General features: G+C 41.6%; 1 protein-coding gene and 1 pseudogene across 1 annotated transcript; both read left to right on the top strand.

Annotated features, from left to right (window-relative positions):
• Positions 1-203: 203 nt before the first annotated feature.
• Positions 204-16,689, top strand: LOC125634159 (pantetheinase-like; annotated as a pseudogene).
• A 4,882-nt stretch (positions 16,690-21,571) lies between these two features.
• VNN1 (vanin 1) lies at positions 21,572-31,674 on the top strand. Its single transcript, XM_048844524.2, has 7 exons — positions 21,572-21,819; positions 21,893-22,023; positions 24,624-24,816; positions 25,651-25,942; positions 28,216-28,589; positions 30,687-30,857; positions 31,185-31,674. Exons 1-7 carry the CDS (start codon positions 21,607-21,609, stop codon positions 31,293-31,295), a joined length of 1,485 nt encoding a protein of 494 aa, XP_048700481.2. The 5' UTR covers positions 21,572-21,606; the 3' UTR covers positions 31,296-31,674.
• Positions 31,675-60,948: the final 29,274 nt, after the last annotated feature.

The raw sequence follows: 60,948 nt of genomic DNA, 5'->3' as shown, positions 1-60,948 counted from the left end.
AATCCTGGAGGAATGGAGGGGCTTGGAAGGCAAGGTAAGAGTGAGGGGAGTGAGGGCCAAACTTCAGGAGCTGTCACAGAGATTGACCTGCCAACAGCATTTCTGCTGTATATCAAGAGGATTTCAAGCACCAGCTGACCACAACTGTGGTCTTTTCTTTGAAAAGAAAAAAAAAAGGGGGGGAGGGGAGGAGCTTCAGGGTGAGGGAGGGAAGGAGGTTGGTGTAGATAGAGCCCTGCACAGACACACAATTTGTATCCGCGTCCAATCCACAAACATTGTCCGCAGCTATAAAGCGGATATCTAGATTTGCAGGGCTCTACGTGTAGGCCCACTTTACCTTTAGATTGATTGCTCTGCTAACACAATCCTGCATTCCTTTCACAGTTAGGTTTATTCCTACAAGCTTTAACATGGTTTGTCTCCTTGATAGATGCAGAAACTTGAAATTTCTTTGATTAACTTTAAACATTGTTTAATATAAATAGCTAAATATGTACATTTTATTTCCGAGCATCCTGCCTACAACACTTTTGTAGCTATATCTTAATACTCAGTAAAGGTGCAAACAAGTTTGTAATAACTTAAAAAATAAGTTACTGTGATGGTTTTGCTCTACTCCCTGCAGACAGGGCTCCTCCTCTTGGAGGTTCTGAGGAATAGCTCACTGGGTCAACACCCCTTACTGCGGTTGCTCACTGTCTCTCCACCTCTCTCTTTGTCTGCAGCCCCTCTCTTGCCCCAGGAGGTGCTGCAGCCTCTTTGTGACTCAGCTCTCCAGCCAAATCACTCTGTGTTCCCCTCGCCTTCCAGGGTTTTACCTGAAGTCCTTCTGCACAAAAAGTCCCAGGCAGTCTTCTCCAGCACTGCCCTGATGGTGCCAGTTCCTCAAGGGTGGGTACAGGAAGTCAGGGCCACCCTCTACTCTGGGTTCTAGTCCATGGTCCCTCAACCCAAGCATTTCTGGTCTTTCCTCTCACAGCTCTTACTGCTTCTTTCATAGACTGCTTCCTACAACTCCTGGTTTTCCTCCTTGCCCTGAGTGTACCAGCTCCAAACCCTCTTCCCAGGGAGTGACTGCCCTTTCCCAGCAGCAACCCCTGTCTGTTGCCAGCTTCCTGGCTTTATAAGCCCCACTATTCCTGCAGAAGCTGAACCTGCTTGCAATCAATTCCCTGCTCCCTTGCTCTTCCTCCAGGTGCAGCCTATGGAGTTAATAGGCCTACCTGTCAACCTTAACCCCTTCCAGTCCTGTGTGGGATGGACACCCTATCACAGTTATAGTAATTTTATTAATACCATATTTTGCATCAATATTAAGGTCTCTGTCCCACAAATGTCATCTTGAGATTTCTTTTAGAACAAGAAACTTTGGAATTTTACTTGTTCCATTTTAGAAAGAATATTTTTCTGAAACGTCAGAATTTTGTGTGGACTAGCAGTTTATTTATAGCCACATCTACTAGTCAGACTTAGAGAGCGGTGTTATACACCATCCAAGCATTTGGTAGGGTCAGGCCTTACACTGTAAGATCTTCAGGACAAAAGCTTAATCATGTTAATTTTGTCCACCAAGTAGTCCCACTAATTTCATCTAGACTACACAGGAACATTAAAGAGGAAGGGTGGTCCAATGGTTAAGGTGCTAGGCTGCTACTCTAGAGATCCAGGTTCAATTCTCTGCCTTCCTGGAAAAATTTATTTTGATTAAAAACAAAAGACCCACAAAACAATTTAGATTATAGCACATAACCAGTTCCCTACAAAAACAAAAAAACCTCTTTTTATTCAATATTTTACTGCTGGAACCATTTTAAAGAGGCAACCACCACTCCTCTCTTTCTGCTACCAACAATAAGAATAACAACACAAATAGGCTAATAGTAATAACACATAATGTTTTATTGCACAGAAGTTGGTATAGTATTAAAAGTTGGTTCTGACTATTATATATCCCTAAGCATTATTTTTATTCTCCCTTCACTTCAGGAGTATGCAGCTCTGGATATTTTTAATCAAAAATAGGAGAATCAATGTATTGACCAGAATGAGTAGTTAAAGGCTGGTTTGGTGCAGGGTTTTCAGCAGTATTATGTTATTCTCACTTAGTTCTATTATATGCAATATTTTTGTTCTCTGTGCTACTATGGAACTGAATATTCTGTTTTATATTAATAATTAACTCTTTTATTGCCTGGAACAAGCAGTTAAAGGTTAGTTTGGACTGTTTTTTTCATAACTAGTATGTTGCTCTCTGTTGCATTACATGTATCATTTTCGTCCCTTGTGCCACTTTAGAACAGAACGTCGGGGCAGTTTTAGTAATAAAGCTATTTATTGCCTGTAATGGCCAGTTAAAGCTCAGTTTGGCTGGGTTGTTCATTTGTACTCTGTTATTCTCACTTGTTTGTGTAATTCTGGTTGTCTGTCCAACTTTGAAACCTACTGTTCCGGGGCATTTTAAAAATGGCTCTGGACCAGAACAGGTTAATGAGAGTGTGCTATTAACTGGTTCTCATTACTAAAATATTCTCAAGGTTGTCGGACTGGATCTGTTAATTTTAAAATCAGTTTTATTTTTTAAAATGCCATAGTGGGCAGTTCAGCATTTACCCCTCCCATGAAATCCTGTTTGGTTTACTCGTGCAAACAGTTCTACTGGAGTAAATAAATTATTTGTGTGATTTAAGGCAGAAGGGTTTAGCCCAGCATGTGTAAGTAACTGGATCCTGCTGTGATTTCACCGTACTTGGTTTTTCTACTGAGCTGGCTAGCCTTGAATTCACACCATCGTCTCTGCCATAGACATGCAGTGTTTCTAAATCAGCAGTACGGTCTTTCTGCAGCTTTTGCCCAGTGAGTTCTATGGCAACAAAAAGGTAATTAAAATGGCACAGCATTACTTGTGCAGGCCTTTTGTTCTTCGTGGTGTAAGACTTTCTAGATGTGGTAACTGTGGTGCACAATGTGGAGTTCCTGTAACAGAGTCCCGTGATTAAATAGGTAATGAAGGTTTCCAAAGTGAGGCCATCAGTTTTCTGATTTAACCCCCTCACCTTGCCTGCCCTTGCAGTCATTTGAGCAAGTACCAAGTTTCAAACATGGTCTATTCCCAGCCGCATGTTTATGCTACTTTTAATTTTTACTTTGTCTGTCCTGAAGGCCTGTGCCTTGGACAGCTACATTGCAGTTGTGTACGAGCACTCAGTTATATTGTCAGAGGACACCAAAATACCGGTTTCTCCTGAAGATGATTTGATGCTGATGAACAAAAATTTGGATGTTTGTGGAAGGGGCCATCAAAGCAGCAGCCCTGCGGGTACTGTCATTGGCTATTCTGTACTGAGATGTATTTATTTAAGTGGAGACTTATTTAATTTAGTCTGTTTTGCCAGGGTGCACGTATCATTGTGACTCCTGAAGATGGTATTTATGGCTGGGTTTTCACAAGAGAAACCATTTACCCCTATCTTGAGGACATCCCAGATCCACAGGTGAACTGGATTCCATGTACTGAGCCTGAAAGGTATTGTCTTTGCTACTAAAAGGGGGAGTGGGATGGTGGGGGAGAGGCAAAAATCTCCATTCAGCCGTGGAGATGAGCGAATTCATAAGGGCTTGGTTTCAGTGGTAGCTGTGTTAGTCTGTATCAGCAAAAAAAAACGAGGCACTTCAGAGACTAACAAATTAACCTGTGGCGCTTCAGAGACTAACAAATTTATTTGGGCATAAGCTTTCGTGGACTAGAACCCACATCATCAGATCTATGTCGTAAAAGATACAGGAGCAGGTATAAATACATGAAAGGATGTGGGTTGCTTTACCAAGTGTTAGGTCAGTCTAACGAGAGTAGCCTAATCACAAGAACGTACTATCTGATAAGTTTTTCATGATTTGTTTTTTCCCCATAAAGTATAGTCTAATATACAGGTTTCAGAGTAGTAGCCATGTTAGTCTGTATTCGCAAAAAGAAAAGGAGTACTTGTGGCACCTTAGAGACTAACAAATTTATTTGAGCATAAGCTTTTGTGAGCTACAGCTCACTTCATCGGATGCATCATTAGTCTAATTACAGTTTCTCGGTTTCATTTAATGTACTCGTTGGGTTCAATGCTTATTTGAAAGAAAAACATGAAATGCAAGTTATAAGGGCTCTGCTTTTTCAATGAGCTCTATGTGGGAGCTGGGACATGATCAGGACCTAAGAAATGTTCACTATTGAAATGGGGGAAACCTGCTCCAAGGTTTAAAAAATAAATCCTATAATCTGTGTTTTTATCTGAACCCCAATTGAGCTGTGACATAATGATCTTTTGTTAGTGCTTGAACGCATTTTTGGTGATTAAGTAAAAGTCAAAATCCAGTCAGTGTTAACTGGCGATCCTTGTGACCAGGTCCTAAGAGATATTCTGTGATGTCACAGTGCAATAATTTATGAAGAGCAAATATGAAAGAAATATTTCTAAGATGAAGGAATAACTTTATTTTAATAGGTTTAGGGTGCATTTAAGGGAAAATAATCCAAATAACTTTATGCATTTTAGTACTGATATGTTAACAGTGTAAAGAAAAACACTACCGAACAAACAAAAATCAAAATTCAACTTGAATTACTTCAAAGAAGGACTTTCAGACCCTAATAATTTAAAGTCCTTGTTTTTTTTAAGCAATTTCTATCTCTGTATCCGAGTGCCCTGTTTAGCAGAATTGGGAAATGATTATAAAGTAACGGAAGCTGTCAACCTTTTTTTTTTCCTTTGTAAACTGTAACATTAGTTGAGATCATAAAATTGCAGTTTTTAAAATTATTTATTTTTCAATGATCTTAAGACACATCACATCATCTTTAGTATTTTAATATGGTAGGATTACAGGAATCTCCTCAATCAATAGCTAATCATAGGAAAGGAAGGACCTCGAGAGGTCTTCTAGTCCAGTCCCCTGCACTCATGCCAGGACTAAGTATGATCTAGACCACTCCTGAGAGGTGTTTGTCTAATAAAAGGCAGTGATGTAATTTGGACACATCAGGGTACAATCCAGACTAATGAGTAGCTGTCACCCCGCCCTTAATTTGGGGTGTCCTTTACTCTGCTTTGTTGATGTAGCCTCCAGATAATCTGGACCGCTCACAAACAGCAGCAGCAAGTCACTCCCAGCTGTGTGTGCTGCAGCCTGCCAACCACACCCTGATTTGTGTTCCAGGGTGACACCTGCAATACCTCCCTCTCCTATATTTTCCCCTAGAAATGTATGTCCTGTGCTGCTCAACCCCCTCCTGGACAAGACAAAGTCATAAAAAAAGTCTATTTCTTTAATAGAAATAATATGCACACATATTTGTTACCCCAAATTGAGTTTCCCAGTTACTTCAATTTAAACACACTGGATTAGATTAAAACACTAAAACAAGTTTATAAACTAACAAGCGAGAGATTTTAAGTGAATACAAGTAATGAGGTATAAAAATTAGATACAAGAAAAATAAATATAAAACACAACTGGTACTTGTTAAATTTAACTGTGTTAAATTCAAAGCAAAATTGTTCTTACCACATGTTCTCAGAAGTCTTACTGGCCAAACTTCTTAGGCCAGGACCCCTTCTTCTATGTAATGGTTGCTTCCTTTGTCCCTTCTCACTTAGTTAATCAATGGACACAGTGAGAGGAAGGAGGTGGGGTGCCTTGGGGTGTCTTCCCCTTCTTTTTATAAGATGCATTTCCAGCTGGGAGCATGGCAACAGGCAGTCTGTGTGGAAGGGAACTCCATGCTGCTTCTTTGTTAAGATTTTTTTTTTTTTTTTTTGCCCCTGCCCCCTTTCTTGCAGAAGAATGGCCACTTAGCAGGTAATGGCCTATTGACCTTGTTTACACCTAGCTGAGGCACTGTGAGGAACTGGTTTGGCCACTTCCCAGACTCTTCTGGAAAACATAGTTTTACTCATGATCTCAGCTCATGTTTATAACTTCACATATAACGCTGCTATGTGAATTTTGCCACGATATTATATTGATCAGCAAATGATGAGTTTTTAAATGATATCTCCTAAGGCATACTTTGTACAAAGACTGTTACAATAGCGTGTAGAGTGTGGACATGAGTACATCCCGTCACAGTAATGTCAATACAGGACAGCAATAGTGCTTGGCTACAATTAATGATTAATAATATATAGTCATAGAAATAGTTGTTAATGTTTTGCCACTAGGTGGTACTAGAAGAACGAGTCAGTTTGTTTTCTCATCTACACAAGGGTGATTTTCCCCAGCGTGTTGGATTGCAAATGTTCCACCATCACTTGCGGCTAAGTCAAGCCAGAGTTTAGCCATTCTAATGTTTATAATACAGTAAATACTGGCTTTGTGTTTCAGCTGTGTTTACCTTTAAAATATTGTTGTGACTGTTTGAGCAATGACATGGTAATCAATATTGTACAAAAGTAAAGAGATTTGGAGTTAAATACTAGCTCCATTGAAGTCCAATGGCAAAAATTTCCACTGATTTTACTGGGGCCAAGATTTTGCCCAACAATTTGTATAGTGAGGGTGCTGTGAGCCATTGAACCCAACTAAATCCTGTATATAATGGAAACCACTTCAAGACAGGGGGTGCTGCAGCATCCCCCAAACCCATAGTTCCCTGCATCAAAGAATTTGCAATCCAAAGCGGAAACAAGCAAAAGAAACTCAGATATTTTTGAGCTGGAGATTTAGGCTGAAGTGGGCCTTGTTTAAAGGCTTAAACATAGTTATGGGTTCCTAGAGAAAATGTTTAATACATCTTGGACCATCTTTCAATAATTTAATTTAAAAAAAGCTGTATGTACATTAATCTCTGCAAACTATTATGGAACAGCCCCAAATTTTAAAATAAGTTTAAAAACTCACTTACCTCATATGAGGTAGCATGGTGTGTGTGCATGTGTCCAGGCGCCTAGACAAAAAACTCAGTTAAGATAGAAACCACATGAAAATTTAAGGGTAAAAAACATTACAAAGGCATTTCAGTTATCCCAGAAACTAGCATTATAAATAGAGTTGGGAGAATGACTGACTGATTTTTGTTTGTTTGGTTTGCTGGCAGTTTGGAATAATTAAAAAAACAAAAACAAACAAACAAAAAAACTCCAACCCTTTGGTTCAGGTAAAACTCCAATTTTTTTTTTTTGAATTTTGACTAGTGGAAAATGTCTGTTTCAAGTTCACCAAAATGTTTTATGTTACGTGAAGTGTTTTTGTTTCTGGGCATTTTAAGGGCTAGATTTACAAAATTGGGGGTTAGGGGAAGGAAAGCTGGTGGTGTTGGTACACATCCCTCCCCCCAATAACCTGTAGCCCAAGGTTAGGTTATTCACCAGGGATGGTATTGGTTACTTAAGGTAGGTCTCTATCAGCCTTTCCTGTTGAAACTGTTCAACTTTGTGTAAAATATTTGAATGCTCATTGGGCCAGAGGACAACTCTGTAGCCTGGTGATTTTGCCCATGTCTAATTATAAACTCAGGGAAACTCAAGAGTTTCAAAGCAATTCAAACCTGTTAAGGTGTGGAAATGTACAATTTAAGCACTCAAACAATGTTAATTCCTGCCCTGTAGTAATGCTATTCAATAGCCATACAGTTATGACGAGGGCATTGTAGTGTTTGTGGTCATAGATTAAATTAAATTGATTTTTAAAGATACATTGGTTTTTTTACCCCATTTTCCCCACTCATGGTATAGAGGCCGGGCAAAAGAATGAAGGGATTTGCATGTACAGAATAAAAACTTGCTTCTGCAACGAGCTCCAAGCAGGTTCCAGGGTCTGCTTATGTGGAGCTTATTGTAGGATCAGAGCCTAAGAAATGTTCAGCATTAAGATAGGTGGTACCTGCTCAAAGATAAGATGGCACACAACATGTGCAGTTGTTCCTGAACTCAGATTGAACAGTGAGATGTGACATTGTCCTTATATTATATTTTGGTAACTGGTTAAACATTTGGATTTCAAGAATAAGCAAACAAACAAAACCCATACATCCTCCCCAGGATGTTTGTGGGGTGGGACAAAGGAGGGTTTGTTGCAATGTTGTTCTTTCACTTTTTCTCTTTCCCAAACCTCATTTCTGGCACTTAGTTTTGGCATTTCCTAATTGTGGAACCATAATAATGTTTTTTTATTTGTTGTGTGAATACACGTACATGTGTGTGGGGTTTTTTGCAGTGGAACCCAAACCCAATTCCTTGTGAGAGGAATCTAGTCTAAGACGAAAATGAGGTGTGATGTGTGTGGGGAGAGACTGGAAGCACAATATCCAACTGTTCTGTCCAGTTAGGATATCCCATACTGGCACAAAGGGAGACTTCTGGATTTTATTCTGAACACTTTGATAGACTCACCAATGGTCTATTCTGTACTTTCATTTGGTTACCCTACAACAGCAGTCTTCTAATTAAAATGATTAACTTAAATCCATCGTTCTTCTGCTCCAAAGTCTTAGAATTTTTTTTTTTTAAATTGCTCACTGACCATTAAATTTGCTCCGCACCAGTGCAGGAAAGACTCAGCTGCATGGCAAGCAGCAATGCTATCTATGTGGTTGCCAATATTGGGGACAAGAAGCCATGTAATTCCAGTGATCCCAAGTGCCCCAGCGATGGTCACTATCAGTACAATACTACGTTGTCTTTGATTCAGAAGGGAAATTGGTGGCACGCTACCATAAGGTAAGAAATAAACAACTTTGCACAGTTCAGTGTAGTAATTAACTCCTTTTAATCATATCTAGCTTTTCCCCCCAAATTCTATAACTAAAACTATTGTGGAATGTATTTTGTGGTATGTAGAGGATCGGAGTGTAATGCCATGTTAAAGCAGGAAAGGTCACGTTTTCAGTGTCTGTAGTCAGAGGAATTCGTTTTTCCAGCCAGAGCTGCAGAATCTGAGCTGAGGAAGCTTTAACCCCTATTTGTCAAAACATTAACCTTAAATGTTCCAGTCCAATCTAGTTCTTGCTTCAATGGGCAGCCACAATTGACTGCTCTTTCACAAAACTTATAAAGGGCAGAAAATTAATGCCAAAAAATTAGCGTGAACCCCAGGCAATACCTACTTGGACTCTCTTAGGGCTTGTCTACACTGGCACTTTACAGTGCTGCAACTTTCTCACTCGTGGGAAAGGGGGGGGAAACATCCCCCTGAGCGCAGCAAGTTTCAGCGCTGTAAAGCACCAGTGTAGACAGTGCACCAGCGCTGGGAGCCGCGCTCCCCACTCTGGTAGGGGTTTTTTAGAGCGAGGTGGGGTTTTTTAGAGCGCTGGGAGAGCTCTCCCCCGTGGCAGCACTTTAGCGTTGCCGGTGTAGACTACCCTTAAGCAGCTGGTGACTTAAGTAGTCAGCTGAACTTGTGAGGCCGTACATTCAATTTGATGGTATTTCTTTGTTTGGGTGTAATGTGATAGCTTCTGAATGCCACATCCAATCAATTCCAAAGTTACAGGGAATGTTCTAGGCATCAGTGGGAAGAACCCTATGGATTTTGGTGAAAATTAGGAAAACCTGAAGGGTATAAATCTGATTAGCAGAGCCAGCAGCTGCAACCACTTTTGTAATTGTCTGTAGGACAAAGAACCAATTGACAGCAATCATTAATACTGTCCAGCATAAGAGCTTCCCCATCTCAGCTCTCTCCATCCTCCCGGTTGTTTAAAGTGTTAATGCCCTGAAAGAGAAAGGAAAACATGAGAATAAGAATAGTGGTAGGAGGAAATAAGGAGCCATGAAGGTGCACACAAAGCCTCTGGTATGGGGCGGGGGGGCTAGGAGGGAATGGAGGACACAAAGAACCCTGACATTAGGGTGTCTCTGAAATGGAGGGGGATGGGAGGATGGTAATGAAGAAGCTGGGTGGGGAGGAGTGCAAAGAGCCACGGGTGTGTGCACCCTCCTTCGCCTCTTGGCTCAGTGTGCAATGCTCAGCCTACAGATGCAACAAATCATGTCACTCTCTAGTAAGGAATTATGAGAACAAACTGTGAAACTACAGTAAGTTCCCCAAACTTAAATTTATATGTAACTAAAATCATGATTTAAAAGCAAGGACACTAGAAATGCTAGCCACTAACTTGCTGTATCACTTTTTCTGCTATTGTTGAAATTTAATTTGAGCTCCCAAAAGGCCATTTGGTCCCATTTATAAATATGAAGGGACAATCTCTGTGGGGTATGAAAAATCCAATATTTCATAAACTTCCTACCAATGAATAAATGCAAATACCATTCACGGAAGAGAAAAGGGAATCCTGTATAGTCCTGTCTGACTTTCCTTTGTATCGTAATCCAGCCTCTTTCGATGTGGAAAAAAATAGAATTTAACAGAAACATAGACTCTGTGTTCCCTGTATTTATGTAAACAATTTAACTGCACTGAGTTCTGATTTATATGGCCTAATATATTTCCTTTCTCTCTTTCCCATAAACAGCACAACCTCTTTGTGACAGAAACTCAGTTCGATTACCCTAAGGAGCCAGAGTTTGTCACCTTCAATACATCCTTTGGAAAGTTTGGCATTTTCACTTGTGCGGACATACTTTTCCATGATCCCGCTGCGGTCCTGGTGAGCAAGTTACAAGTGGATACTGTGCTGTTCCCGACAGCATGGATGAATACTCTACCACTTTTGTCTGCTTGTCAGTTCCACTCTGCATGGGCTATGGGAATGGGTGTGAATTTTCTTTCAGCGAATACACACAACTCCAGTTTAGATATGACAGGTAATTTACAATCTTGGGTTAACTGATTTGGTATCTTAGACCCTGATCCTGCAAACTCTTATGCACCTGCTTCAAGTTCAGCATGTGAATAGTCTAACTGACTTCAGTAGAGCTACTCATATACTTAAATTTATGTATGCGTGTAATGTTTGGAGGATCTGAGTCTTAGTAATGAATGTTTACAGATAGAGCAGAAATAAAATATTAAATTCAGAACGAAGGTTTTTTTAGGTTAATCTGTAGAACTTAAATTTCTTGTGACGTAATAATTGCTGAAGTTCGATTTTACAGTTCAATGTAGTCTCACCACAGACCTTGATTTCAGAAATCCCATGTAACTATTGTTTGTTAATCTGATGTAACAAACTTGTATCTCCACTAGATAGAGACTTAGTACTGATGAATACTCTTAATTGAGTTGTGATGGCTGATTTTCATGCAATATCTGTTTGCTTTATAAACTAGTGTAAAACTTTTTTTATAGACTTGTGTTCATTGACATTTTTTTTCAGACAGTTGCTAGGATTCATGCATTGTAGTTGTGTTATGTTCATTGTCACAGAGCAATAGCATAGTATACAATATGATATATCTGTTAAGGATGGGCCTAACACTTGCATAACTATTACATTAATATGAACAGACTTGTCATTCCTTTTTCATATATGAGGCTTTTCCAATTTATAGCTTAGTATTACTGTGGGGGAGCATTTCCAGCTGATAGCTAGCACTAAACTTTTTGCTACTTGGGCTCTTTATTTAGGCATCTTCACAGCCATCTCCACTGATTTTGAGTCATTGCTATGCTAAAGTTAGATGGCCCCATTCTTTCCTCAGACATGTTTTTTGGCGGTGGGTGGGTGGGATGTTTTTGGTATTGTAAAATAAAAATGATAGCCACACCTACGTGTGTTCAAAGGTAAGGGATTTCTTGGCACATGTTTTCCTAAAATGTTGTATTTGCTTTACAGTGTTACCGGCCACTCTGCCAAATAAAAGCTGCATAAGAGAGACAAGACCAAATTCAACAAGGAATATAAGAGTGTAATTTACACCTTCCTTCCCAATCACTGTAATTTACAACAGTTTAGTCACACTTACTAGCATGTGATTTATCGCCCATTACATGTCACTTACCTGCTGTGAAACCTTTGAATTTGGCCTTGTTCCCATTGACATCAATGAGCATTAGACCAGGCTTATAGTGTGTAAAAGCTTTAATTTTGATTTTAAAATAGTTCTGACAATAACAGAATAAAACTCTGCACATGTTTAACGTGTGATGATAAAGTGCATAATATGAAATGGGTAATTCCTTTCTGATTAAAAGCTCCCTCTTGTCTTTCACACACAGGGAGTGGCATCTATGCACCAAATGGACCCAGGGCATTTCATTACAATACAGAAACAGTACGGTCACCTCCTGGTTGCAGAGCTGATTTCACACCCTCGTCTTTCTCCCACTTACCCTATTGTTGTCAACTGGAGCTCATATGCCACAAGCATCAAACGATTCTCACCAGATGACCATGATTTCAGCGGAGTCATTTACTTTGATCAGTTCACCTTCACTGAACTCACTAAGCCTGAAGGAAATCGTACGCTTTGCCAGAAGGACCTTTGCTGTCATTTGAGCTACAGGATGGCGGAGAAGCGAGAAGATGAAGTTTATGTGCTGGGTGCTTTTGATGGCCTTCAAGTTGTTGAAGGAGAATACTATCCGCAGGTAAAGCTTTTCTCTTTATTTCTGATGGGTTAGGGTGGCGGAGGGCTGGAACATCCCTTTTCCATTTGGAGCTCTTCACATCTGCCCCAAGGGATAGTTAGATACTTCATCACACAGTGCTTTTCTTAAAACAAATGTTTGAGAAATAGGATGCTATTAACCCCACAGGTCGTCTTTACCCAGTTTAGGATCTTGATGCTTCCTGTTCTGTCTCTGATGTAAGTGATCAGAGGTGTGTGATGTCTTTTCCCAGCCAAAGGCCTGGATTTATCTTTGATTATAAGGGTTCAGAGAAGTTGGTGTCTGAACCTGGAAGGGAAGGCACACAGCCCCTCCCTAAAACGCATACTAACTTTAGGAGGACAGCCTGTTGCAGCGCTTGCTGACTCAGCAGATATGCTCTATCCTGTGGGACAGCTTGTTTCAGCTGTGAACATTTTGCAACAGGTTGAAGCGATCCTTATGCTGATACGACTTTTTTATGTATTACTGGGATTGCAAGCTAATGTATCTAAGAAACAGGGATATAATCCACTCTTTACACACAGCTTTTAAGTTTGTTCTTATTTCCAGTGTAGTACCATTTCTACAGCATTGTGTAAGCCTAAATGGATCCTTCTGTGTAGGACAGGCAAATATCCCCATTTCACTGATAATGAAACTGAGACAGAGCTGAAGTGATTTGTTCAGGCCACAAATTGTGTCAACTGCAGAGCTATAGTTGAGTGGATAAATACACCCACACACCGGTGGCACAGGTGAAGCATTCTGTTGAATTACAAGGCATCAGAGCATCCATGGGTCTGACTTAATTACATGAGTAAATATTTTTATAATGCCTTGACAATGAGAGGCTTTTCCTGCTGTCTAAGCCTGGCTCTTGTTTACTGTAAGCTCTCCAAATGTATCCCCTCTGTTTCTTCCCCATAGATATGCACACTACTGAAGTGTAAAAGCACAGACTTGAAAACTTGTGGGTACCTAGTGGCTACTGCTGAAACCAGCTCTGACACATTCTCTCTCAGCGGCACGTTTGCCACTAGCTACGTCTTTCCAGAAGTCTTGCTCACTGGGGTTCAGCTGGTGCCTGGAGAATTTCAGGTAAAAGGATGCCCTTGAGCTGTTTCAGACTTGCATTTCAAAGGATCTTACCCTAAGATGACAAAGGCCGGTGCTAAACATAAAAAGTGTCCAACAATGACAGCTTGGGTATGCTTAGAGGCCTTCTGCTCTTGGTAATTGGCTTGAGTCAGAGATTGGGTTGTACATTACATGCCTTTTTCCAAGCTAAACTGAAATACGTGAACATATGAATGTTGTCCACACACTGCTTTGTTAATGGTACTGTTTATCTTTCTTCTGTCAAACTAGGTATTAAGTGATGGACGTCTGATAAACCAGAATGGCACTTCTAAACCAGTCCTGTCAGTGACACTCTTTGGGAGGTGGTATGAAAAGGATCCTCCACACCCACAACAAGGTTTCCCAGGATGTGGCTATTGATGCTTTTTAGCCTTCTCAGAATAGGAACATCCTGAAATGTTAATCTGTGTTAACTACAGTCATTATCTAGTATCTTTTATTTTTCATATTCTGAAATGTGAATATATTCTGTCTAGTCAGTGCACATTACTTTATTGCCACGATTCCATTAGAAAACCAATTAATTGGACAGCAGCTCTGCATCTTTATTAACTGTTAGCCTCTACTTGCTACTGGCTTGATCTTGCTGCCATTCAAATTGATAGAAAAACTTCCACTAACTACAATATGGTGGGATCAAGCCCTTTATCAGCAGATATTGGCCTGAGTAACAAAACTCACTTTAGAACCTGGATTTTTAATCTCCTTAAAACTTTTACTTTGCGAGTAGGGGTAGAGGTCAATTCTGGGATTTTGTTCAGGCCCACATCTAAACAAAACTGCTGATAAATCAGAGATTCATATAAACTATTAATTAGATCCATTCTTCTGAGTTGTCAATCCAATACCTTCCACGAGTACTGTAATTACTTTGAAAAAGAGAAAAAATTGAAATCCTTCAATTAGACAATGTAGTTACATTTTCAAAAAACATAGTCTTCAAACAGTGATCTGTACCCATGCAATAAGTCCTGAAAAAGCCAGGAAATGTCCAATAGCGTACATGCAGGTCTTTGTACCCTCACTATTTCTAATGCACCCATCACAATCAAAATAGCAAGATAAAAAAAAAAGGATTTGGGTGTGTTCTGTTGAATGATCTGTGTTTTTTAGGGTCCTACATATACTTAACCATATGGTTAACTTGACTTGTATTAGTTGTTCTGTTGTAGTCAGTGTACTCACGTGTGTAACTTCATACGTCTGAGTGTTCACATGAGTGAGGCCTATACTTTACTGGAAGTAGAACATATGAACTTCTTCTTTCTGGAGTGATTTAAATGGGGTGTTTGTTTTTTGACTCAGTTACTTCTCAAATTAAGATATGAGTATCCATTTTCTAATTATAATTAAATGCAATTGTTTAAGATGAAAAAAACCCTGCATTCAGATTGTAGTCTTCAGCAATTTTTATTTCTGCTTTTATTTTGTAGACGTACTTAATCAGGTATTCAACTATTGCACATGTGACCAAGGTTAAACATCATAAGATAGACTCACATTTTAGTCTGTATGCTGTCACTAAAATACAACAACCCTACATAACCCCAAAGGCAGCCAGAATAAAGAGAATGGGAAAAACTCTTTTTAACTCAGGTTTCAGAGTAGCAGCCGTGTTAGTCTGTATCCGCAAAAACAAGAGGAGTGCTTGTGGCACTTTGGAGACTAACCAATTTATTTGAGTATAAGCTTTCATGAGCTACAGCTCATCGGATGCATTCAGTGGAAAATACAGTTACTGTATGCTATGGGAGCAGAAGTGATTTGAAAAAATCCCAGGAAGAAAGGGAGAATGGAGGATATATGGATCAGTTGGAGGGGGAAAACGTCAAGTTTAAGATAGGGTGAGATTCCCCTATACCAAGACAAAGAAACCTCTGTAAGGAAAGGCTTGAATAAGACTTGTGATTCCAGATTCCAAGATTCATTCTGCCTCTGAGAAATTGCCTTGTTGAACCCAGTTTCTTTCTGTGACACCACACTATCAACAGCCTCTGTTTCCCCAGGACAAGTCAGGTCTTAGCATGCCGCACTAATCAGGTTTTCTTGCTTCACTTTAAATCAAACTAAATAGTGTCAAGCTCTTAGGCCAATGCTGATGCATCCAATGAAGAGAGCTGTAGCTCACAAAAGCTTATGCTCAAATAAATTTGTTAGTCTCTAAGGTGCCACAAGTACTCCTTTTCTTCAGACATATCGCTTCATAGGCCCAGTTTATGCAAGATGCTGAGCCCCTTTTGTCTTACGAGGAATTGAAGGGACTCAACTCATCACTGTATGTGCTCCTCAACCTTTTAAGCCACCATTCTTAATTGGGAAAAGCACTGTCTGTCTGATACCTGTCATAATCCCCACATCAGAGGGAAGAGATATTACCCTGCGTGATTTTGGGCAAGTCATTTTTCTGTGGGAGAGCAAGGAATTGAACCAAAATCCCTGAGTCCCACTCCAGTGCCTTAACTGCAAAACAGTCCTCCTCTTCTCAGTGCAGTGTGTGCTGTGTATTGCTTCTGAAGTATGGGTGATGCTAAGCATTCCTTTATTCACACCCTACACACTATTGTAGTAGTCTTTGTACAAGATGTCATAAATATAAAGGGAAAGGTAACCACCTTTCTGAATACAGAACTATAAAATCCCTCCTGGCCAGAGGCAAAAGCCTTTCACCTATAAAGGGTTAAGAAGCTAAGATAACCTCGCTGGCACCTGACCAAAATGACCAATGAGGAGACAAGATTCTTTCAAAGCTGGAGGCGGAAGGGAACAAAGGGTCTGTCTGTGTGATACTTTTGCCAGGACCAGGTCAGGAATGCTCTTCAGAACTCCTGTAAAAAGTTAGTAAGCAATCTAGCTAGAAATGCGTTAGATGTTCTTTTGTTTAATGGCTGGTAAAATAGCTGTGCTGAATGGAATGTACATTCCTGTTTTTGTGTCTTTTTGTAACTTAAGGTTTTGCCTAGAGGGATTCTCTATGTTTTGAATCTGATTACCCTGTAAGGTATTTACCATCCTGATTTTACAGAGGTGTTTGTTTTACTTTTGCTTTAATTAAAATTCTTCTTTTAAGAACCTGATTGCTTTTTCATTGTTCTTAAGATCTGAGGGTTTGGGTCTGTGTTCACCTGTACAAATTGGTGAGGGGGGTCTTTCATGCAGGTCCCCACATCTGTACCCTAGAGTTCAGAGTAGGGAAGGAAGCTTGACAAAAGATATGCCTTGTGAAGTATCATTTGAAAACTAATAACTCAGTGATAATAATATTTTTGTGTTGTATGTATGTGATGGGTATTAAGAGTTATTTGTGCCTGAAGAGTGTGTAACTAGGTATGGCAGGGGAACTTGTTAAACAGGTTTATCCTAAACAAAATGTGTTTACCTCAATTTACATATAAGCATTAAACAAACCCATCAAGCTAACAAGGGATGGAGGTAAATCTCACAATAAGAAGTTGCGGAGAAGACAGCATGTATACCCAGAAGAAGAGAGAAGCTTGGTCTGGGTTTTACTTTTCAGAAGAATTCATTTCGAAGGCTTACTGGTATGGGCGTGGGTGAACCGTGGGCTTGGGGAGGCTAGCCCCTGCCAGCCTGCCCCTTCTGTCTGGGGCGCCGCCCCTTCCCCCACCGGAGCCCAGAGGCCCCTCCCCCAGCCCTGGAGCACCAGGCAGGCAGCGTGGCCCCGAACCCCAGAGCGGCGGGCGGGCAGAGAGGTGTGTTGAAGTCTGTGGCTGATCATGGCCCTCAGCATGCTGGGTGGGCAGGCAGCATGAGCACAGCTCCAGCCACCCAGAGCCCCTGGCTGCAGGCCAGCTCCTACTAGCCCCAGCCCAGGGCAAGGGTGTTGGAGCTCTCCCAAAAGTGGGCATGCCACTGCCCTGGGGCCCTGGTCACAGGGGAAGGAAGAGCTGCAGCAGAGCATGGCGGGAAGCAGGAGGAGGTCTGGGGGAGGAGTGTGGGCAGGGCCATGCAGGGAGTTTGGGTAGGCTGAGCCTTCCCCTGCCTATAATACCCGCTGCAGTATAAAGACGGGGGGCTGAACAACAAGTGATAAGCAATTGAATCAACTGATTGTATACAACATTACTGTATTATAAAAGTGTATAGAGAGAACTTTTCTGAAAGCTAATGGCACACTGGTGATTAATATCTGTGAAATGTGTGTGTTAACACTATAAGGAAATATGGGTACTTAATTATATTCTGTATTAAAGTCTGTGGTCAAACATGGAGAAACAGTTTCCCTCCCAGACAGGAGAGAAGGCAGCTATTTACCTGTCTGCATGATGGAGCATGGTGTAACCAGAAACAATGGAAGCCATATTTACATAAAAATCATACAGGGTGATGGGAAGCCCACAGGAAGGGAAAAACATCCTCAGGTCATCTTGCCTCTTGAACTTTGGAAGACATAAGCAAGGACACAGACATCTTTGAAATCCATCACAAGACAGGCACAAGAGGCCTGAGCTCTTGCAAGATGAGAAAGATAAGTACTTCAACCAAAGGCAGGGGGATTGAAGTCTCTGGAACTGACTGTAGATGAGAAACTTGCTTAAGCAAAACTCTTTCACCTGGGAAGACAAGGGAAGCTAGCACCTTTGTACTTTAGTAGAAGGTCCTGATTGAGGTAAACTCAGCTATGGCTCAGAAGAAGAATGACTGGTGAGAGAAACTATCTTGAAAAAAGTCTGTATCTTGTTAGATTAGGTTTTAGACTTTTTTAGATGCCTGTTTTCACTTTTATTAGCTTGTAACTCTATCTCTTGGATTTTAAGTGAGTTCAAGTGTATCTTGTATTGTTAGTAAAATTTGTTTTACTATTAATGTAAACCACCAGAGCATGGGCAGCAGGCAGACTCCCCCCCCCCCCCCCTTCGGGTAAGCTAGCCCCACAGCAGGAGCCCTGAGCCTCCCCACGCCCCTCCTGCGGACAGAGATGTCCTGGGCCAGCAGAACCCCAACCCGCCCTCCCGCCACCACCATAGAAGCCCTCTGCTGACCCCAGCTGTGCTGACTGACCAACCCAAGCCAGAGGCCAGTCCCAGCCACGCTTGGCCGGGTGACTGGCCCCAGCCATGGCAGCCAGCCAGCCTACCAATTTGAGTCCTGGGCTGCCCCAAGCCACAGGCCAGAGAATGGGGAAAGGCAGTGTTCCTCGTCTCCCAAGACCCCCAGAAACCCAGCAGAAGAGTGCTGAGCTTTTTATATGCACCTTTTATATGCACTTTTTATATGCGACGTTCTGCGGTGGCTGAGGAGGCATCCAGGGAGAATACTGATGAACCCAGGAAGCTGAATAGCAGATACCACTGCCTCAGCTGCCCCGGAACCTGCATAGCCCATAATAATAAGCAAAAACCCGCAACATGGTGTCCCGCAGCAGTGGCTCTGCCAGGGGAGGCTTAGCCTTCCCTGGCCTATTATATCTGCTGCCCATGCACCAGAGCTGTTGTTTAAATGGAAGGGTGTATTTACCCCAGTTAATAAGCTGTGTTGTGCTCTTGTGTCTTTAGAAATACAAACGAGCCCTATTATTTCTCTGAACTGTTGAGGCGAGAGCAAGACATTGCAGAGCACACAATTATGGGGAGGTCCAGGACTGGGAGTGTATTGGGATCACCCTGCAAGTAGTAACCAAGGGTGGTAGAAGCCCGAGTGGGGCAGTGGGACTGAAGACAGGATGATGGGTTCAGAGCCACTGAACCAGAGCTGTCTAGCACACAGACAGAAACTCAGGGTTTGACCTGCATGCTCATAGGCTGGTTGTGAGCATCCCAGGTTGGGAGCAACAACAGCAAAGCATTGTGAGGCACCAGAGCTGCAGGGCAAGTGGTGACACAACTTCTCACTGCTCTGAATTGCACCCTAGAACATGACAGTATGCATAACCAAGTAGCTTGAAAAGTAAGATCATTTCTATAAAATTTGTCAATTTACCCTTTTATTCTGTCTGTTTTTATTCAACTAAAACACTCATTGTATTCGGCCACATATGAACATGTGTCCAGAAGCAAGGACTACAACAGAGCTAGTCTCCAGGCCGCCTCATCAATACAGCTGGCCTGCAGCAGACTGCCTGATTGGCTGGAGAGGCCAGCAGGCTGGCTCTTAATCCAGCAGCAGCTCCTCGCTGCCTGCTCAGTGCTCATGCCCAGCACTGTGACTTGTCCTGTGTTACTTGTTTGTTTCCGTTGCTCACCTCCAGTTTGACCTTCAGCTCTAGCTTCTGACTGCTGACTCTGGCTCCACCCCTCGTTCCAATGCTTGGTTTCCTGCACCTGTTGTGACCACAAGGCTAGGCCACCTGACCAAGTGTGAGGAGCTACAGCTGGTTCTTACAGTTTTCCATGCCAATCTGAAGGGCAAAAAATGAACTCATTTCAGGGAGGCTTCCAAGTTACCTTACCAAAAACATTATGGAATATTAGTTGCTTCCTTTTTAAAGGACCATATCTGCAGCCAAAAACTGAATAGCTGACATCCTTGTCTAGACCTCTTGTTAGCAATAGTGCATCTAAATTAGTGCGGAACTTTTTAAATGTAAACACAGCAAAAGACACACTGTGCTCGGCACTGCTTTAAAACCACGCTCGACGCTGGTTTTGTAATATTCTTAATAAGTATGGAGAGCTTATATTTAACAACAAAAATGATTTTAAATTAAACATGGCATGACACAGCAATGAGAGCCTGCTGTAAACTTTCGCCAGCCACAGTCTGTTCTGTCCCCTGCAGTCCAGAACCCTTCCTTCCTATATTGGAGATGAGCAAGAACTGGCTATTTAATTCCATGGGAAACTTCACATTGCTAGAAGAAAATCATTTGGAATTGGAACAAGAAGTTGGAAATGAAAAATTTTGCACAGAACAGCTTTTAAAAAAAAAAAAAAAAATTCTAGGCAGGGAGCAAATCAGCCAGGGAGGTGGCCATCCAGACAACCCATTAAAGGGGGATTCTGGGAACTGAGCAGCCTGCTAGATGCTTGGCCAGCTGGCCGGCAGGCTGGCAAGAAACCAGGCTGGGCAAGCTAGTCAGTCAGTTTGCCTGACTGATTTTGTTGCTAGTTTCAATGGAATCAACACATTCCAGTGGGATTCTGTTGAAACAGCATTTTCCAAAGAAAAACTATGAGTCAGAAAATTTGTTGACCTGCTCTAGCCAAAATAGAGACTGAACTTTGGTCTCTGCAGTCACTCTGTGTGGGTTTAGTGCACCCGTTCTTATTGGCTACCCTAGTGTAAACAAAACTAAAGAGGCCAAACTGTCTTCATTTTGCTCACTGAGATTGGGATTACTCACATGAGCAAGGTGAGCTGGATTTGGTTCAAGATGTATTTAAGTTCCCCAGCTATGTTTAAAAGAGCAGCATAAATTGTTTAAATGTTGGCCTACTCTCGTCAATTTGGGCTCCTGACAGCTCTGTGTTCTTGGATCAGTTCTGAGAGACATTCTGTGGCCTTCCTTGTCACTTTACAAAACTGTGTGTTAATGTTTATTCTGAGGGCAGCTGGTACAAAAGACAAGACAACATACAATTCAAACTACTACCTGTGTGAATTGCACAAGTTTGTCTAGAGTCGGCCTTAATGGGAGTTGGACTGGACCCAAGTACCAACCTGGTACAAATTCTACTTTGCACAAGTCTACTGAAGTCAATGGAATTGCACATTATAGCAAAGCAGAATTTGGGCCTCTATTTCTAGACAGATGTCGTTTAGTGTGTCCCTTTGGCACAGTTGTTCTCATGTCAGTGATTCAGTGAATATCACTCCCCTGTTTAACTGTGTAGATGGTTTGTTGTAATATGTTTTGTTTTTTTTACCTGTGGTAATCTTGTTACACAATGCTGTGTTTTCCCAGATAATTTCACAGAGAATTGTTGCCAAAGTAAACTAATAAGAAAGCTGGACTTTGCCACATGTCTTCTTTTCTCCTTTACCCTTCAGAAACTTGCTCTGTTTTCCATTTACCACTGAGCATCAGCAATGATCATGTTCCAGCCTCACATATATGCTACGGTTTTTATACTCTCAATCCTTCAGGCCTTTGCCTTGGACAGCTACATTGCAGCAGTGTATGAGCACTCTGTTATATTGCCAGATGTCACTGGGAGTCCTGTTTCGTCTGACGAGGCTTTGACGCTAATGAACAAAAATATGGATGTTTTGGAAGGGGCCATCAAAGCAGCGGCCCAACAGGTATTGTCTCTTAATTTTCTTGGTTATTTGTTTTGTTCTTGGTGGTAAGTGCTTAATTTAGCTGTTGTTTCAGGGTGCACACATCATTGTGACTCCTGAAGATGCCATTTATGGCTGGGTCTTCAAAAGAGACACCATTTTCCCCTATCTTGAAGACATCCCAGATCCACAAGTAAACTGGATTCCCTGCACTGACCCTGAAAGGTATCCCTTATGAAGTGTCTTCCAAATAGCTTTAAAATAATGTGTTAATGGTCTGAAGAAAAGTGGATTAATGATAAATGCAAAAGACCTGAGAGGTCTTTTGAATTTGACTCCAAGATTATTGTACACAACAGTTAAATAACCGAATGTCTAAAATGTTCTGCTCGTAGGAGAAGCAGATAACATGGGTTTTCAAAACTGGCATTGTTGGTGGAACAGAGGAGGCAAAGGGGTAACATGATAAGAAACAAGTGCAGATATGGAGATTTCGGGGTGGGGGATAAGCTATGAAGAGCTTTAGAGGTATGTACAAAAGATGTGTACTTGTAGTGTAGAAGGAGGAACAAGTAGAGGAGGGGAAGTAACAGGGTCAAAATAACAGGAACAATAACTTCTCCATTGGAAAAGTAACACATACACTTTATCAGGTTGTCGAAGTCTATGTTACTGAAGTCAGAGTTAAAAGTTTGCATTATAGTGCAATTGCGAGGAATGGGGTGTGTGGGGGATGGGTTACTGAACATACTGGAGGTTTCTGAGACGTATGCATATAGGGGCAGAGTCTCTTTGGCTATGTCAGCACAGGAGCTGAGAGTATGCTTCCCAGCGCAGGTAGACAGACACATGCTAGCACTGCTTGAGCTAATGATCTAAAAGTGGTCGCAGTTGCTCACGCTAGCCACCCACATACATTCCCAGGGCTTGGGTATGATTGTACCCCTGGGAGCTGACTGACGCCCCCAGTCAGTGTGTTGTATGTGTGGTGGGGGGTACAGTGTATTCAATACATCTTAACTGGAGCTTTCATTGCTTTTAAGGTTTTGCGTGGCTGAGTATTGGTCTTAACCATCCTTAAGTGGGTTTAACTAATTTTTTTGTTTGAAGGAGCAGACAGAATGTCTTTTGGTATGTAAGCCATGCCTCTAAATCGATTAGAATATTTGTGAAAGGATTAACTTTCATATTAGTTTACATAGGATCTCACTTAAATCCAATTTGTAAAATATAGACTCCTTATCTAACCTTTGTGTATAATTTTACATGCATTTCTGTCCCCATTGCGTGAAAGACGAGGCTTTTAAAGATGAGGGTTATATGGGATTATACCATCCCCTAGGCTCTGATTACCGTGTTTGCAGGTACTGAACTCGCAAGTCTGTTGTCAGCCTGCTGAATGGGGAAGAAGCATGATATTTCAATCCTGCCTGTGTCTCAAGATTCATGAGGAATTCTCAGAGCATTTGCACAGGTCTGGGGCATTTGTGCTGAGGATCAACCTTCCATGCTGCTACTACAGCTCTCTCCTACTCGCCCTGCTGCCACACAGTAGCACATGAAGCTGTACCTAGAATTTTGGATGTGTAATTGAACATTTCTATGAATTTCTAAAGGGAAACCGTTGTGTGTGTGTGTAACAATTTGCTAGTCAATAGCACCACAGAAGTCTCTCTCCATTCTTTTTCTTTTAAAGGGGCAGATGAACCAATTTTAGTAGTTTGAAATGAATGTTTTGGACACACTTGAACTCAGCCCCATGAGCCATCATCTTGGCTATAGTTTTAATTGTTTTTTTTTTAATAATGCATTATATTTATAGTGACAGTTAAAGGCTGCTGCTCATGTTTTGAAGATCAATGTAAAAACCAGACTATGATCACACATGTGAAGAGAGGTGCACTGTCTGGGGGAACCTGAAGAATAAGGAAAGCAGGCCCTGCTCCCTCCATCCCTTCCCATTAAACAAAAAGCACGGCAAGGAGAGGGATTCAACATGCATTTCTTTATATGCTAAATATTTATACTGCTGTACGAAGTTGGGAGAAATTTTTTCAACAAGTAGATTTTTTTGTTGAAAAATGCATTTTTTGGTACTCTAAAACTATTCACAAACTCGACAAATAGAGCTAAGAAAAACAACATTTTTTTTGATAAAGTCAAAATGTTTCATTCCTACTTTTCGTTTCAAAATAAATTAAAATTTGGCCAATTTAAAACACACACATACATGATGAAAACACCCCAAAATATCTGAATCAAAATATAAAACTAAAAATTCATTTTGAGTCAACACAAAATGAGTCAAAAACATAAAATATTTGAAAACCGTTTTTAGTTTTTTCAATCTGATGACCAATTTAGGAAAAAATTGGTTATCTTTCAAATTGAACTGACAAATCCATACTACATTCAGCTCTACTGTAATAGCCCCCGTCCAGTTTCAGGCAATCGTGGTAGGTGCTGTACAAATACCTAGGGGGATTCACACCCTGTTCCACGCAGCTGACATTCTAAGGCCTCCATCCTGCTGTAGGATCATTGAGAGCAGACCCTTCCTTCCACCCATGCAGAAGTCCACTGAGGTCAAGGAGCTGTCCATGAATTCTGATAGTCTGCCTGCACAGCTCCAATTGTAGGATTAAAAAATAAAAAGCCTCCTAATACTCAGCTGCTCCATAACAGCTGCTGCTCTAAACGCCAGTGTGCCATTCAAATATTAACTTTGAAGCCTATTTTCTCATTTTTTTTTCAGCTTTGAATTTAGCTTGATCCTGGGTTATTTTTTTGTTTTATGCATTTTCCTTTTGCCAAAAATGAACTAGATTTGCTCCTGCGGCAGTGCAGGAAAGGCTCAGCTGCATGGCAAGAAATAACTCTATCTATGTGGTTGCCAATATTGGAGACAAGAAGCCATGTAATTCCAGTGATCCCAAGTGCCCCAGCGATGGTCACTATCAATACAATACTAATGTTGTCTTTGACTCAGAAGGGAAATTGGTGGCACGCTACCATAAGGTAAGAAATAACATTACACTGTTCTTTTCTGTCAGTCTGGGAGGGAAATCTCTCAAGGTGTCAACATTTTTAAACTGCACTGGGAGGATTAGTTGAAACGGGATGGGGGCAGGAGAGTGCTGCTAGGCTGGAAGGTGTTAATGGCTGTCATCAACCAGTTCTTTGATCTACAAACAATTTCAAATGTGGTTAAAGCTGCTAGCTCTACTAACCATATATCTCCCTTTACCCCCTTCTGATTTTCCTGATTTTCACCAAAATCAATAGAGATCTGACCATTGATGCCTAGAACATCCCCTGAAATTTTGGAGTTGATCAGGTGTGGTGTTCAAAAGTTATCGCATAACAGACAGAGAAATATCATTAAGTAGAGTGTTAGATCAAGCTTCACTCAACTGGTTATTGGGACGGACTTGGAAATGTAGAGTATGTTTACACTGCAATAAAAGGCCTGCATCACCCCCGCATGGCTGGACCAAATCAGCTGACATGGACTTGGGCTGTGGGGAATTGCAGACATTCGGACTGAGCTCTGAGATCCACCGCCTTGCAGGGTTTCAGACCCAGGCTCCAGCCCAAGCCCGAATGTCTATGCTGCCATTTTTATCCCACAGCCCAAACTCCATGAGCCCAAGCCAGCTGACCCAGGCTCTGAGACTTGGTGCCATGGGTTTTTTATTGCAGTGTAGATATACCTTTACATGTTCAATATGAAGACTTTTAGATTTTTTTTCTTTTTAAATGCAGGTCACCTTTAACAGTTTTATAAAATGTTTCCAGGTTATTGCATTAGGTGCCTTTTAACGGTGTTCTTCCTATGGTTTGTTTTGTCAGTATAATCTCTTTATGTCAGAAACTCAGTTTGATTCCCCCAAGGAGCCAGAGATTGTCACTTTCAACACATCCTTTGGAAAGTTCGGCATTTTCACTTGCTTCGACATACTTTTTCATGACCCTGCTGTGACTCTGGTGAGCAAGTCACATGTGGATACTGTGCTGTTTCCCACTGCTTGGATGAATGTCCTACCACATTTGACTGCTATTGAATTCCACTCTGCCTGGGCTATGGGGATGCATGTCAATTTCCTTGCGGCTGATACACACAACACCAGCATGGCTATGACAGGTAATTTGCTGTTTGGGGTAAGGTGAATTATTTTTGTAATACTTTTTTCATGCCCATCTTGATTATCATACACATTGTAAGGAGAGTGATCGCTTTAGATAAGCTATTACCAGCAGGAGAGTGGGGTGGGGGGAGAGAGAACCTTTTGTAGAGATGAACACCCATTTTTTCATGGTTTGTGTGTATAAAAACATCTTCTGTATTTTCCACAGTATGCATCCGATGAAGTGAGCTGTAGCTCACGAAAGCTTATGCTCAAATAAATTGGTTAGTCTCTAAGGTGCCACAAGTACTCCTTTTCTTTTTGTAATACTGGATCTTTAGTCTCTGTCTCTTCTTTGAGATTATTTTATGCTGCACAATTTATTTCTTCTGAAGCCAAAAACCACCATGGTAGCCTCATTCCTAATTTCGATATTCCTGATGGCAAATGATGACAGAGCAAAACTCACTGTGTTTTTGCTTTTTATGTTTTTTCCTCTCTCCTTCCTAGCTTCTCAGGAACTTCCTTTGTTCTTTTTATTGACTTGCTGTGCATGAACAAAATCTTGCAGCTTCTTTGCTTGGCTTCTCTGAGCTGTTAAATCTGGCTTTTTGCTGATAAACAGTCCTCTTCAATCTCCCTTCTCAACACATATCACTAGGTTGCCTTCACCCTCAAATGCTCTCTAGTTCAGCTAGTTCACACAAAGTTTTCAATAGCTAAAGAACAAAACCCATTCTAGATTACTATAAAATACAGTCATAACGCTGGGTAATAAATGAAAACCAGCATGCAAGATTCCATTTATACTAACCAAACGCAAGACTAGTTTGTAGCACCATTCAGCAATGTTCAGCCCCTTAGAACCAAGTTTTCAGGGCTGTCACAAGAGCACTGTTCTTCACCCACTTATTTTAAAACAATGTGACCTTGTGTTTACTGAGAACTAAGTAAATGGAATATGATCTTTTAGCAAAGGACCACATTTGCATTTTGAAACCTATTAGATCTCATGCTTGCATGATTTTAGGGGAGGGTCACTGATCGTATTCACGTTGTCTGAAATACAAGGGATGTCTCCCAGTCTCGCCCTCATCTGTTATATGAGGGCTTATCAATCTAGCAGACAAAGGTAACAAGATCCAATGGGTGGAAATTGAAGCTTGACAAATTCAGGCTAGAAACGAGGACAATTTTTTAACCATGACGGTGATTAACCATTGGAAAAATTTACCAAGGATTCTGATGGATTCTCCGTCACTGGAAATCTTTAAATCAAGATTGGATGATTTCAAGAAGATATGCTCTTCTTCATCCCCAGCAGATAGACTTGAAGCAGGAATTCAAGAATGGAAGTCCTAAGGCATATGTTTTGAAGGGCCTCAGACTAGATGGTGATAATAGTGCCTTCTGGTCTTAAATTCTATGAATGAATGAATATGGGATGGCTGTCATAGGATTCATCCCATGCATAGAAACTCTTACACAGTGCTGACGGGAGTGTCATGCTGAGAACATCCGATATTTTGTCCCCCATGGTCCATTATGATTGGCAGAGGTGAAGAGATTCAGGAAAATATATAGGTGTGGCATGGAATCCAATACTCTAATAAATGGTCCAGTTTCTCTCCCTGGTTTGCCTTTATCTGGTCAGCCAGATTCCCCTGATATGGAGTTCTCAAGTGGGGTAAATCCAGCATAGCCAGCCCTGGGGTAGGGCTGTAGGGTGAGTGCATTGGGCTCTGGCTGTTCTCAGCTGGTGGATGACCCTTTTAGGTCTGTTGTCAGCTAGCATACATCACAGCAGCCCTCAAGCTGCTCTGTTCTGCAGTGGGGCCAAGCTGAGCAGAGACTCAGGGAGCCATAATTGGATTCCTGACAGCACTGCATGCTACCATGCCCCAGCCCCCTTCTGTGGTGCTGAGATCTCAGCCACAGTGGAGAATCTGGCCCATTGTCTCAATAAGAACACCATGTACCCTAGGATGACCAAATGTCCCAATTTTATAGGGACAGTCCTGATATTCAGGGCTTTTCTTATATGGGCACCTATTCCCTCCCACCACCCCAATTTTTCGCACTTGCTATCTGGTCACCCTAATGTACCCTGTCCCTTCTCCAGGAATTTTAAGAAAAGACTTGAGTTCTTAAAGGTTTGATTTGGGAGGTTAATTTTTGGTAATGTTCTAGACATCATAATAGAATAGAACAGCATTGGGTAAAATGAAAAGGACAATATCATTCAAATGGCTGATTCTTTTGGACTGAAAATTTTGCCTGTCGCTCACAGGGAGTGGTATCTATGCACCTGATGGACCCAGGGCATTTCATTACAATATGGATACAGAGAATGGTCACCTCCTGGTTGCGGAACTGAGTTCACACCCTCATCTTTCTCCCACCTACCCTGCTGCTGTTAACTGGAGCGCATATGCCACAAGTGTCAAACGTTTCTCACCAGATGACTGGGATTTCTGTGGAGTCATTTTCTATGATAAGTTCACCTTCACTGAACTAACTAAGCCTGAAGGAAATCGTACAGTTTGCCAGAAAGACCTTTGCTGTCATTTGAGCTACAGGATGGCGGAGAAGCGAGAAGATGAAGTTTATGTGCTGGGTGCTTTTGATGGCCTTCATGTTGTTGAAGGAGAATACTATTTGCAGGTAAAGCTTATTTTTGGGGACATATACATCATATATATGATGATGAGGCTTCTTTGCATGGGAGATGCTTTTGGATCCTGGGAGAAAAAAGGGACAATGATGTATTCTCATGTTCCCCTGCGTGGCCCTTTGGTTGCTAGTGATGAGTTGATGCTGTAATTTCTAATGAGTCTGCTTGCCCTTCATGCCAAAAATAGCAAGTCTTGAAATGACCCTGGGTACAAACTCAGAGTTCATGTGAAATGAGGGAATTGATCTTATATTATAATAAATTATTCCACGATAGAATAGATCTTTATATTCTTCACCCCTTTTTCTCTCCCGTCTTTATTTCACCATTTGCATTGTCCACTGTGCTGTCTTAGAGACCAACTTCAGGATGATAAATAGCGGAAAGATGTATTTGAGATGCTGTTAGTGACTTTGAAAATTGGAATGAAACAATCTTTTTCTGTCTCCTTCATCAGAGTTGATCTTTATCTGATGATTATTTTTAAAATCTCAGTTGATTGCATCCAACTGTACAAGATATTTTACTCAGCTGAATTCATAAAGATTGAGTTTTTTCTTATTTGCCATGTCATGTCAATGAAGCATATATAAAGTATCAAAGTTTTATTGGAAATATCCAATGTTTTGTTCTGTTAACCAACCATTTGGGAAAGACCATGATTTACCATTAAGTGCTATCTTGCTGTAAATATTAATTTGTTTAGTCACATTACATAATATGGACTGTCCTTTGTTTTTTGAGCAAATCTATTATATTGGCTAATTACTGACAGGTCCTTTTTTAAATTTACTTTCTTCTACCTATCACCAACCACTTTCCTTACCAGCTGTCACAGATTATAATCCCATTATGTGTCTTGATATTTTAGCCACTCTATATCTCCTTTGATACATTTTCAAAAAGTCATTTTGATGGAATCAAAGTTCTTGTTTGGTCCAGTTGATAAAATTATTTTAGTTCTTGCCGAATGTCCAGTGCTGTGGACCAAGTCTTTTATTTCTCCATAAAACAGGCTACAGCAGTTTATACTGCCTCACGTTATCCAACCTGGAGGGATTGTCTCTGGGAATAAAAGGCTAAGTCAGTCTCTGTACCCATTCCAACCTTGGAATCTCTGCTGAGATGGCCAGCAACAGGGTGTCAATTATGGTGCTGGCTTTATTATGTAGACACCTATCCACCAAGAATTGGATGGAGACATCCAAATTAACATCTGATAGACCACCAGCTAGGCCACTAAGTGATTTTGGTGCTAACAATGTGTATAAGATTGCCTGAGCTCTCCATCAAAGAACTTGTCTCAGTTTTATTGGTTAAAAGTCAACTTTTTGATGGAGGAGTGGGAAGAACAAGTGGAAATGGTAGAGGTGGCTCTTAGGGAGAGCATAAAAAAGGGTCCAGGGCAAAGGTGCTGACTTTGTTTTCCCTGGGGGTGCTCCACTCTCACTCTGCCCTAAGGTCCTGCCCTCACTCTGCCTCTTCCTGCCCCCATTTCGCCCCCCTCTCCTGAGGACATGCCCTTGCTCTGCCCCCTCCCCATAGGCCCTGCCCTTACTCCACCTGTTCCCACCCCTGCTCTGCCCCCTCCCCGGACCCTTCCCCGCCCACTGCTCTCCACCCTCCCCCAAACCCCTCTGTCAGCCACCAAACAGCTGTGGCTGGTGGGTACTCCAGCCCCGGAGTACCCATGGACTCAGTGCCTAAGGTCTAGAAAAGTGGAACAGTCTAGGGTGAAATAGGACAAAAGAAGGGGGACAAAGTGTCAAGCAGGAGCAGAGGTATCCAGTGGGTAGGTGGATCTGGAAAGGCTACAAGGCCAAAACCAGCTGATAGAGAGAAACCACTGCCTTTGTGTGCACTAGGTGAGGGAGGGGAGAGCAGTGTGGAGAGACATGCTAGGGAGACAAGCTGCAGAGCTGGAAACCCTTCGATCAAAAAAGTTTGTTCCTGATGCAGTAACTTAGTGGTTCGTTGGCATAAGAATTGAGCTGAATTGGTACCATCTGGTCTTGAAGAAAACAGTCAAATTTTACTATTAGTAAAACGATTCTCCTAAATGCACGTTCCTTTTCTCTTCCTCATAGATATGCACACTACTGAAGTGTGAAAGCACAGACTTGAAAACATGTGGGCTGCCAGTGGCTACTGCTCACACCAGGTTTGAAGCATTCTCTCTCAGTGGCACATTTGGCACTAGTTACGTCTTCCCAGAAGTCTTGCTTAGTGGGGTTCAGCTGGCGTCCGGCGAATTTCAGGTAGGAGGATGTATTTGAGCTGCTTCAAACTAGCTTCCCAGGGGGCTCATAGGGGAAAGTAACAAAATATTGCAACAAAGTCAAAACAAACCTAAGACAAACTTGTTAATAGTGGGGGAAAAAAAAACATGTATTTGGTGCCCTTTCAGTTCAGCAATTGGCCTCAGAAAGCAATTTGGCTTTGTATGTTATGGTTCAAGACTTTCCGTAATTAAACTGTTTCCTCAAAATATTTAACATTTACCTTATAAATGCATGTCACTTGTGCACCATGTCATATTGCTGCTTTGTTAAGGATGTCATTTTATTGTCCTCTTCTTCATCTAGGTATTAAGTGATGGACGTTTGATCAGTCAGAGTGGTACATCTAAACCAGTTTTAACAGTGACGCTTTTTGGGAGGTGGTATGAGAAGGACCCACCACAACCACACATCTGATGAAGTGAGCTGTAGCTCACGAAAGCTTATGCTCAAATAAATTGGTTATTCTCTAAGGTGCCACAAGTACTCCTTTTCTCTTTACACCAGATACTGTTATTTCAGAATAACAATGTCCCATAATGCATCATCTACTTAAACAATAACCACTGTGTTCCTTGTTTCCTTTTATAATCGACCTTTGTTTAGTAAATATACAGCAGCCTATTTCATTACTGTTACATATTGAGAAATAAATCAATTGTGACCACTATTTTATGACTACTTATTCTTTTATCACTGTTGAATAGCAGTTGCCTTTGTCTCACTGACTTCTGGAATTTGTTTTTTCTAGCGTGCAAAAAACTGAGCGTTATGAAATAAATTGGTTAGTCTCTAAGGTGCCACAAGTATTCCTTTTCTTTTTGCTGATGTTAAACTGTATATCAAAATACTATTGCATATTTTATAATTTTAGATAACTATGGGATTAATAAATAAAATAACTAAAGGCCTGATCCTGCATAATAAATGCCAGATAGAAAGGCACACAAATGCAAGGAATAAAACCTACCCAGCATGCTGCCCAAGGATATGTGGCCTATTCACATCCCGTGTTTCCTATTATGAGTCCAACACTCACTAAGCTTACCACAGCTCCTTCCTTTCACACAGTTTCTCCACGACCCTTCTGTGTGCCATAACCTCATGCTCTTTGGCACACTGGACTATTGCACTATATTTAAGGTCCTTTGTTTTCAGTTTTAACTAGTTTTTTATGAAAAAACCACAGGGTTTTAAAAAAAGCCATTATTTGTTTTTTTAACCAATTTCATGCTAATTTTGGAAGTGCCAGAACTCCCTGGAGCCAGCTACCTGCTGCAGAAGGAGAGATGGGTGGGGGTCAGTGTGGCGATGCTGACTCACCCCCTGGGAACATAAGGGCAGAAGATTTTAAAAATTGTAAGCCTGGGTATTAGAAGCCCTTTCTCCAGGCAACAAGTAAGGCAGCACCCGCCCTCCCTTCCCTTGAGGTGGCAAATATCAGGTTTGGTTAGCACCTGCTGTAGGCATTGCACTAACTGCACCTTTTCAGCGGGCCTGGGAAGGAATTTTCCCCTCACCACCATATTGGCTTAGGTGAAGTGGGGGTTTCAGGGAGGACCTATTATGGTGAGGAGGAACGGGAGCTAGGCAATAGATCGCAACTCATTTTGTAAGTCTAGGGCGGATGTCTGCTGAGAAGGATCTGGGGGTTATAGTGGATCACAAACTGAATATCGGTTAACAATGTGATGCAGTTGCAAAAAAGGAGTATCATTCTGGTGAGTATTAACATGATTCTGGTATGTAAGGCACGGGAGGTAATTGTCCCACTCTATGCTGCACTGGTGAGAGCTCACCTAGAGTATTATGTCCAATTCTGGGCGCCACACTTTAGGAAAGATGTGGATAAATTGGAGAGAGTCCAGAGGAGAGCAACCAAAATGATAAAAAGGTTTAGAAAACCTGACCTATGCAGAAGGTTAAAAATACTAGACCCATTTAGTCTTGAGAAACAAAGACTGAGGGGAGACCTGTGATCAGTCTTCAAATATGATAAAGACTGTCATAAAAAGGATGTCAATCAAGTGTTTTTCACATCCACTGAAAATAGGACAAGAAGTAATTGGCTTAATCTGCAGCAAGCTAATTTTAGGTTAGATTATAAGGAGACACTTTCTAAGTATTAGGATAGTTAAGTCCTGGAATAGGTTTCCAAGGGAGGTTGTGGAATCCCCATCACTGACGGTTTTCAAGAACAGGATGGACAAACACCTGTCAGGGATGGTCTAAGTTTACTTGGTCCTACCTCAGTGCAAGGAGGAATTGATAGGGTGACCAGATAGCAAGTGTGAAAAATTGGGACAGGAGGCGTGGGGGGGGGGGGGGTGCAGGGTGGTGGTGATAATAAGTGCCTATATAAGACAAAGCCCCAAATATTGGGACTGTCTTTATAAAATCGGGACATCTGGTGACTCTAGGAATTGACCTGTTGAGGTCCCTTCAAGCCCTACGAATCTATTATTTCAACACTTAAATGTTAGAAAGGGAACAAAGTGGGTTGGCTTCAGGCAGGATTTGCCATGGTTGTTTCCCCCCCCCCCGCCCCTTTTCCTTTTGTCATGAGTGGGTTTTATTCTTTAAACTATTATGCATCAACTATTATGGCTCAACAATGTTCAATGAAGATGGTTGTAACAATATTATGTTTGGTTGTTGTCTCATCTGATTTCAGGCCTAACAGTATATGGATGGGAAATTTCCAAATCAAGTGATACAAAATATACCTAAAATATTTTTTAGAACTCAAATTGACTGACACATTTCCATGAGTTATCAAGAGACATGTTGAATGGTTTGTCAATAGGTGGTACCAGAACTACAAGTTCTTTGAAAGTTTTCTGTTCCTCTGTCATTTCGGTGCTATATGTAGCAAGGATTCAGCAGGCGTATAATTGCTATGGCTACTTTTTTCTAAGTGCTGTTGTTGCACTTGTAAGCTTACTCTGTTAGAGTGATGTAGCTTTGAACAGCAAGAGGCGCACAGCCTTAAAGGAGTGAAGCTACTTTAAAAGGCTGGAATTTAACTTTTCAGAGGGCCCAACGATGGACTCTACCTGATAATTATTTTAACCCTGATGATAATTTTATATAGTTAAGTTTTTAATTAGATTTGGCCACAGTGACATTCGTCCTTTTTTCCCCTCCAACCCATTGCACAGCTCGATGCAGGTTCAGTTAATTTAGCAGTAGAAAATCCAACTTTGATTCCAACTCTGCTTTCCAAAAGGTTCTGATGAACTCATCAGCTTTGCTGGCTATTGGCATGTGGAACTGCAAGACAACTAAACATGGCCATAGATGATGCTGTCCATCAGCACAAGAACATGGATTTGAGCTCGAGTTAGCCAGTGGGCCAGCAGCATAGTCCATCAAGTGAGCCACCTATCCATGGGCAAATCAGTTTGATATGGAAAAGAGTAAGGAGCTGTTGAGAGGGACAAGAAGTCCTCTCCATGTTAACCATGTTTCTTCTTTGTGTGTGTGCAAGGGGAGGGTGAGGGAGGAGTGTGCGTGTTGTTCTACACCTTGTCTTCTGTGACTGTCTGTCACTTCAGGGTATGTACGGTATTCCCATTCAAACCTAGAAAACTACCTTAATTCATGTTGCAAGGAGCTGGGGAAAGATACTGTATTGTGAAAAGAAAAAAAATTAAGAAATTAGAAGCTAGGTTTTGGGTTGCTTTTTTTTAAAGCTTAACAGACCCAGGGTTTTAAATTAAGATAAGAGCAGAGCAGTAATGAGATGTAAACTAGAGAGATAAGTTTTTGGGAAATGAAAGAATCCATGGATTCATGCCGTTCACACCACCCAAACGGAATTCAGAGATTGAAATATTAACTCTAAGGCCAGGTCTACATTACAGAGCTATATCGATATAACTATGTCACCCAGACGTGTGAAAAATCCACACCCCTGAGCAACATAGTTTTACCAACCTAACCCTTTGTGTGGACAGCGCTATGTCAATGGGAGTGTTTTTCCCACCTACACAGCTACCGCCATCCTCATTCAGATTCTTTTCAGGGACTGAGGTCAGGCTGACCCGTCTGTTGTTCCCCGGGTTCTCCTTCTTCCCCTTTTTAAAGATGGGCGCTATATTTGCCTTTTTTCAATCATCCAGGACCTCCCCTGATTGCCACGAGCATAGGCGTCGACTTTGCGGGTGCTGCGGGGCTGGAGTACCCATGGGGAAAAATTAGCAGGTGCTCCGCACCCACTGGCAGCCAAGCTCCCCCCGCCCACACCCCCTCCTCACCTCCTCCTCCCCCAAGCACGCCACGTGCCCACTCCTCTCCCTCCCAGTGCTTCCCACCCGCTGCCTAACAGCTGTTTGGTGGCACTTAGGACTTTCCGGGGAGGGAAGGGGAGGAGTGAGGACATGGCACGCTCAGGGGAGGAGGCAGTAAAGAGGTGGGGCAGGGGCAAGGACTTGGGGGAAGGGGGTGGAATGGGGGCAGGGCGAGGGGCACGGGGGGAGTTGAGTACCCATGGGGCAGAGGGGAAGTTAGCACCTATGGCCACAAGTTTTCAAAGATAATGGCCAATGGCTCTGCAATCACATCGGGCAATTCCCTCAGCACCCTCAGATGCAGTAGATCTGGACCCATGGACTTGTGCATGTCCAACTTTTCTGAAATCTAAGTGTAGCACTCACAGCCAATTTGGGGCTCTTGTCCTGGTTCTTAACAGTCTGCCCTGGTACTCACATTCTTGAGTTACTGCAAGACAGCTTAACAACCACCCCACTCTGTTGAAAGCCATCATGTCTGTCACTCACAGGGAGTGGTATCCATGTACCCAATGGGCCCAGAGCATTTCATCATGATACGGAACTGGAGGGACAGTCACCACCTGGTTGCAGACTTGAGATCACGCCCTTGTCTTTCTCCCACCTATCCTGCTGCTGTCAACTGTCTTGAAAACTTGTAAGCAATTACTGGCTACTGTTAAGGCCAGGTTTGACTCACTATCCTTCAGTGGCAAGTTTGGCACTAGTTATGTCTTTCCAGAAGTCTTGATCAATGGGTTCAGCTGGTCCCTGGAGAATTTCTAGTCAGAGGATGCTCTTGAGCTATTTTGAATGGATCTTGGGGGTGGAAAGGAAATAGATATGGCAGCTAAGTTGAAACAAAACCAATGCCAACTGTATTTGATCATGTTGGCCCTGATTCAGGAAAGCATTTAAGCACATGCTTTAAGTCCATTCCTATTCATGTTAGCCCTTAAGCATTAAAGTTAAGTGTGTGCTTAAGTGCTGTCTTTAACAGGGATGCATTTCTGAGTCAGGGCCTGAGTCCATAAATAAAAGCTTTCAGGGCATGATTTTTATTTTAATGTTTCTATACATGGCTAATATTTTAGGGGACAGGGAAATCAAGTAATCTGAGAAATATTTAACCTAATAAGTAGTTGAACATATAGAAAAGTAAAAGTACTATGAGTATCATGCATTAGTGGAACTCATAAAAAAAAATTCAAAAATGTTGACGTTTTTGTTTTATAATAGTTCATTTCAATTGTTTTTTTTTCACACAATGTACAGTCAACCTGTGGAACTCCTTGCCAGAGGATGTTGTGAAGGCCAAGACTATAACAGGGTTCAAAAAAGAACTAGATAAATTCATGGAGGATAGGTCCATCAATGGCTATTAGCCAGGATGGGCAGGGATGATGTCCCTAGCCTCTGTTTGCCAGAAGCTGGGAATGGACGACAAGGAATGGCTCACTTGATGATTACTGTTCTGTTCATTCCCTCTGGGGCACCTGGCATTGGCCACTGTCGGAAGACAAGATACTGGGCTAGATGGACCTTTAGTCTGACCCAGTATGGTTATTCTTATGTTCATGATTTTCATTTTCATTTTTTAAAAAAATAACAAATATTTTTACCACAAAATGTTTTCATTCAGAAACTTTTGACCAGTTCTACATAAGAGATTGAATGAAATGTTAATTAGCTCTGAGGAGAAATCATAGTAAATAAACTGGAATGAGTTTGTGGTGAAAGTTTACCTTACAGAAATGCTCTTGTTCATTTTGTACAATTGTCTTGAATGGGACTATTGCTTGCTGCTCAGTTCTGGACAATAAAGCCTAACTCTTCAAAAGTGATTAGTGATATTGTTTGCCTCAGTTTTTATATGCCCAAATGCAGACATTTTAAAAAGGGGACTGAATTTAGAAGGGTGTGCCTCAAGATGAGTACCTGAAAATTTGAGGCATCCAAAATAATTAGTTGCTACTGAAATATCTTGGTGAGGGCAGGGGCAGACTGTTCTGTCTTGTACAGTTCCTGAGCACAGCTGGCTCTTAAATAACATACTTTGTCAAGGTCTAGAAAGAGCCTCTAAGTGCTTTGAGGATTGATGTAACCATCACAAATGTGTGACTGTTCACTTAATGTTGACTAAATTAGCTATTAGCCATAACAGTTTGCACAAATGTTTCTAAATATGACTCCATCATGATGAATTAGCTTCAAAAGCGTCAATGTTTTAAAAATGATGACTGTGAACCTTGTTCTGTTTTTTTTCGCTCCCTTTTTCCTAATCTCTTTATAACTTTGAACAGAAGCTCCTAGAAGACTTAGACTGTTACGTTTGCATCTAGGCACTTATCGGCCTGCATCACTACACCATGGGAGAAGCTCATAAATATGTAGTGAATTTATCATGTAAACTCCCTACCTATGAGGTGGATGGTATTCTCCTCATTTCAGATGTGGGAATTCAGGAAGAAAGACTGAAGGACTGCTCCAAGGACATACAGGAAGTTTGTGGGAGAACTGGATGAAATTTTTCAGCCAAAATGTTTTTTCATTGAGAAATGCAGATTTGGTGACACTGAAATGCTTCACAAATCTCTATTAGTTTCACGGGATTATTTGCTTTAAAAATTTTTTTAAAAAATTGAAATATTTTGTATTGACACTTTTGAAATGAAATGTTTCAAATGTTATGTTTGAAATGAGTTTTTGATTAAAAATTTCCTTTATTCTCACTTTTTAAAAGTCCTAACATTAAAAAAATAGTCAACATTAAAATGAAGTGTTCTCATTTTGTCAAAATGAAACATTTAATTTGACCTGAACCTTTTTTTTGAAACATTTTGAAATTTTCAACGAACAAACTGGAAAGTCCATTATTCTCACAGCTCTGCCAAGATCATCTGAGCTCCAGTCCAGTGATTTAACCACAGATCTATCCTGACTAGTCAGTTTTTGACTTGACAGAGATTTAGGCCATGTGTGTCATGTTCCTAAAACTGCCTTTCATTAGAATGCTGCATCAAAGTATTTTACATTTAAGTTATACACTCATGCCCTTTTATATGTCTGACAATATTTATTGCTCTATTAATGTTTTATTTTTCATTCTTTCTTTAAGTAGATATAAAGTGATGGACTTTTGAAAAGCAAGAGTAGTACATTTAAACCGGTCTTATCAGTGACACTTCTCCGGAGGCAGTGAGAAAAGGACCTACCGCACCTATACTGTATCTCCCCATGATGTTACTGTTGATAGTTTACACATTTGCCATCACTTCAAGATAAGAATTTCCTGTAATGCATCATCTCCTTAGAAATATGGCAGTAAATGTTTGTCTTTCATGTTATGCAACCTTATAATCGTGCTTTACTTTAGTAAATATAGATCAATTTATTTTCATTGCTTTCAGTTGCTGAGAAATAAGTCGATTGTCCTGGTATTTTGTGTCTATCTGCCTACTTCTTCCTTAATCGCTTTTAAATAGCAGTTACACTTGGCTAATTAATTCTTCAAATTTTCCTGCAACACATAAATTTCAGCCTCACTTTCCTGTTGACTCAAACTTTTTATGCAAAAAGAAAAGGAGTACTTGTGGCACCTTAGAGACTAACCAATTTATTTGAGCATAAGCTGTAGCTCACGAAAGCTTATGCTCAAATAAATTGGTTAGTCTCTAAGGTGCCACAAGTACTCCTTTTCTTTTTGCAAATACAGACTAACATGGCTGTTACTCTGAAATCTTATTATGCTTAGTGTGAGGTCCCTCAGGGATCTGTTCTTAGTCCTAGTCAATATCTTCATCAAAGATCCTGAAGGAAATACAATCTAAAAACTCATTGCTAGTAAAATTTGCAAGTGATACAGAAAATGGTAGAGCGTTCACATGAGATGTATGTGTTTTTAATGTAGGCAAATGCAAGGTTAGATATCTAAGCACAAAGAGTGTACATCACACTTGAAACATGGGAGAACTGTATCCTGGAATGCATTGACACAGAAAAGGACTTAGGGTATATCTATACTGCAATTAAACACCTGCAGCTGGCCTGTGTCAGGTGACTCTGGCTCGCAGGGCTCGGGCTCGTGCAGCTGTAAAATTGCAGTGTAGCTTTGTGTAGATGTTTGGTAGTGTAGATGTTTGGGCTTGAACTGGAGCCCAAGCTCTGGGACCCCAGGATGGGGGAGACTCCCAGAGCACAGACTCCAGTTCAAGCCCAAACATCTACACTGCAGTTTTATAGCTTTGTAGACTAAGCCCCATAAGCCTGAGTCAGGTCACACAGGTCAGTTGTGGATGTTTCATTGCAGTGTAGATATACCCTAAGGGGTCGTGGGAGATAACTAACTGAATGTGAGATCCCAGTGTAATGCTGTAGCTACGATGGCAAACAATCCTTGGATGTATAAGGAGGGGAAGATCAAGTAGGAGTAAGAAGGTGGTAGTACCACTGTATATGACACCCTGACTGGAATACTGTGTCCACGCTTCAAAGAGGATATTGAAAATTTGAGATGGGCTCAGAAAAGAGCTTTGAGAATGACTAAAGGTGCAGAAAACATGCCTTAGAGTTAGAGACTAAGAAGCTCAATCTATTTAGTTTATCTAAGAGAAATTGACTTGTTCACAGTCTACAAGTACCCTCACGGGGGAGAAATTTCTTATAGTAGATGGCTCTTTACCGGAAATGGATCCGATGGTTGCAAGCTGAGGCTAGACAGATTCAGACTTGGAACAAGGTGTACATTTTGTTCTGATTGAAAATCCACTATTTAGTTTACCTACCGTTGTGGTGGATTCTCCACCATTTGACGTCTGTAAACCAAGACTGGATGACTTTCTAACAGATATAGCTTCCAAGGCCGGAAGGTACTGTTGTGTTCATCTAGTCTGACCACCTGTATAACACAGTCCATAGAACTTCCCTAAAATAATTCCTAGAACAGACCTTTTAGAAAAACATCCTAATATATAGCTGTATGCTATAGCTCAAACAGAAGCAATAGGTGCAACTGATCAGAAAAATTTAAAGGAAATATTTTTTCATTGGAATTTGCTGATTTGTCAAAAATCTATATATTCGTAAGAACATAAAAATGGCCATACTGGGTCAGACCAAAGGTCCATCTAGCCCAATATTCTGTCTACCGACAGTGGCCAATACCAGGCACATCAGTAGGAATGAACAGAACAGGTAATCGTTAAGTGATTTATCCTCTCGTGTTCACTCCCACCTTCTGGCAGTCAGAGGCTTAGGGAGACCCAAAGCATGGGGTTGCATCCCTGACCATCTTCGCTTATAGCCATTGATGGACCTATCCTCCATGAACTTATCTAATTCTTTTTTGAACCCTGTTATAGTTTTGGCCTTCACAACGTGCCCAGGCAACGAGTTCCACAGATGGACTGTGTGTTGTGCAAAGAAGTACTTTTTGTTTTAAACCTGCTGCCTATTAATTTCATTGGGTGACCCCTGGGTCTTGTGTTACATGAAGGAGTAAATAACACTTCTTTATTCACTTTCTCCACAACATTCATGATTTTATAGACCTCTGTCATATACCCCTTAGGTCTTCTCTTTTCCGAGCTGAGAAGTCTCAGTCTTTTCAATCTCTCCTCATATGGAAGCTGTTCTATAGCCTTAATCAGTTTTGTTGCCCTTTTCTGTGCCTTTTCCAATTCTAATCTGTCTTTTTGAGATGGGGTGACTAGAACTGCTTGCTGTATTCCAGGTGTGGACGTACCATGGATTTACATAGTGGCATTATGACATTTTAGTCTTATTTTCTATCCCTTTCCTAATGATTCCAACCATTCTGTTAGCTTTTGACTGCTGCTGCACATTGGGTGGATGTTTCCAGAGAACTATCCACAATGATCTCTTTCTCAAATGGCAACAAATGGCTAATTTAGATCCTATCATTTTGTATTTATATTTGGGATTATGTTGTCCAATGTGCATGGCTTTGCATGTATCAGCATTGAATTTCATCTGCCATTTTGTTGCCCAGTCACCCAGTTTTGTGAGATCCCTTTGTAACTCTTTCCCAGGACTGACTAGGGTAGGTTTCTGTCTGCCAGGCAAGTTTTGAAACCTGGCTGGTTTCCTGCCAGCTCTGCAGGCCTGGCTGCTCCTCAGCACAGTTTTCCAGGCTCCCAGCTCCTCCTCAGCCCACCTGACAGGGAGTGGAGAATCTGGAAGCTCTGGGAACCCCAGTTTCCAAGTTTGCAACTCCTTGGCAGCTCAGACTCCCTGGCTACAGGGCAGCTAATCATATACAGGCTGCCTCAGGGTCAGCAATTTGAGGGTCTCCAGCTCCAAGGAAGCCCACCAGGTGGGCTATCTCAGTCAGGGTTCCCAGGGATGCCAGGGTCCCTGGCTCTGAGGGCAACCTATCTAGCAGACCTTCCTAGAGTCAGGGATTCCATTAGAGCTGGTAATTGTATTTCTCAGTAAACCAGAGAATTTTGAATTGGAAGTGAATTTTAGCAAAAAGCCAATTATCTTCCTCTGCATTGTTAGTCTGTCTGAGGAAAGATTTATTATCGGCTTATCTTTTCAGAATGGTTAATGTTTACATTATCCTGTTGGCTAAGATTTTTTCAACAGACCGTAAAGTAGTCAGACTCATCTTGTGCAACAGCGGAACTACTGAAATTCATGTGGAATGGGTCACTAATGCACTGGAATTGCAGGCTGCTCTGACTTTTTGAGGGACTAACTACAGAGATGGTATCGTAAGCTTCTGTATCTTACATTCTGAACTAAGATTTGTTTCTAGTCCTGATACCTGTGAAGGGAGTTTTGTTTCAAAGCTGTGTATTCTGTGCTAAAGACTTAAGATAGATCAATTATTCTGCAATGAATATTAGGTGTTACATAAGAAGCACTGACAGAAATAAGATTTTTGTAGTAACTAGATTTGTGTTGGCTTGTGTGCAGTGCACACTGACAATTTCCAGTCAGTTGGTGTATGGTATCTAGGGCAATATTGCCAATTGGTGCAAGCTAGAGAAGCCTTCAGGATGTTCTAACTTGTGCTGGTACCAGGACGGGGAGAGAGAATCAGAGAATTGTAACTGGATAACACAGATTATTATTTAGAACAGTCACTGTTGAACTTTAAGGAAGTCATTCATCTGTTCATTGACATCCTAGAAAGAAAATAGAGAAGAAATAATATTTAGTTCACTTTGTGGCCAAAAAACCCCAAACCCAAACAAAATAAATAACAAACAAATCAATTCCCATCCAAACCCTCTTCTTTGGGAAGAAAGGAAGACAGATTTTCTGAAAGAACTGGGATTTCCTTATCTTGAACAGATGTATTGGGGTTGAAGAAACAAATGAAAATATATACAAATAATAAACTCAACTACATCCATGTTAAGTATCAGAGGGGTAGCTGTGTTAGTCTGTAAGGTGCCACCGGACTCCTCGTTACAACCATGTTACTTTGTTTAGTTTCTCAAAGCAGCTCCAGATGGTGTTCTAATGAACCACAAAGGTGAGGAAAATTTACTATAGTCTTTTCTGAGCCGTAATAATTTGCTGTTTACTTGTCAATATTCCTTCCTGACACCCTGCATGCTTGCCAAGGCAAACAAGATCCACCTGTCCATGGCATATCTGATCACTCAGAAAGAAGGCAATACTTTTGAAAAGGTCCTTAACAGAAGGTATTGATGCACGGCTAAACGTTCAAATGAAATTGTAAAATGATAGTGTTATAAAAGTTGGATGCCACACATTGTTGACTTAGCTAAGATTGGTTGTAAATTTAGTGACATTTTTGTCTCCTATTAAAATATTATGGCTTACAAGTACCTTTTTGTTGCCTGCATCATATAAGATCCAAGCACTGCTTGTAGTCTCCTGAGCAAAAATAGACTAGTAGAGCATCATAATAGCTAAGGTTTCTTTTTTGTTTTTGTTTGTTTTAAAGAGAACAAAACCCTTTTGTTATGTCCTCTTATGTATTTTTTATCCAATGTGACGTCATATGGAATATACATAGTAAAATAGAAACTGATAGTCATGTGAAACAGAAGGTGGACTACAAAAGTTTTGTGATAAAATTTATTAGCCTGTGGTGACTGCTATTAAATTGCAGATCAAATTATGAGCCTATTGAAGTCTGTGGAAGTTTTGCACATTAGTAGTACAAAGGTTTGACCAGATACGTTTAATTTATGCAAACCAAATGCTCATCATTATTTTTCAAAAAGGCCTTTTAATTTGTCTTGAAAAATATTGTCACAATGTTACTTATATTGAACTCTGACAATCATCATACAAAATGTTAAGCAAAACTTTGAGTTTTTTCACATACAAATATATTTTACCAGTAACAAAAACAAAATAAATCAAAGCTCTGCAGATACTTTTCTTTCTTGGATTTTAATTAATATCTTTAAAACAGTTTAAAATGTAGGAAAATAACTCTCAAAGCATGTTTCTGAATAAATAGGTTGGAACTGTTCAAATTTTGAAATTTAAATGAAATTTTTGAAAGTAAAAGAAATATTATTTTCTTTTAGACCAACTCTAATTTCTATGTGTATATAAAGAAAACAAGGAGTTGGAAAGTACTGTAGAGAGGAGACAATTTCAATAGGTATACTGTACTTCTTTCATCAGACCTTATCATAAGATTATAGTGTTCTCGCATGGGAGGAAGGAAGTAATACATTCTATAGTGTGTTGTAAAAAAGTCAAAAGCAAAAATAGATTTTCTTAATAAATCTAGGAAACCCTGAAATACTGGTCCCTTCCATGGATGAATCTTGCTTTATCTTTTATAGTCACAAATTGTCTTATGAAGTTCTTGGCAGCTTGCACTTGCTCAGCCAAATTTTAGTCTGAATTTGAAACTCCATGGAACTAAATGAGCAGAGGCCTTTCGAACCTAAGTGTTTTCGTTTAGCATTTATTATTACAGTATCTAAATTCTGTTATCTAATAGCTGAAGATTTCCTTCTACTTTCTCCATTTCCTCTCCACTAGGCTATCAGGAATCCCAAAAGTGAGAAGGTATCTGGCCCTTCATTAGGCAGTGCTGACCTTGTCAATCAACCCTGCCAAGGCTCTTAAAAAGTTGAGGGGGCCAATTATAGATACAAGGATCTGGGAGATATTAGGAGAAAGGAAGTGGCCCTGGAGTAAGAAGTGTTCGGAAGGAAATCCCGTTACTGTTTCTTTAAGGGAATAGGGCCAGGAGGCTCTCTTCTCACCCAACCAATTGGGGATGAGGGGATAGAAGGGGACTAGATTGAATACTCCTCCCCACTCATAGTGGGGCAGACAACAGTACGAGGAGGCTGCCAAACCCTCAGAGCTTGGGGGCTAAGTGGGCCAGCTGAGAGAGAAGCTGGGTAAGACCCTACAATGGGTTGAATTGCAACTCAGCTCCAGGAGGAAAGCTGGGAAGTGCTGGTAAGGAGAAGGATAATAATGACTTGAATTACCCAGCTTCAGGAGGAGGGCTGGGGCTTCTGCCATCAGGAGAGAACACAGAGACAGGCCTGAGTGGACACTAGGAACAGCGCTTAGAAGGCAGGTGCAACTGGAACTCTCTAAGCCAGAAACACATTGTTTATTTGGGACTTTTTGTTATGGATCCTTTTGCATGAGGTTCTGTAATGAACCAGTCCCGAGGAGGGTACTATTGAATCAAGCATCAAGATTGCTTGAAGTGGAGTTATTGGCGTTCTGAGAAGGGAAACTGAGGCAAGGAGTACACGCAGTGCCACACTAACTCAGTAGGGGGTGCTACCGGCATGGCCTATGACACTGATGTAATGATCATTGAAATGGGTTTTGATAAAAACAAAGGGGGGCAGATTTGCATTTGATGTAAACTCATATAGCTCCACTAAAGTAAATGAAGCTACACTAATTTACACCAGATGACCCCACAGCTGTATAGACAGAAATGTTCCATATTTAGTCACGTATTCATGGGGTCTCTGGATTTCTTCCCTATATTCTGTCCATCAAAGATCTCAGATCACATTGGCCTGGCATAAGAAAATGGGATTTAGCTGATTCTGGAGGCCAGTGACACTGCTCAGAGCATCAGCTGAAAAGAATCATAGAATCATAGAATATAAGGGTTGGAAGGGAACCCAGAAGGTCATCTAGTCCAACCCCCTGCTCGAAGCAGGACCAATTCCCAGTTAAATCATCCCAGCCAGGGCTTTGTCAAGCCTGACCTTAAAAACCTCTAAGGAAGGAGATTCTACCACCTCCCTAGGTAACGCATTCCAGTGTTTCACCACCCTCTTAGTGAAAAAGTTTTTCCTAATATCCAATCTAAACCTCCCCCACTGCAGCTTGAGACCATTACTCCTCGTTCTGTCATCTGCTACCATTGAGAACAGTCTAGAGCCATCCTCTTTGGAACCCCCTTTCAGGTAGTTGAAAGCAGCTATCAAATCCCCCCTCATTCTTCTCTTCTGCAGGCTAAACAATCCCAGCTCCCTCAGCCTCTCCTCATAACTCATGTGTTCCAGACCCCTAATCATTTTTGTTGCCCTTCGCTGGACTCTCTCCAATTTATCCACATCCTTCTTGAAGTGTGGGGCCCAAAACTGGACACAGTACTCCAGATGAGGCCTCACCAATGTCGAATAGAGGGGAACGATCACGTCCCTCGATCTGCTCGCTATGCCCCTACTTATACATCCCAAAATGCCATTGGCCTTCTTGGCAACTAGGGCACACTGCTGACTCATATCCAGCTTCTCGTCCACTGTCACCCCTAGGTCCTTTTCCGCAGAACTGCTGCCTAGCCATTCGGTCCCTAGTCTGTAGCTGTGCATTGGGTTCTTCCGCCCTAAGTGCAGGACCCTGCACTTATCCTTATTGAACCTCATCAGATTTCTTTTGGCCCAATCCTCCAATTTGTCTAGGTCCTTCTGTATCCTATCCCTCCCCTCCAGCGTATCTACCACTCCTCCCAGTTTAGTATCATCCGCAAATTTGCTGAGAGTGCAATCCACACCATCCTCCAGATCATTTATGAAGATATTGAACAAAACCGGCCCCAGGACCGACCCTTGGGGCACTCCACTTGATACCGGCTGCCAACTAGACATGGAGCCATTGATAACTACCTGTTGAGCCCGACAATCTAGCCAGCTTTCTACCCACCTTGTAGTGCATTCATCCAGCCCATACTTCCTTAACTTGCTGACAAGAATACTGTGGGAGACCGTGTCAAAAGCTTTGCTAAAGTCAAGAAACAATACATCCACTGCTTTCCCTTCATCCACAGAACCAGTAATCTCATCATAGAAGGCGATTAGATTAGTCAGGCATGACCTTCAGTCATAAATATAAAGGGAAGGGTAAACCCCTTTGAAATCCCTCCTGGCCAGGGGAAAGCTCCTCTCACCTGTAAAGGGTTAAGAAGCTAAAGGTAACCTCGCTGGCACCTGACCAAAATGACCAATGAGGAGACAAGATACTTTCAAAAGCTGGGAGGAGGGAGAGAAACAAAGGGGTCTGTGTCTGTCTGTATGCTGCTTCTTGCCAGGGACAGAACAGGAATGGAGTCTTAGAACTTTTAGTAAGTAATCTAGCTAGGTATGTGTTAGATTATGATTTCTTTAAATGGCTGAGAAAAGCATTGTGCTGAATAGAATAACTATTTCTGTCCGTGTATCTTTTTTGTCACTTAAGGTTTTGCCTAGAGGGGTTCTCTATGTTTTGGAATCTAATTACCCTGTAAGATATCTACCATCCTGATTTTACAGGGGGGATTTCTTTATTTCTATTTACTTCTATTTTTTATTAAAAGTCTTCTTGTAAAAAACTGAATGCTTTTTCATTGTTCTCAGATCCAAGGGTTTGGGTCTGTGGTCACCTATGCAAATTGGTGAGGCTTTTTATCCAACATTTCCCAGGAGAGGGGGGGTGCAAGTGTTGGGAGGATTGTTCATTGTTCTTAAGATCCAAGGGTCTGGGTCTGTAGTCACCTAGACAAATTGGTGAGGCTTTTTACCAAACCTTGTCCAGGAAGTGGGGTGCAAGGTTTTGGGAAGTATTTTGGGGGGAAAGACGCGTCCAAACAGCTCTTCCCCAGTAACCAGTATTAGTTTGGTGGTGGTAGCGGCCATTCCAAGGATAACGGGTGTAATATTTTGTACCTTGGGGAAGTTTTGACCTAAGCTGGTAAAGATAAGCTTAGGAGTTTTTTCATGCAGGTCCCCACATCTGTACCCTAGAGTTCAGAGTGGGGGAGGAACCTTGACACCTTCCCTTGGTGAATCCATGCTGGCTGTTCCTGATCACTTTCCTCTCATGCAAGTGCTTCAGGATTGATTCTTTGAAGACCTGCTCCATGATTTTTCCAGGGACTGAAGTGAGGCTGACTGGCCTGCAGTTCCCAGGATCCTCCTTCTTCCCTTTTTTAAAGATTGGCACTACATTAGCCTTTTTCCAGTCATCCGGGACTTCCCCCGTTCACCACGAGTTTTCAAAGATAATGGCCAATGGCTCTGCAATCACAGCCGCCAGTTCCTTCAGCACTCTCGGATGCAACTCGTCCGGCCCCATGGACTTGTGCACGTCCAGCTTTTCTAAATAGTCCCTAACCACCTCTATCTCCACAGAGGGCTGTCCATCTCTTCCCCATTTTGTGATGCCCAGCGTAGCAGTCTGGGAGCTGACCTTGTTAGTGAAAACAGAGGCAAAAAAAGCATTGAGTACATTAGCTTTTTCCACATCCTCTGTCACTAGTTTGCCTCCCTCATTCAGTAAGGGGCCCACACATTCCTTGGCTTTCTTCTTGTTGCCAACATACCTGAAGAAACCCTTCTTGTTACTCTTGACATCTCTGGCTAGCTGCAGCTCCAGGTGCGATTTGGCCCTCCTGATAACATTCCTACATGCCCGAGCAATATTTTTATACTCTTCCCTGGTCATATGTCCAACCTTCCACTTCTTGTAAGCTTCTTTTTTATGTTTAAGATCCGCTAAGATTTCACCATTAAGCCAAGCTGGTCGCCTGCCATATTTACTATTCTTTCGACTCATTGGGATGGTTTGTCCCTGTAACCTCAACAGGGATTCCTTGAAATACAGCCAGCTCTCCTGGACTCCTTTCCCCTTCAAGTTAGTCCCCCAGGGGATCCTGGCCATCCGTTCCCTGAGGGAGTCGAAGTCTGCTTTCCTGAAGTCCAGGGTCCGTATCGTGCTGCTTACCTTTCTTCCCTGTGTCAGGATCCTGAACTCAACCAACTCATGGTCACTGCCTCCCAGATTCCCATCCACTTTTGCTTCCCCCACTAATTCTACCCGGTTTGTGAGCAGCAGGTCAAGAAAAGCACCCCCCCTAGTTGGCTCCTCTAGCACTTGCGCCAGGAAATTGTCCCCTACGCTTTCCAAAAACTTCCTGGATTGTCTATGCACCGCTGTATTGCTCTCCCAGCAGATATCAGGAAAATTAAAGTCACCCATGAGAATCAGGGCATGCGATCCAGTAGCTTCCGTGAGCTGCCGGAAGAAAGCCTCATCTACCTCATCCCCCTGGTCCGGTGGTCTATAGCAGACTCCCACCACTACATCACTCTTGTTGCACACACTTCTAAACTTAATCCAGAGACACTCAGGTTTTTCTGCAGTTTCGTACCGGAGCTCTGAGCAGTCATACTGCTCCCTTACATACAGTGCTACTCCCCCACCTTTTCTGCCCTGCCTGTCCTTCCTGAATAGTTTATAACCATCCATGACAGTACTCCAGTCACGTGAGTTATCCCACCAAGTCTCTGTTATTCCGATCACGTCATAGTTCTTTGACATCACCAGGACCTCCAGTTCTCCCTGCTTGTTTCCAAGGCTTTGTGCATTTGTATATAAGCACTTGAGATAACCTGTTGATCGCCCCTCATTCCCAGTATGAGGCAGGAGCCCTCCCCTCACAGACATTCCTGCCTGTGCTTCCTCCCGGTATCCCGCTTTCCCACTTACCTCAGGGCTTTGGTCTCCTTCCCCCGGTGAACCTAGTTTAAAGCCCTCCTCACTAGGTTAGCCAGCCTGCTCGCGAAGATGCTCTTCCCTCTCTTCGTTAAGTGGAGCCCGTCTCTGCCTAGCACTCCTTCTTGGAACACCATCCCATGGTCGAAGAATCCAAAGCCTTCTCTCCGACACCACCTGCGTAGCCATTCGTTGACTTCCACGATTCGACGCTCCCTACCTAGGCCTTTTCCTTCCACGGGGAGGATGGACGAGAACACCACTTGCGCCTCCAACTCCTTTATCCTTCTTCCTAGAGCCACATAGTCCGCAGTGATCCGCTCAAGGTCATTCTTGGCAGTATCATTGGTGCCCACCAATGATAACAAAAGAGTTACTAGGTATGGTGCTTCCTGGTCCACAGGCAGAAGTTGAGCGTGTTGCCCCTGCAGAACTCCCAGTCCCGGATAGGCTGCGGACTGCATAAATTTAGTTTCTTGAGAGATTTTTCTCCTATCACATGAAAATGTGACTGTGTGTGAGTGCATGTGTACATCGGCTTACACACACATGTATGTGAACAAAATAGGATTTGGGTTTGTTTGTGACCAAAGAATCAAAGCTTCACAGAAATCTGATTGAAAATATACAAGATTTCATCACCCATTTCGTCCTCCTCTACTTACCATCTTCCTCCTTCCTTTCATTACCATAGTTTTTATGCTGAACTGCCTTGTAATACTGTCAAGGTTCTTTCCCCACTCTGAACTCTAGGGTACAGATGTGGGGACCTGCATGAAAAACCCCCTAAGCTTATTTTTACCAGCTAAGGTTAAAACTTCCCCAAGGTACAAACTATTTTACCTTTTGTCCCTGGACTTTATTGCTGCCACCACCAAGCATCTAACAAATATAACAGGGAAAGAGCCCACTTGGAAACGTCTTTTCCCCCAAAATCCCCCCAAGCCCTACACCCCCTTTCCTGGGGAAGGCTTGATAAAAATCCTCACCAATTTGCACAGGTGAACACAGACCCAAACCCTTGGATCTTAAGAACAATGAAAAAGCAATCAGGTTCTTAAAAGAAGAATTTTAATTAAAGCAAAAGTAAAAGAATCACCTCTGTAAAATCAGGATGGTAAATACCTTACAGGGTAATCAGATTCAAAACATAGAGAATCCCTCTAGGCAAAACCTTAAGTTACAAAAAGACACAAAAACAGGAATATACATTCCATTCAGCACAACTTATTTTATCAGCCATTTAAACAAAACAAAATCTAATGCATATCTAACTAGATTGCTTACTGACTTTTTACAGGAGTTCTGACCTGCATTCCTGCTCTGGTCTTGGCAAAAGCAACACACAGACAGACAGACCCTTTGTTTCCCCCTCCCCCCCCCCCCCCGCTTCCAGGTTTGAAAGTATCTTGTCTCCTCATTGGTCATTTTGGTCAGGTGCCAGCGAGGTTATCCTAGCTTCTTAACCCTTCACAGGTGAAAGGGTTTTTCCTCTGGCCAGGAGGGATTTAAAGGTGTTTACCCTTCCCTTTATATTTATGACAAATACATAATGTAAACAACTAGGAAAACACATAGTAACGACCCAGTAATTCATCCATAGAAACGTATTGTTTGGGGGGCAGGGAGAGGGAATTGTTTGCCCAAGCAGAAATACAATTAATACAAGAAGGGAAGAGCGAGTTTTTTAACATGGTCAGTAGAAGAAATTGGCCAGCTTTCTGGTAGCTAGACTGGAAAATATCAAGTACTGGCAGATGTGAGTAAAAACACTTGTGGTAGAGCATTACCTAAGAAGATGTCATTCAGAAATGTTTCAAAAGCCAGGGCATCATGTGCCTTTGTGTATAATGGTCAGAATTATAAAGAAAAAGCCTAAAATCAGTCTCTCTTTTTGTAATATAGCAGAACACTCAAACAGTCATTTTCTTAAGACTTTATGAAACTATGTTTAAATGAACAGAGTAGACACTGTATTATTGCATGCTGATACATTAGATTTTTACCAGACTGTTTGAAAAGAAAAACTTAATTTGCAAGGAATGATTTGAGCTCTGCATTCGCTTTATGGAAGAAGTAGGCATGGAACTTCTGGAACAAGAGTTCTCAGTCAGACACCTTGATGTGGGTCATTTTATACAAAAGGGCTTTTATTTTTCAATCAGAACTTTTCTTATGGTCCACCTCCTCTTCTACTTCCAGTGGTGTGGTCCACATCAATCACACAAAACATCCCTGTGACTACTAGAAACATTTCCTTCTATAGAAAAATATTAAGAAAGGCTCCTGTTGGTGTATTTTTAATTGTTTTCTGATTTAATTAAGCAGCTGGAAATAAAGTGGAGGAGACAGCACCATGTGACCAACCAGCTTTCGGCAGACCACCAGCCAGTGTTCCATAGATCACAATTTGAGGACCTGCATTCTAAAGTTTTGAAATTAATTTCTGGGTTACAACTGATCTTCCAGGTACCTTCCTTGCTTTTTAAAAACACCATGGACTCAGTCCAGCCTTCCATATCTTGTTAGACTTGTCTCACTCCATTTTCCTCTCCACTCCCTATTTAGCACCAGGTGGCTGCTAAAAATATTCTTTGAGGGGGCTAAGCCCGCCCCCAACTCAGCCTGCAGCAGCACCTGTCCCGTGGGGCTTGGCCCAGCTCCTCACTCCAGCCTGTTGGCTCTTGCTGCTTGGAGATTCGGAGGCTCTCGCTACAGTGTCACTTGACGCATGCATCAATGCACAAGTGGGGCCCTTCCTCTGCGACACCCTGCCCCTTCCTGTCAGGGGGAGCAGAGAGCTGATGGGCCAAAGGAACTGATAAGGGTGTGCAGGGGCTGATGGGAGCATGGCTTAGGGGAGCAGAGGGAAGTGGAGGGGATAGTGGGGCACCATTATTATCAGAATATTTATGAACATGATATTTTTTCTGAAGAGAAACCCCCCTCCCCCGCTTCATGGAGCACTCAAGAAGAGGAACCCCTTCTGAGTCCCCACCCCATGGAGTCCCCCCCCACCATAGAGCAGTGAGGAAGGGGACCTCCCATCTCATGGAACTGCCCCCCCAACCCCATGGAACAGCCAGGAAGAAGAGGACTGCCCCTCATACTGGGGACAGACACGACCTATCTTAGGGTATGTCTACACTGCAATTAAACACCCGAGTCAGCTGACTTGGTTGCAGGGGGCTCAGGCTAAAGGGCTGTATAATTGCAATCAAGATGTGGGGTCCCAGAGCCCAGGTTCCAGCTTGAGCCCAAACATCTGCACCACAATTATACAGCCCCTTAGTGCAAGCCCAAGTCAGCTGACACGGGCCAGCTGCGGGTTTTTAATTGTACTGTAGACGTACCCTGGAAGCTCAACAGGCTCTTATTGGCCCTTCCTTCAGGCTCTCCAGAAGGATGGACAGTGCTCACTTCATGAGCAGCTATTCAACATTTTATTTTGTTCTCATTACTTAATGTGCACATTACTTAATGTGTAGCCCAACCTTATTTACTGCACACTATTCAAACTCTGCTCCGAAGACAGAATTATTAATTTCTTCATGGACTTTCCTATGGTGCTCATCATTGTAAAATCTGAGTACCTTTCCCAGAAGAGCTCTGTGAAAGCTCAAAAGCTTGTCTCTCTCACCAACAGAAGTTGGTCCAATAAAAGATATTGCCTCGCCCAGCTTGTCTCAAACATTAACTAATTTTTCATCATAATACTTCGGTGAGATAAGGGGTGGTGATATTCCCACTGTGTCAATGGGGAGTTGAGGCCTAGAAAGGTTAAGGTCAAAAGAATTCAAGCTAACTTTGAATTTCCAATGTGAGATTACTAGGACCTGATTTTTCGGAGTACTTACTGTTATATAGCACTTCTTATACTTCACAGGCAGTTGTAAATGCTCAGCACTTCTGCACTTCCCCAGGGTCTCAAGTCAGGTATTCAGAAAATGAGAAAAATTTAGTGACACCTCTGACAAGTTTGGTTTAAGTGACTTGCCAGCATCACACGGGGAACTCTGGGGCAGAAGCAGGGATGGAATCCAGTTTTCCAGGGCAGTGTTCAACTGTCTTAACCATGAGGCGCTCCATTCCCTTCTTGCAACCCCCTGTCTCATTCACTACACACCGTCCAACTTCTGCAACAAATGAAGCAGGAGTTCTACAAACAATAGCCTCCTTCACTACATAACCCTGATTTGTCCCCAGAGCAGGTCCAGCCACTTCCAGCCCTAAGTGTCTCTTCCCTGGCTCCTCATCCAATCTCAGTTCCCCCCACCCTCTCCCTAGCTCCTTGTCCCCATCTTTTTGCCCAGCCAATCCGAGTTCTCTCTCCACAACCCAGCTCCTGGTCAGCTCTCTCTCTCTTTCCCTTATTTTCTCAACACAGGTTCCTAGTCCCAGTCTCCTTGTCCAGCCAGTTCCAGTCTCCCTTAGGCCCAGTCTACCTCCCTCCTCCCAGTCAGTTTCTTTCTCTTGCAATCCCAGTGTCACTGGACTTCTTGTTCTAATCTACTCATTTCCCGTCCTCTGGTCCAGCTTTTACCTCCTCTACATTTGAATCAGACAGTTTCCTCTTCCATGCTGCCTGAGTGCCACAGGATGATCATTTAGATGATTGGAGAGGCAGAGTTCCAGGGCCTGTCCCCAACCTAGCCTGGAGAAGCTATTACAGGGATAGGCCTTCTGAACCTCTGTAGCTGTGGGCTGGAGCATGTTCAGCCACTCTGTGGAGATGGTGCCTGTGCAGTCTGGTCACTGTAGGAGCTGTGAAGGGGTGGGGAATGCTCTGTGAGTATGAAAACTTCAGAGATTTTAGCTGTTAAGCTCTAGCAAGTCTCTACTCTGCATGTGAAACTGCAGTTTCAAAGACTTATAGCTTGGCCAAGTTTGGGCACACTGTCATAGACCTGGAAAAAGGCACATCCTGGCCACAAAGACCACCCATCCCTGCCCAATTTCAACTCCCCGGTACAAAGCCTGGGGGCACTAGAGCATATCAAAGAAAAAGATTGACAGAATTTTTTAACCTGGGCAAAATAACATACTTTCCCTAGCCTTGTTCCCAGAAATGGCTGAACCACTTGAGCTAAACATTTCCAAAAATGTTCAGCCTGAGGCATACCTAGCATGGGCAATTTCAGACCAAATGGCTAAAGTTTGGCAAAGGGCAACTGAAAACAGGGACTTATAATGGGAAATGTCGGGCAACCTTAATAATAAGTAGGGCTACCAGCCATACTGTAATTAGATCACAATAAACACTTGTCTTTATTTAGTATACTTATTTCCATGACCCTAGTGTTGAGTTAACAAAAAGCATTTATCTTCCTCTGTATTGGTAGCTTGTCTGAGGAGACGTATTATTTGCTTATCTTTTCTAATAGTTAATGTTTACATCATCCTGATAGTGATGATTTTTTCAACAGCCTGTAAAGTAGAGTCAGACTCAAATGTGCAACAGCTGAACTAGTGGGATTCATGTGGAATGGGTCACTAATGCACCGGAACTGCAGGTTGCCCTGACTTTTGATGAGGAACTAACTACTGGGTAGGTACTTAAAGCTTCTGTATCTTACATTTTGAACAGAATTAGTTTCTAGTCTGGTAGCTGAGAGAAGAATTTTGTTTCAAAGCTGTGTATTCTGTGCTAAAGACTTAATCAGATCAGTTATTCTACAACGAATATTGGGTTTGACACAATGATGCATTGACAGAAATACGACCTCTGTAGTAGTGGAAAAGATCAGCAAGAAAAGCCAGTCACAACGGCTGAAAGGATAACACAGCTAATAGTTACAATTCTGCTCCCAGGTACAGAGTTCTGAATTCAGAATAAATCCATTGCTTTCTGCAGAATTACTCCAGAGGCAGAGTGGTATAACCGAGAGCAGAATTTAGCCGAAGGTTTTACAATACTTTGGTTTGGATCATATATTGCTATTCCTTATGATTTTTCCCTTCAGTTTTTCTTTGGATTTGGGAGACATTCCACTGTAATGAGACAGGAATGAATATTTGTCAACTTGGGATACAGACCTGCAGTCCCTGAGCACTCAAAGCTCCAACTGACCTCGCTGAGAGGTTTGGGGGCTCAAGAAATGGAGGATGATTGAGCTCTGCTTTAAGATGTGGGTGGGAGTAAAAACAAGTCTTTCACACAACGCAAATGGAACAAATGCTATGATTCTGATCATTCTCTGGAGCATCACGGAGCTTATTCCTGCTCCTGGCATTGATTTCACTGGGATCAGGAGTGGCTCCTTGCTCATGAGTAAAAAAAAAGTGCTATTCTGTGACAGAGGATGGATATTAATTAGTTAGAAACATCATCATGGCAGTGATATTGAGAATGAAATCTCTGTTTTGACATTACGCTGATGATGTCATTATGCTAGTGGATTTGGACAGCTGAGTTTTGCTTTGCTACAAAATCACTTTTTTTTCTTTTTATATTTGAAATTAATTCATTTTATTGTGCATTTAAAGAGGCTTAAATTTTCATTTTTTGGGGAAGATACATCATCCCTTCCCTCAGCACAACACAACTAGAGAGAACGATACAAAATACCAGTTTTGCATGTAAATAGCTATTCCCAAGCCTTATGCTTGGGAGAAAAAATATCTGTTTACATTAGAGTAACTGAATATACTGTGGGAAAAAATATAGAGGTCAATCACTTACTGCTCTAAATTATCCTGGTGTAAATCTGGAGTAGCTCCAAATTAACTTCAATGAAGTTACTCCAGATTTACATCAATATACTTTAGAGCCGTATTTGGCACAACCTCTTCTCATTTTATTCCTGTGATTAAACCTTTACTTTGGGAAACAGTGTTTAAATGACAAATCTAGCTCGGTCTCCCACATAGCCCCCAACACATTAAAATTAACATGATTAATTACATTAAATCATATGAATCAAGGTCAAAATCCGAGTACATTTGTTTTTTGTCCACTTCCATTTTCTTCTGAGGGTTGTAGATATGGGTGGGTAAACCTCATGAAATTTAAGGTTTTGTAAACCTATTTGGGGGCCTCTCAAGATTTACAAAATTAATTTGCAAATATTTTTTTTCCTAATTTCACACCCAGTTTTTCTCCAAGGGGGAGTCAGTTTTAAGAATGTATTCTAGGTAAAGGGAAATCTGTGCTTTGTATGAGGGATAAAATATCCCTGACCCCAAGACAGGTAGCTTAACTTAAGTGATACCCTGTATATGGTAGGACTATTGGCCAATGGAGTTTGAAGCCAATGGAGTTACATCAGGGATCAGTTTGGCCCTGTCTTTTATTTTTCATTATGACTTTTTCTCATTCCCCTCCCTGATCCTTTCCCACAGTCTTTCCTAAGAAGGCCAAAAGCCCAAATTTGGTTTCAAGCTGAATTTTTGAACACGATGTTACAGTAAGTTTGAAATTAGGCAAAACAAGTTTGCCATTCCTAATTGTGCTGTTTTCCATTAAAATCATCCCTTATGTTTAAAAAGTCTATTTCTCCACACATGCAAAACCTAATTGTTTCATGTGACCTGAGATTCTCTAGGCATTTGTGTATTTTTCTGCTAATTAATTTCCTTTCCAAAAAACCTGACGACTGAATAGTCATGGCACTGTAAGTATAAGTCTCACAGAGAAGAAAGAAACAGCAATACCCCTTCAGGTACACTTTTATTCTGAGTTTAAAAAAAAAAAAACAATAATGTTATGTTGTGTGATTGTGATTTAGGATACCTACCTCAAAGAGCTGTTGAACAGTTATTCTATGTGAGTGCTCTGAGATCCTCTGATAAAAGAAGCTAAGTATTCTTCTCACAAGTACTATAAATATTAACAGTGAGCATATCAGTTTGAATCTAAACTTGTAAAAGCAGCATGAAAATTTACTCTTTTTTTTATTTCGACTAGTAGAAATAAAAATCTCACTGTGTGTTTCTAGTGCCACTCTAATATTATTGAACCTATTCTTGGAGCTGATGCTCAGGGAACCCAGAAGGAGCAGTAGAGAACATTCTCTCATGTTGCCCGGTAGCTCCATGGGAAAGTCAGATACTGTATATTTTTTGGATCCTTTCTCAAACCAAAGCTGTTTACGTTCTTAAGCTGGCAAAGAAATGGTACCAGCCCTTTGGGAATGACCGGTAAGGTCAAACAAACTGTAAAGATTAATAAAAATTGAACCATTTACAAAAAGTCTTAAGAGGATGAAGTCCTCTTTGTTTCACACAGTAGGAAAAAAATCACTACTAAAGTGCATTCTTTGGCCCAGATGCTGCTCTGCTGCAAGGAAGAGCTTGACACAGCTCCAGGAAGGGAGTGTTCAAACCTGACTTTAAGCAACATTTATGCCCTACTGATCCTGGTGCTGGTCCAGTCCCTGTTTCAAGTTGGAGCAGCCTCTGTAATTTGCAACAGCAGCCAGCTACCCCAAGGGGCAATTTCATCTGGGGTTTACTGGTGTATAACGATGTCCTGGCCACACTCACTGTCCTGGTGGACAGGAAGGAGACAATGCAACAGCCACTATACAGGCTCTATGCCCCTCATTGATGCCTTGTGTAAGGGGAATCCTACACTGGCTGGTTACACTGGTTTAAGGACAATTTTGCATCATGGGGGTGACCCAAAGGTGGCCAAGCAACTTGAAAATTTAATGCTAAAGTGTCCATGTGCTGCTTTACATTAATTCACACCTTCCTTGATGTTGAAGTTGAGTTAATTTACAATCATTTCACAAAATACACTGTTAAACACCCTTCTCAGCCCTGCTTTAACTTGCACCTCCCTAGAAAGCCTTTGCATGTGAGTTAGACTTATTACACATCAGCAGAGTGAGTCTAAATAAAGTTACTGTAAAGAAAACTAGGTTATACCACTCGGATACATCACTTCTCAATTTGGTCCTCAATCTTCCTATTTCCCACAGGATTTCTTTGCTAATTTATTGGATACTCAATAAGTAGCAATGCAAGATTGTGCCTTTGGCTATGCACTTTGACCATAAGAGTGGAGTTCATTTGGAGTGTAAACTGTTTAGAGTTGGGTATATGTGCTTATCTTGATTTGTCCATTATAAATTGCTGGGGTAGCCTCTGAGACCTTATTTACTTGATTCCCAAGAACTCAGCTCAACTCCAAACTGTTCACTGAGCTTTCTTCATTGGCATACAATCAAACTATCAGGCTTAAATGTAGGGGGTGGGTACAGAGCATACTACATAGTTACAGAGCAAACTTCTTCTTTTATATACATTTACAGATTACATTGTATGTACTATACATTGCATTACACATTTTGGGATTGGCTTGGTTACTTTGCAGGAACCAATTCTTGTATAGCATGCTTTAGCTATGTACCACCTATTACCTAAGCTAGTTCAGACATTCTGTCTCTTAATTTACTGACCCATTTACCTCCCTAATCTTATCTCCCAAGAAATGAGGCCTTACCCATGTCCATTTACTCATGTAAAAGCAGGCCTACATAAATAAGTACTTGGAAGTTGGAGTGTCTTGGTTGTGGATGGAAGAGTAAATATGCCAATAAAGAAACCTTGGCCCTTCAGCTCATGCCAGGTGACCAGAGGGAGATGGGAGAGGCCACTGCAGCTAGGCAGTTCCTTTGTGTGTGTGTATGTGTTGCTTAATTTGTAATAAAAGAGGTGCCAAGGTTCATGCAATTATGTTCTGGGGCTCAAGAAATTTTTTTACTTTCATCAGTGATGCAGCAAGCCCAGAGATGCCGGGGCTATGAATTGCCAAGCCTAGAGGCGCCAGGGCTCAGCCCTTGGCAAGTCCTGGCACAAATTAAGGTAGGTAGGTAGGGGTGTGTGTGTGTGTGTGTGAGAGAGAGAGAGAGAGCACAACTCTGACACGGAACTAAGTCAGCATGCTGAATTCACTGCCAGACTACCTTGTAACCAATATGTTTGAAAGGGTATAAGTAAACACAGACTTTGCCCTATTATCTGTAAAATCTAGCTTTATATAATATATATAAATCAATATGGTAAGTTACCGAGGGTGGTATTCACAAAGTTACTTCAGCACCTAGCTCCCATAGATTTCAGTGGGAGTTTGCCACCTATGTACTTCTGTGAATCCCACCCCACGATTATTAAAAAGAGACTGAGCTATTGGGCATTAGTTTAGACCCTTGTGCATACAAAGTAATGCATCAGTTGACCTATAAACATGGGGGATATTTTTCTACAAACAATACTTTCTCTAATAGTGGAATAATGAAGGAGTAGCTAATTGTGTTTGTCCTGGAAAGGACAACACTTCACTTTGCATTTGACAAAATCAGCTAGGGCCACCATATGTTACATCAGGGGCGTTCAACGTAATGCTATATCATTGATGTTCAGTAACATCACAATTTTAAAGGAATACTGTGACATTTCTATTGGGAAACAGGAAATTGTTGCTTCTCAACAGTAGACGTTATACCTCCAGTAATAGGTGGTTAGGTATTTATATTAAATGCATTTCTAGTAGCTGCTTTTAGCAAGTAGATATTAGCTGATTAGGCTGCTGGATTCAATCTGTTTGTTCAGTAGAGTAAGCAGAGCTAGGCTGATAAATGTACATGATATCAGTCTTTGTACACAATGAGCCTTTTAAAAGGAGATATTTTGTGTTACCTTTCTAGAAGTTTGGGTAAAGGTGACTACATACATGGTTTTGTTCCACTCTTAGACAATCTTGTGATGCTCATAATATGTCCATAACATTTATTAAACAAGTAAACCTCCTTTAAAGGAACTCAATTTACCTATAAACATTACCCTTTAAACAAATAAGTGTCAGAATCATACAACTATTCTTAAGTGGGCTGACGAAATAAATGGTTTGCTTGAAACACTATTAATGTTAGCAATGGTTTCCTAGAAATGGCTGAGGGCTGTATTCATTAACAAATAGGGTCCTCAAGCAGTAGCCCGGTGGCCTCTGTGGGCTTCTTTGGCTGTGTAGCAGGGGTCTACTCCCTGAGAATTATGGTCCCCACAACTGTCATGACAGCAAGGAGCAGGCTAGGCTGTCTCTTGAGGCAGCCTTTAAAAGTAAAGAATGCTGCTAGAACAAGCAAACAGCAAATGAGGATCAAGAGTACAAGTCCTGGAAGGTGGGGAGAAAGGTAGGAGGCCAGGCCTTTAACAATATATATTTCATATTTTCAGTCTCATAGAATTTAGACTGCATGAGCCCAATTGTCCTTCTGTGATCACAGAAGAAATGTGCTCCTGCTCTCCATGCTGAAATCTTCCATATGTAGCCCTTGTTTCAGTTGTTATGGTCCCTCCCTCATGTGCTTTGGTTGTTCGTTGTTGCTCTGGCAGAAAGTCACATGCCTGATATTTGTTACATTTTACTATTTTGAATGGATTGTGCTATTCTTAAAAAGAAGGATCCACTAAGATTTTTCAAGATGGCACCATTTTCATGGTAGGTCAGATGTTTAGATGAACCAGTTTCATTTTCAAAGGCAATATCAAGGTTATTAATATTTTATATAAGGAAGAAAACAAATGGAAAATACACCATAATTATATTTACCAAAGAGTCCCTGAATCTAAATACAAATGTACAGGCTACTGTTTCATTTTTTACAGTAATATTTTTCTGAACATTAAAAAATATGTACCTTACAAAAATTAAAACTAGTTTTCAAGGTTTGTTATGTATTAAATGCCCTTATAAAACAGATGCAAATGCAATCAAGTGTTACTTTTAAATATGAAGCAGCAATCCAGGAATGAAATTTGTGTCTTCAGGTAAGCATTAGAGCTGAGTGAGTACTGGGAAAATGTTTGAGAAT

This window comes from Caretta caretta, chromosome 3 (genome assembly GCF_965140235.1).
Source record: "Caretta caretta isolate rCarCar2 chromosome 3, rCarCar1.hap1, whole genome shotgun sequence".
NCBI lineage: Eukaryota > Metazoa > Chordata > Testudines > Cheloniidae > Caretta > Caretta caretta.
Note: the sequence above shows the minus strand (reverse complement) of the source record. Positions and strands in the feature narration are given on the sequence as shown.

What these genes read in the sequence shown, in the direction of transcription:
- VNN1 (XM_048844524.2), top strand. Translation starts at nt 21,607, where the DNA reads ATGATCATGTTCCAGCCTCACATATATGCTACGGTTTTTATACTCTCA. An exon ending in AAGGAGAATACTATTTGCAG is followed by an intron (nt 28,590 to 30,686) that starts GTAAAGCTTATT and finishes TCTTCCTCATAG; the next exon opens with ATATGCACACTACTGAAGTG. An exon ending in TGGCGTCCGGCGAATTTCAG is followed by an intron (nt 30,858 to 31,184) that starts GTAGGAGGATGT and finishes TTCTTCATCTAG; the next exon opens with GTATTAAGTGATGGACGTTT.